The following is a 60948-nucleotide window of genomic DNA, read 5'->3' as shown; positions in this document are numbered from 1 at the left end:
AAGTCCCTAGGGAGTTTACAGTTCTTGAAATGTTAATAAAAATAAATCAGGCACTAATCAGAGACCAACTGATTAAAGGATTTATTTTTCTTTTAATTCTCATTAATTGCAGTATCAGATAACTCAATCATCTAGCCCTTGAAGCTTTTCAATCCACATATACTGTATTTTCTGTTTCCAAGTGGGGAGTATTATTAGTCTTTTTGTTTCACTTTGATCAAGGTGGAAACACCCAGTCATAAAAGGTCTGCTTTACTAGCAGCGGATAAACTTTCCTCTAATATTTATAGTAATTAAAGGAACAAATGGAAAGACGGTCAAGAGCATGAAAGCAGACAATCATGGATTTTAACGGGTTTTGCGTTCTCATTATAGATATGATACAGCCTGTCTCTCAGAAAAGGCATGGAACATCAGTGCACATTTTATAATTACATCTGTGCCTGTTGATTATACCTGCTTTTTTCTTTGTTTTCAATTTTTTATATGTGTGCTCAGTCGCTTCAGTCATGTCCAACTTTTTGCAATTCGTTGGACTGTAGCCCGCCAGGCTCCTCTGCCCATGGAATTTTACAGGCAAGAATACTGGAGTAGGGTGTCATTTCCTTCTCCACGGGACCTTCCTGACCCAGAGATCTTCACGATCCTGGATCTTCTGTGTCTCCTGCATTGCAAGGAGATTCTTTTCTACTGAGCCACTGGGGAATCTTTCAATTTAAAAAATTTGTTTTTTAGCCTGGGCTTCAGGATGCTGTGAATGAAATATATACATGTACAAACTGTGTGAACTATTTCATGTATATACAATATGCACGGCAGTATCAGAAAGTTTAAGGCCATATAGAATCTCACTCCCGCACAATCTCGGTTAACATCACTTCTTTGTTGTGAGTGCTTCGATCACAGCCGACGCCCAGTAAAAAGATACGTTCTCTTTTAGACACATAAACGTTAACTGAAATGATGGATCCATCCCTATTCATCGCTAATTGCACTAATAAAACTCAGTTTTTTCCTCCACGCGGTCCCAGTCTAGGGATGTCTGCCCAGTCAGAAAGGCTGGGGTGGGATGGGGCCCCAAAACACTCTGCTACTCCTGAGTCGTCCCCACCCGCGCCGCCCCCTGGACCCCGCCCCCGAAGGGTGGAAGAACGATTAGGCGGATGCAGCAGGAATCCCACGTCCACCGGAAAGAGGAAGGAACTGGCTGCAGCCGGAGAGTGGGAGAACTCTCTGCACACTGCTTGCACCAAGACCCTGCCTTCGCTTTGCAGGGGCCGCCGCTGCGGGACCACACCCAGCGCCTAGCGACGCTCTCCATAGCAACCAAGACTGGGCACAAGCCCCGCCCCGCCCCTCCGCGTGGAGACTGGCGTATTGCGTTATTGCGGCGCGCCGGAAGTGAGTCCAACAGTCGCCGGGGACTCCGGAAGTTGCTGCTGTAGGTGATTGCTCTGGACTCTGTTGGCTTGCGATGGGTTGCGACGGAGGAACAATCCCTAAGAGGCATGAACTGGTGAAGGGGCCGAAGAAGGTTGAGAAGGTGAGTTATGTGGGCCCAGTGGGACCTGGGGGTGGTGCGGGCTGCGAACGCTCCCAGGAAGCGAAGGGAGGTGGGAGGAGGAGTTAACGGGTTTCCGCATACAACCGGGCTTATTTATCCCTTTCAGAGAACTCAAAATTAACCACAGTGTTAATAAGGGACCTTTATTGACTGCGGGCTGTTGCCATTCATCCGACAGTACGCATAATATAGGGTGTCTCATGTAATTTTCAAAACAGCCTTACGGGTATATACTTTCAGAAGCCTCACTTTTGAGACTTGAAAATTGAGGCTCAGGAGGAGAAAGTTGCACAGCTAGTACGTGGCAGAACCAGGATCTGAAGTTTGTCTGCTGCTAGTAACAGTGATACAGATGGTCGCTGTTTATTGAGTTCTGTACACACTAACATCGTTTTCTCAGTGAAGTCTCAAACCGTTACCTTTGAGGTCAGGGCCTCCACTTAAAAAGTAACCACCGTGTACACTGCGTTCAAGTTGATTATTGTTGGTCTCAGAGGGTGGTTAGGCTTCTCAGTTGGTAAATAATCCGCCTGCAATGCAGGAGACCGCGGAGAAGAAATAGGCTGCTGCTAAGTCGCTTCAGTCGTGTCCGACTCTGTGCGACCCCATAGACGGCAGCCCGCCAGGCTCCCCCGTCCCTGGGATTCTCCAGGCAAGAATACTGGAGTGAGGTGCCATTGCCTTCTCCTACCCACTCCGTATTCTTGGGCTTCCCTTGTGGCTCAGCTGGTAAAGAATCCGCCTGCAATACAGGAGACCTGGGTTCCGATCCCTGGGTTGGGAATATCCCCTGGAGAAGGGAAAGGCTACTGAACATTTCCCAGTGTTCTGATCTGGAGAATTCCATGGACTGTATAGTCCATGGGGTTGCAAAGAGTGGGACAGGACTGAGCGACTTTAACTTTCAGAGGGTGGTAAGCTCCTGGGGGCTGAGGCTGCACCTTTTCCCCCTCTTCAGCACTATAAATAAGGTAGATAAACACGTGATTGAATAATCCATAATTCTCACCAATGATTGAGCAAATTATGTATTATAATTTCCCTGCTTTTGTTGTTGTTCAGTCTCTAAGTCGTAGGCTACTAACAGGGAAATTGAGTCAGTAACATGACCAAGATCACACAACTGTTAGATAATGAAACCAGGATTCCCATCCAGTTATTCAGGATTTCAGAGTTAGCCCCAGTAATTACTTTTTAATATAGAAGGTGTTTACCTACTATTAATATAAGTGACTGCCATACTGGGTGGTCAATATGAGTCTCCAATCAGTAGCCAGATAAGTCTTCTTTTTTTTTTTTTTAAAGTAAATTCCATGTATCACTACTGTATTTAAATCACTGCTGTATTTAAACCCCTCCAGTCATTTCCCATTGTATTCAGAAAAAAAGTCCCACAAGACCCTGTGTGATCAAACAGGATGTGATCTGTTTACCTCCTCTTCTGCCTTTCTCCAGTTCTTTTATTCTGTTCCAGCTCAGAGGCCTTGTTCCTCAACCTGGAGTATAATTTCCTCAACCTGATATGTTCTTCACTGAGACAATCATATCATTTGGTGTTTTTTTTTTTTTTTTAACAGCAGTTAATTCTTTACTGAAATGTCATCCCAGCCCACTGTAGCCAAAATACATCTCTCTTCTGATTGCTCTGTCTTCTTCTGCTGCTTTACTTTATTGTGCTTATCACTATATTTATTTATTCTTTGTCTATTTCTTATGTGGATAGGGGCCATGTATGTGTCACTTTTGAGACCCCTGTGATGTGTCTGCCACACAGTCAACTCCCAACAAATGTATATGGAATTTGAGAGTGAGTGAACACCTAAGGTGATGGCGTTTGCCCTTCTGATCACAGCTACGTGTACAGAGATTAATGCTGGGTAGCTACCACTTGTGTGAGCGAGCTTTTACCCAGATAGTATTTAGCTCGGTTTTGTTGCCTTGAGCCCAGAACTGAAGAGGAGTAGCTTATTGACAGGCTTGGCTAAGAATAGATGTCAGAAGGGGAAAGAAAGAAGAAAGGGTGATCTGAAACAACTTGAGTACCCAGGCAGGGTGGATTTTTATTATCCTTATTCACTCAACAGATACATATTAAGTGCTTATGACATACACCATTCTAGGCCCTGGGGTTATAGCAGTGAACAGAGTCCAGCCCTTGTAGAGCTTGCATTTCAGATTGGTATATAATAACATTTGTCGATCAAGTACAGTATGTTTGATTTGGCCCAAGACAGTCCTCAGGTTTAAGACCTTGGGTGGACCAGATTTTAAACTGGGAAGGAGTAATTCCTTCCCTGTCCCCAACTCACCCAGGTGGTTTTTTTGAAGCAGTGAAGGACTGTGGTGTGAAGCAGGTGGGGGATCTAGAAAATAGATCCTAAACTTGCCTAATGTAGCTTTTTAAATCTACAAAAGGTATAGTATATCAGCTTCACTGGTGACAAGTCTCTCTCAGGGCTCTTCTACAGTGTGGCTGATGATAAGAGCTATTTAAGATGGCGAAATGTGGCTGTTGGATCTTGGGACCGAATAGGACAACATCTGCAGTAGTGTGGTGGGGTTTTCGTTGTTTGTGTGTTTGGTTTTGTTTTAAACTATAGAGGGGAAGGACACATTTATCTAGATTAACAAATACTAACTACTATACATAAAATCAGGATGAGATGGTTGGATGGCATCATTGACTCAATGGACATGAGTTTGAGCCAACTCTGGGAGATAGTGAAGGACAGGGAAGCTTGGCGTGCTGCAGTCCATGGGGGTCACAAAGAGTCGGATGTGACTGAGCGACTGAACAACAAATACATAAATAAGCAACAAGGATTAACTGTATAGCACAAAGAATTAAATCTAATATCTTGTAACAGCCTATAATTGAACGTAATCTGCAAAAACCTCAAATAACTATGCTATACATCCGAAACTAACACAATATTGTAAATAAACTATACTTCAATAAAAATGAATAATATAAAAGTTATACAAAATAATAGAAATGTAATAGAGAGTAGCGATTAAAAGCATGGTCTTTAGAGCCCACCTGCCTGACTTTTTATCTTCGCTCCTCTGCTTGAGTGTGTGACCTTGACATGCAATTTAACTTCTTGGTACCTCAGTTTCCTCAACTACAAAGATAAGAATCCTAACTCATAAGTTTTTATGAGGGCTAAAAGATGTTGAAGCTGAAGCTCCAATACTTCGGCCACCTGATACAAAGAACTGACTCATTGGAAAAGACCCTGATGCTGGGAAGGATTGAGGGCAGGAAGAGAAGGGGACAACAGAGGATGAGATGGTTGGATGGCATCACCGACTTGATGAATGTGAGTTTGAGCAGGCTCCGGGAGCTGATGAACAGGGAAGCCTTGCGTGCTACAACCCATGGGGTTGGTTGCAAAGACTCAGACACGACTGAGCAACTGAACTGAAAAGACTAAGTCACAGAAACTGTCTAGCACAGTACCTGGCACACAGTAAACCCTTAAATAGTTCCTGCAAAAATTAAATTTGAGGGAATTTGGATTCTTTATTTTTTTCTTCCTTTTTTTCCCACCAAGTTTGCCATCTTGTTACATTATTCAGGTTTGACATTTTAGGAACAGTAAAGAGTGAGACATGGGATATTAAATAGGTGGAAATATCATTTGAGGGCTTTGGAGGGTCTCAGATCTGAATCTTTAGAGTGTGGATAATGACTTGATATGCCTTGTAGTGAGTACTCTACAAAAAAACATTTCTGTTAAATGGATGATTTTTGTAAGGAATTATACAGTCTTTGTGCTGAACTTCTTTTTTTTTGTTTTTGTTTTTAATGCCTGTCTTCTCAATTCTTTGCCCTTAAATTCTGCTACAACTTTGGAGCTGTTCCCACTGTTAGAAATCAACCTGTACTGCTTGTTTTTTCTGTATGCGCTTCCTAGTTTACTATTAGGATATAAATATTAATATTTATATGTAATTGACATAAGCCATTTAATGACTTGATGTAAACTGTTTCTTTGTACACATCATATATAGAGAGGCCTTTATTTGACATACTATTAATTACTTGTGACTTTTTAAATCCCAGCTTCATGTGTCAGTATTTTGATTTAAAAAACAAAAATCATCACAGCGTGGTATTACTGAATAAGCCTTTATATGTAGAATTCTGTGGAGCGTGTGTCTTTCAGAGGAGAAAATTAACTGAAAGGATTTTCTTTTTCTCTTCTCAGGTCGACAAGGATGCTGAATTAGTGGCCCAGTGGAACTACTGTACTCTAAGTCAGGAAATACTAAGACGACCAATAGTTGCCTGTGAACTTGGCAGGTATAGTTCCTTCACTTAATGGAGACGAGTTTTTATTACATGGTGTTAAAAAGAATTTTAACATGTAAATACAGTTCTTGATTTATTAGATGTGAGTAATCGCAAGCAAATTTGTGAAGCCTGGGTTGTCATTCCGTCTCAGAGCACTTTTCTGTTCTTTTGCACTTTTCTATTCAGTTTGGTTTGTTTAATACATGGGTTGAAAACTCAGGGCCTGATAGGAGGGAGCTAAGTTACAAACATAAATGCATAAAGGGCCCATGTGGGATCAGTAGGGCATGGTGAGGACTGGGTGAACTGGAGAGTTCATGTTCCCTGGTGTTCCAGTGGTTAAGACTTGTTCTCACTGCTGAGGGCCCAGGTTCAGTTCCTGGTTGGGGAACTAAGATCCCACAGGCTGCATAGCAAAAAAATAATAATAATAAAATAAAAGGCAGCTGCTGTTCAATTCCAGCTTGTTGTTACATTTCAAGAAGGTAGACTGATTCCAAAACATCTGATTTTTTTTTTCTCCAGGAAAAGTTGAAAATGTATGTTAAAAAAAATAATAATTTTATTTATTTATTTATGACTATGCTGGATCTTTGTTGCTGAGCAGGCTTTTCTCTGGTTCAGTGACAAGCTTCTCATCGTGGTGGCTTCTCTTGTTGTGGCACAAGGCTCTAGGGTGCTCAAGCTTCAGTGTTTGCAGCACAGGGCTCAGTAGTTTGGTTCCCAGGACCCAGAGCACAGGCTCAATAGATGTGGCATGCTGGCTTACTTGTCCCTCGGCAGGTGGGATCTTCCTGGATCGGGGATTGAACCTGTGTCTTCCGCACTGACAGTCAGATTCTTTACCACTGAACCACCAGGGAAGCCTGAAAACGTTTTATGTTAAATTTCCCAATTTGAAAAAATCTTGGTTTGGGTCACATTCAGTCCTCTGACTGCCAGTCTACATAGCCCTTGATTTAAACTGGTTTCTTTCTTTGTATGCTTTGGAAGTGGTTGAGACAGGATTAAATTTACTTTTTTAGGAGTGCAGGGACATTTCTGTTATCAGACGTAAATGACTTTAGATTGTACTCAGTTTAGTCTTCTTCCCTTGGATGAAGGTTGATTGTTGCCAGAATGTCTTGACTGATCTTTATTGTTGCAGACTCTACAACAAAGATGCAGTCATTGAGTTTTTATTGGACAAATCTTCCGAAAAGGCTCTTGGGAAGGCAGCCTCTCACATTAAAAGCATTAAGGTAAGACAGGTGATTCTGAAGTGCTCTGGGGGTCTCAGTGGTTAAGGTTTATTGTATAGAATTCATGTATGTTTTAGACTGAACTTGGAAATTGGAATTCCAGTCCCATCCACCCATCTAATAAAGGTGTGACTTAGGACACGTCACTTAAAGTTCAAGCCAGAAGTCCCCACACCTGTACTTACTGGATTATAAATCTTTGGTGACTTAATGTGTGTGAAAGAGCTTCAGAAACTCTCAGTGTGCTGTATAAATGTTAACAGGCATAATTTTTGAAGTTAAAACTCAGCTACTTGAGTTTTTTTATTTAGAAGACACTTTTATACAATTAGAGATTTTTATAGATAGATCACTTTTCAGTCATTGTGGTTGTCTCCTGCTGATTAGATGTTCTGGTTGACAAATTTCTATCACAGAAGTGGAAAACCAAGTTTTTTAGTAAAGGAGCTTTGTTGAGAAGACAGAATCTTTCAAATCTGGTCAGTGGGAGAAAAATCAATAAAGTAGTAAAGAAAGTGAGAACTGCAAAGCTTGTCAGACACTTCATCTCACTGTGTGTGACTTCATCTCACTGTGTGTGACATGGTGAGGCCTCATGGCTTGTCAGAGGGTTGCTTAAATCAGAGCCAGAGCCCCTGAGTCCCAGGCTGAGGCTTTGAGTTTTTTCCTTTTGTTCTTCCTCCTCTTTCTTTTTTAAGTTTTTAGCTTATTACTATAGTAGGCGTTTTGTTTGATTTTTGGGGGGTAATTAAAGGATATAGGGATTTGGAATAGTTCATTTCAGACAAATTAGTAATTCTGAGTTGTGGCTGATGGTCATGCTGTGGGGATATCCATGTCGATCTTTGTCATCATTTCCTTGAGAAGAAAATTCATTTCTCAAAAACCCACAGTAGCAGAATTACCATATCTCAAAAATGTGATGACCACTGAAATTAACTTATACAAGTCTACACTTAAAATATGTAATGTATGTGGTTGAACTTTTAATTTTAATGCAAAATTTTTTTTCTAAGAACTCATAACTATAAAGATAGAAGGATTCAAATAAAACAATGCAAAAGTTATTATTACTGTAATTAATAGTCCACAAATACTCTGAGCAAAGAACCTAATGTGCGCACACCAGCTTTCAAACAAGAAGTTGTTTGTGTGGCGGCTTTGCTTTGGACGTGCTCAGCTGCTCCCTGGAGTGTTGAAATCAAATTGGTGCAGTTAATTACGAAGAAATGCTTCAGATGCTAAAGTGAGGCTGTTAAGTCACTCCTTGTAAAATTGAATGTTGAAAACCCAAATAACTGGATCTTGGAGTATGACAATAATTCCCAGCTGATAGCCTGCCTTGAACTCATTAGACCGTGGCCTCACAGATTTTACTGTCTCTTCAGCTATTAAATTAACATGGCAGGTCAGTAATATGAACAGCTTGACTGAGGCTTCATTAGCCAAGAAGGAAGGTGTTCCTTTCCAGAGGATACTAATACAAAGCTTTCTTCTCTTAGTGGGATAAATTTTTATGTCCAAAGTTCCTTTGCCTTCTTTAGCAAAATGCTTGTAAAATAGAAATTAATAATTTGCTAGACAGTGCATTTAAAAAATCTTGTTTTCTATCACAACTTATGGTTTAACTTCATTTCTGTGTTAATTGATGCAAAAGAAAAGTAGAAAAAGAGATTTGGATGGGAAGGGACTAGAACAATAATTAAGGCTAAGGATGATCCATTTGTCAAAGGAACTGTTGCTGTTTTTTTCACAGAATGTGACAGAACTGAGGCTCTCTGACAACCCTGCCTGGGAAGGTGATAAAGGAAACACGAAAGGCGACAAGCATGATGACCTCCAGCGGGCGCGTTTCATCTGCCCTGTCGTGGGCTTGGAGATGAACGGCCGACACAGGTAGGTGGTTGATGTGGACAGGTGATGTGGACTCTGGGTAAGTGATCCCAGGGCTGTTATGAACTGTGCTGTAGCTTCATAATCACACTGGTTTCTCCAAGGTGTCTTTTGGTTAGGGAAGTGCTCCAGCTAATCTGGAGTGTTCTGGCACATCTGTACATGGCCATCTAAGAGACATATGTACGTTGTATGTGGAAAACCACACCAGAGGAACCAACTACCCACCTCTGAAATGAAATAACCTAAGGCTTAATGGGTTTGTGGAGAAGGAAAACTTAAGTCCCAATGATCTTCTATTTTTAAAGATTATATTCTTCAGACAGTCTGAATGGAAATCGTTTACGCCTCTCTTAAAAGTTTATGTTTAGTGGTGACCCTGTGAGTACATCAAGGCCGTATATTGTCACCCTGCTTATTTAACTTATATGCAGAGTACATCATGAGAAATGCTGGGCTGGAGGAAGCACAAGCTGGAATCAAGATTGCCGGGAGAAATATCAATAACCTCAGATAAGCAGATGACACCACCTTTATGGCAGAAAGTGAAGAAGAACTAAAGAGCTTCTTGATGAAAGTGAAAGAGGAGAGTGAAAAAGTTGGCTTAAAGCTCAACATTCAGAAAACGAAGATCATGGCATCTGGTCCCATCACTTCATGGCAAATAGATGGGGAAACAGTGGCTGACTTTATTTTTCTGGGCTCCAAAATCACTGAAGATGGTGATTGCAGCAATGAAATTAAACGATGCTTACTCCTTGCAAGGAAAGTTATGACCAACCTAGACAGCATATTAAAAAGCGGAGACATTACTTTGCCAACAGAGGTCCATCTAGTCAAGGCTATGGTTTTTCCAGTACTCATGTATGCATGTGAGAGTTGGACTGTGAAGAAAGCTGAACAGTGAAGAACTGATGCTTTTGAACTGTGGTGTTGGAGAAGACTCTTGAGAGTCCCTTGGACTGCAAGGAGATCCAACCAGTCCATCCTAAAGGAGATCAGTCCTGGGTGTTCTTTGGAAGGACTGACGCTAAAGCTGAAACTCCAATACTTTGGCCACCTGATGCAAAGAGCTGATTCATTGGAAAAGACCCTGATGCTGGGAGGGATTGGGGGCAGGAGGAGAAGGGGACGACAGAGGATGAGATGGTTGGATGGCATCACTGACTTGATGAACATGGATTTGGGTGGACTCAGGGAGTTGGTGATGGACAGGGAGGCCTGGCGTGCTGCGATTCATGGGGTTGCAAAGTGTCGGACACGACTGAGCGACTGAACTGAACTGAACTGAGGGGATGGGTATGTTAACAAGCTTGATTGCGAGGATTTTCTTAACAGTTTATACATATAGCAGATCATCAAGTTGTACACAATATATACAATTCCTGTTTGTTAGTTATACCTAAATAAAGCTGAAAAAAAATGAATAAAATGAAAGGCTAAACTTCACGAGAGATATTCTGAGAAATGAGACTTGTCACTAACCTTGTTCTGTGTGTGTTGTGTACATACACAGTATTTTGCGATGAAGTTCATAACGTCAAATTGATCATTTTAAGGTGTATGTTTCAGTGGTATTTAGTATTGATCCAGTCAGAGTGTTGTGCAGATCTCACCTCCATCTAGTTCAAAAACCCCCTACCCATTAAGCAGTCCCTCCCCATTCCTCCCTCCGCCCCCATAGAATTATACACTATGTGACCTTTTGTATCTGACTTCCCACTTCTTTTTAAGGAAACCATGGTTCACCCCAAAAGAGGAACTTAGCAGAAACAGTCTCAGCTCCAAGGTCTTGAGCAGGGGTTACCTGCAGTACATAGCTCCGATTGTGGTTTCCCCTAGATTTTCTTTTCATTTGTTAGTTAATCTCTTCTCCTTTTTCTCTTCTCAGTTCATTGAGCTTTGCCTGTTTTGGCTTTGCCCTGGTGCTATTTGTAGGACCTCCACACTAGAAAATTGATTTTGGGGTTAGTTTGTATATTTAATATACAAAACAAAGCAGGTCAAAGACTAATAAGAGTTTTGCTAAGAGAACGCACTGGTCATAGCAAAGACCCTCTTCCAACAACACAAGAGAAGACTACACATGGGCATCACCAAATGGTCAGTACCGAAATCAGATTGATTATATCCTTTGCAGCCAAAGATAGAGAAGCTCTAAACTGTCAGCAAAAACAAGACCAGGAGCTGACTGTGGCTCAGATCATGAACTCTTTACTGCCAAATTCAGACGTAAATTGAAGAAAGTAGGGAAAACCACTAGACCAAGCAGGTATGACCTAAATCAAATCCCTTACCATTTTACAGTGGAAGTGAGAAATAGATTCAAGGGATTAGATCTGATAGACAAAGTGCCTGAAGACCTGTGGACGGATGTTCGTGTCGTTGTACAGGAGGCATTGATCGAGATCACCCCCAAGAAAAAGAAATGCAAAAAGGCAAAATGGTTGTCTAAGGAGGCCTTAAAATAGCTGTGAAAAGAAGAGAAGTGAAAGGCAAAGGAGAAAAGGAAAGATATACCCATTTGAATGCAGAGTTCCAAAGACAAGCAAGGAGAGACAAGAAAGCCTTCCTCAGCAATCCGTGCAAAGAAATAGAGGAAAACAATAGAATGGGAAAGACTAGAGATCTCTTCAAGAACATTAGAGATAGCAAGGGAACATTTCATGCAAAGATGGGCACAATAAAGGACAGAAATGGTATGGACTTAACAGAAGCAGCAGATATTAAGAAGAGGTGGCAAGAATATACAGAAGAGCTATATTAAAAAGATCTTCATGACCCAGATAACCACGATGGTGTGATCACTCACCTAGAGCCAGACATCCTGGAACGTGAAGTCAAGCGGGCCTTAGGAAGCATCACTACAAACAAAGCTAGTGGAGGTGATGGAATTCCAGTTGAGCTGTTTCAAATCCTGAAAGATGATGCTGTGAAAGTGCTGCACTCAATATGCCAACAAATTTGGAAAACTCCACAGTGGCCACAGGACTGGAAAAGCTCAGTTTTCATTCCAATCCCAAAGAAAGGCAATGCCAAAGAATGCTCAAACTACCACACAATTGCACTCATCTCACACACTAGCAAATAATGCTCAAAATTCTCCAAGCTACGCTTCAACGGTATGTGAACCATGAATTTCCAGATGTTCAAGCTGGATTTAGAAAAGGCAGAGGAACCAGAGATCAAATTGCCAACATCCGCTGGATCATGGAAAAAGCAAGAGAGTTCCAGAAAAACATCTACTTCCGTTTATTGACTATGCCAAAGCCTTTGACTGTGTGGATCACAACAAACTGTGGAAAATTCTAAAAGAGATGGGAATACTAGACCACCTGACCTGCCTCTTGAGAAATCTGTATGCAGGTCAGGAAGCAACAGTTAGAACTGGACATGGAGCAACAGACTGGTTCCAAATAGGAAAAGGAGTACGTCAAGGCTGTATATTGTCACTCTACTTGTTTAACTTCTATGCAGAGTACATCATGAGAAACGTTGGACTGGATGAACCACAAACTGGAATCAGGATTGCTGGGAGAAATATCAATAATCTCAGATATGCAGATGACACCACCCTTATGGCAGAAAGTGAAGAACTAAAGAGCCTCTTGAAAGCTTTCTCCTCTTTCAAGGAAAGTGAAAAAGTTGGCTTAAAGCTCAACATTCAGAAAACGAAGATCATGGCATCTGGTCCCATCACTTCATGCAAATAGATGGAGAAACAGTGGAAACGGTGACAGACTTTATTTTTGGGGGCTCCAAAATCACTGTAGATGGCGGTTGCAGCCTTGAAATTAAAAGATGCTTACTCCTTGGAAGGAAAGTTATGACCAAACTAGATAGCATATTGAAAAGCAGAGACATTACTTTGCCAACAAAAGTCCATCTAATCAAAGCTATGGTTTTTCCAGTAGTCATGTATGGATGTGAGAGTTGGACTGTAAAGAAATCCTAGTGCTGAAGAATTGATGCTTTTGAACTGTGGTGTTGGAGAAGACTCTTGAGAGTCCCTTGGACTGCAAGAAGATCCAACGAGTCCATCCTCAAGGAATCAGTCCTGAATATTCATTGGAAGGACTGCTGCTGAAGCTGAAACTCCAATACTGATGCGAAAAACTGACTCATTTGGAAAGACCCTGATGCTGGGAAAGATGGAAGGTGGGAGGAGAAGGGGATGATAGAGGATGAGATGGGTAGATGGCATCACTGACTCAATGGACATGAGTTTGAGCAAGCTCTGGGAGTTGGTGATGGACGGGGAAGCCTGATGTGCTGCAGTCTATGGGGTCACAGAGAGTCAGACACAACTGAGTGACTGAACTGAACACTTGTTTCCATAGGGAATATTTCTGTAGGAAAAATTCAAAAGAGTGATGCTTTACCCAGTGCTGCCAGTTGTCGTCCTGAAATGCTGTAGTGTGTCACACCCACCTACTCACAAATGTACCTGTTTCCCCAGAGAGTTTCCAGCTGGTCACCTTCACACTCTTTCATTACTGCCTGATCAGTAAAACAGTATGTGTCTTTGTTTGAAATGCATTTGTGTAATTAATAGATGAGGGTTCAGTTCAGTTCAGTCACTCAGTCGTGTCCGACACTTTGCGACCCCATGAATCACAGCACGCTAGGCCTCCCTGTCCATCACCAACTCCCAGAGTTCACTCAAACTCATGTGCATCGAGTTGGTGATGCCATCCAGCCATCTCATCCTCTGTCGTCCCTTTTCCTCCTGCCCCCAATCCCTTCCAGCATGAGTCTTTTCCAATGAGTCAACTCTTCACATCAGGTGGCATAAGTATTGGAGTTTCAGCTTTAGCATCAGTCCTTCCAAAGAACACCCAGGACTGATATCCTTTAGGATGAACTGGTTGGATTTCCTTGCAGTTCAAGGGACTCTCAAGAGTCTTCAACACCACAGTTCAAAAGCATCAGTTCTTCAGCACTCAGCTTTCTTCATAGTCCAACTCTCACATGCATACATGACTACTGGAAAAACCATAGCCTTGACTAGATGGACCTTTGTTGGCAAAGTAATGTCTCTGCTTTTTAATATGCTGTCTAGGTTGGTCATAACTTTCCTTCCAAGGAGTAAACATGGTTTAATTTCATTGCTGCAATCACCATCTTCAGTGATTTTGGAGCCCAGAAAAATAAAGTCAGCCACTGTTTCCCCATCTATTTGCCATGAAGTGATGGGACCAGATGCCATGATCTTCGTTTTCTGAATGTTGAGCTTTAAGCCAACTTTTTCACTCTCCTCTTTCACTTTCATCAAGAGGCTTTTTAGTTCCTCTTCACTTTCTGCCATAATGGTGGTGTCATCTGCATATCTCAGGTTATTGATATTTCTCCCGGCAATCTTGATTCCAGCTTGTGCTTCCTCCAGCCCAACATTTCTCATGATGTACTCTGCATATAAGTTAAATAAGCAGGGTGATAATATACAGCCTTGATGTACTCCTTTTCCTATTTGGAACCAGTCTGTTGTTCCATGTCCAGTTCTAAGTGTTTCTTCCTGACCTGCATATAGGTTTTCAAGACGCAGGTCAGGTGGTCTGGTATTCCCATCTCTCTCGGAATTTTCCACAGTTTATTGTGATCTACACAGTCAAAGGCTTTGGCATCGTCAGTAAATCAGAAATAGATGTTTTTCTGGAGCTCTTGCTTATCGATGATCCAGCGGATGTTGGCAATTTGATCTCTGGTTCCTCTGCCTATTCTAAAACCAGTTTGAACAGCTGGAAGTTCATGGTTCACGTAGTGCTAAAATCTGGCTTGGAGAATTTTGAGCATTATTTGCTAGTGTGTAAGATGAGTGCAATTGTGTGGTAGTTTGAGCATTCCTTGGCATTGCCTTTCTTTGGGATTGGAATGAAAACTGAGCTTTTCCAGTCCTGTGGCCACTGTGGAGTTTTCCAAATTTGTTGGCATATTGAGTGCAGCACTTTCACAGCATCATCTTTCAGGATTTGAAACAGCTCAACTGGAATTCCATCACCTCCACTAGCTTTGTTTGTAGTGATGCTTCCGAAGGCCCACTTGACTTCACATTCCAGGATGTCTGGCTCTAGGTTAGTAATCACAGCATCGTGATTATCTTGGTCGTGAAGATCTTTTTTGTACAGTTCTGTATATTCTTACCACCTCTTGTTAATATCTTCTGCTTCTTTTAGGTCCATACCATTTCTGTCCTTTATTGAGCCCATCTTTGCATGAGATGTTCCCTTGGTATCTCTAATTTTCTTGAAGAGATCTCTAGTCTTTCCCATTCTGTTCTTTTTCTCTATTTCTTTGCATTGATTGCTGAGGAAGACTTTCTTATCTCTTCTTGCTATTCTTTGGAACTCTGCATTCAGATGCTTATATCTTTCTTTTTCTCCTTTGCTTTTCGCTTCTCTTCTTTTCACAGATGGGGGTTAAGCATTGTTTATGTGTTCTGACCATTTATGTTTCTCTTCTCAACCACGTGTCAAGGCCCTTTGCCCATTTTTCTGTATTGTTTATTTTTGCTTTTAAAGACCATTTTGAATATTCATAAACTCTGAATCTTGGGACTTCCCTGATGGTCCAGTGGTTATGACTGTGTGCTTCCAATACAGGGAACGTGGGTTCAATTTCTGGTTGGGGAACTGAGATCCCACATGCTGCATGTAGTGGCCCAAAAAACCCTGAGTCTCATATATATTTAAAATATTTTCTCCCTGAGTTCCTATTCTGTCTTTTGACTTTTGTGGAGTTTTTTAAAAATGCGTTTATTTATTTTTATCGTTAGTTTTTTTTCCAAAGGATTATTGCACGAAGGTGGGAGTGGAACTGTGGCCTTTGTTTGTGGTTTTAATTTCAATATATGGGTTTCTCCTCTATCTGAAAAATAGAGCTTTCCCTAAATTTGTACAATATTTTATAAGAATTTTTCTTATAAAATGAGGAAGCAGTTACCTTAGGACACACCTTACTTACACATGCACAAAATAAATAGGAATAAAGGCCTGATGCTCACAGACATAATTCAGAGCTATTGGCAGCTTGATGCTGAGATGGTGAATATAGTTAGCTGGAAGGAGTTTGGAGTGCAAGCTACCTGTGTAATAGCTCTCTGCAAAACACTGAATGCTAATTTCTACTTTTTTGCCTTGTTTCATAAAAGCAAAAATCCACTTTTAATTTCTTTCCATTAGTAAAAATAGGTGCTCATGTAGGTTTTCAAAAAATGCAAGTGTAGGTCTTTCATAAAGAATGAAGTAGCCTAAAGCAAACTTTCAAAAAGTGGGGGATACCTCATGTGTGGGTCTGACTTACTTATTTAGGACACACTGGTTTTTTTTTTTTTTTTCTTAAGGGAATCAGATATAACCATTTTTCTCTTTGTGGTTCTTGGCCTTTGTGTAGACAGAATAACTATTAATCGATAACGTGAGTACTAATCTTTAAGTTGTTATTTAAGTCATTGTCCACGTTGGATTGTCTCTCCAGGTTTTGCTTCCTCCGGTGCTGTGGTTGCGTGTTTTCTGAGCGAGCCCTGAAAGAGATCAAAGCAGAAGTTTGTCACACGGTGAGTCGTTGACATCATTTGTTCCTTCTCAGTGTCTGAAGTCATCAGATGGTTTGGGCTCGCTCCCTCTGTGTGTTATTTCAGCATCTCTCAATTCTTTCTGAGACATGGATCTCATGAGTTGCTTCTCTGCATAAAACCCTTGTATCCCCATCCTTGCTTTGAATCCATCTTCTGTCCCATCCTTGGAGGTAGAGACTCAGACCACCTCTTGTGCCGTGTCCCTGCCCACCTGTCCTCTCTGGTGCCTTTATTCCCTCTAGCGGGCAGAGACCTGCTCCCAGAACCTTAGTTCAGAGCCGTTGCTTCCTGTGTGAGCCCAGCCTCCTTCCCCATTCCCTGGGAGCCTGGTTATCCCACGGATCTCATTAGAATGTACTTGCTGGTTGTGTGGTACTTTTCCCACTGAACTATGGGAGTTTCTTCATTCTCATTTTCTTTTTTCTTTTTATAAATAGGACTTTACTTTTAGAGCAATTTGACGTGCATAGCAGAATTAAGAGGAAAGTAAAGGGTTTCTCACAGGCCCTCTGCCCCCATGTGTGCACGGCCTCCCCCTGTATCCACATCCACGCCAGTGGTATATTCGTTCCAGTTAATGAACCTATCCTGATTCCTCACCGTCAACTGAGGCCCCTTCATGTTAGGGTCCATGCTCGGCTGTGAGCATTCCTGAGCTGGGACAAGGATGTAACAGTGCGCGTCTGTCACTGCAGGCTCACAGTTTGTCTCCACTGCCCTTGCCATCCCCTGTGCTCCGCTGGGACGTGTTTGAAAGTGGGAGCAGGGCTTGTCTGTCTCTTCACCCTTGCCTTGTTCTGTCCAGGCGTGTTGCATGTCCTCAGTAGACGCTCACACCCATAAGCACGCACGTGAGGTAAGAGTGCCCGCTCAGCTCACATGAGAGGGTACAGAGGACTTTGCTCTCCGGGGTTGCTGCACAGCCTGGGACCTCTGTGTCTTGGTGTTCCACCTGTCCGTGGAGAACCTGGCATTTATTTTAATGTCATGGATGCCAAAATGTCACTGACTGCATTTTCACCCACATTAGCTCTGCTTGGGTTTCCTTAGGCTTCCCAGGATGGTGTTTCTCCCTGTTGTGAGTTATTCTTTGATTCAGCAGCTTTCATAAAACAGCTGTCGTGGGCCAGCCCCATCCTGGCAACTGTGGAATGGGGTACATGGTAGGTAAGATTGATCCAGTCCCTGCCTTCATGGAGCCCACTTTCCAGTTGGAGAGACACTCAGGTAACTGAGCAAGGTAATGCTGATTGTGCCAGCAGCCAGGAAGGAAGCGCAGAGGCTGAGGTCCCAGAGGGAACAAGGCCTCCCGGTGGCCAGTGGAGGCACCTCTGCAGATTTAAGACCTGAGGGCAGGAAGGAGCCTGCTGAGGAAGGTTTGAGCCTAAGCTGAGAAGTGGCAGAGGATTTTGCTAGTTGAAGGAACAGAAAGTGTGGTGGGGGGTGGGGACAGGAGAGGAGAAGTGGGTGAGGTGGAGGGCTAGGCAGGGGTCACCTTCCGTAGGCCCGGGTGGCCACACGGGGGTTGTGGATTTTATCCTCAGAACAGTGGGAAGCTGGGGGCAGCTTCCAGCTAGGCTGGATGACTTTAGTTTCAGAATGACTTCTCTGCAAAGAAGCCAGACGCAGAGGAGGACTCACTGAAATGTGATTTCATTAATTTGAGGCTCAAAGGCAGACAGAAGGTGATGGGTGGTGAAGAAGTCGGGGAGCATCTAGTTGTTTCTACTTTGGGGTGATTATGGATCGAGCCCATCACGAAATTTGGAATCTGTCTCATTAAGCTTTTACCAAAAAAAGAAAAATTTAAAGAATGCATTTACAAATCAACCCGTGTCATTTATCGTCCAGTATTGATTATGTCTCTGGTATTAAAGACGATGTTACAGGGGTTCCCAGGGAAAGTGGGATGTGGATGACTCGGTCCCTGTGCTTAAGGAGACTGCAGGCCTGCAGGAATCAAGTTATATGAAAAATCGTATTCTACTTTATTTCTTGAGTTGTTGTTTAGTCAGTAAGTTGTGTCCAACTCTTTGCAGCCCTGTGGACTCCCTGCCAAGCTCCTCTGTCCATGGGGATTCTCCAGGCAAGAACACTGGAGTGGGTTGCCATTCCCTTCTTTGTTTCTTGAGGCCAGTCACCAAGTGGTTGTAAGGATGTTATTGGAGTTGAGGGGCCAGAGAACTTTCTGGCCGTGCTGGTGAGAAATGGCTTTATGAAGGAGGCATTTGTTCTAGGCCTTGGAGGCAGAGCATGTTCTCATCAGTCAGGCTTTCCCAGAGATTGGGACATCACTGTCAGTGTAGGAGTGCTGGTACAGGGACCACAGGAAGGACCCCCAAACATCCTCACGAGACATTGCCTGGCAGGACGGCAGCTCCCGTTTCCCGTGCCTTCTGTCACGTGCCTGCCCTGCAGGGAAAGTCTCCATTTGGTCCTGGAATGGTTTAAATGCATCTCCAACACTCACTGAGCTCCCAGGAGAATGGGCCTTACGCTCAGAGCTTGGGCAGGCAGGCCTCCAGAGATTTGTTCTCTGCATTTCTATGCTTCCTAAATCCCATGGTCAGAGGAACCCGGCAGGCTGCAGTCCATGGGGTTGCAAAGAGACAGACATGACTTAGCATGTACACACACACACTATTTTTATACTTAGCAAGATCAAGCGAATGTTTCAAGTAAATTTAAGTAAAAACAATGGGTAGATTTACAGAAAAATATTAAGATGCTGACAGTACATTAGGCAGGGGAAGGCCTGCAGTTTGAGAGATGGTGTTAGTGATGGTGGGTACGCTGTGGGGGTGGCAATAGGTGGGAGAGGACAAGCTGCGGCCGTATTCAGGAGAGGAAGTGCCCAGGCAGCCTGAGAAGGTGGGGGCTCGAGGTGCCATCACTGCCTGGGCCGCTCAGGAGCAGGGAGAAGCCAGGGGTGTGAGTCAGACTGCCTGGTGGAAACTAGGAGCACCAGGCTGAGGAGCAGCTCCCCGGGATGGGGGCGGGAGGGCAGTGCTATCACCGGAGGCTGTTGATGCCTTTGCAGCAGCAGAGAGCCCTGGGGGCGACAATGTGTAGGTCTGTGCAAGATGGACAGAGAGAAAAGATTAAACAAGAGCAAGTAAGGAAAAGGAGCCTATGAGAGAAGCGTCGTGAAAGAGAGGGAACTCAGCTGGCCTGGGGTTCCCATGAGCAGAAAAGGAACCTCTCTGTGTTCAGGTGTGTGTGTGTTTTAACAAGTAGTGTGTGAGGCATTGTCTGTGTCAAATACATCCACAGGTGCCCTCTGGAAGCTTGCTTGAAAGAATGTAAATATGAGAAGGTGGGAAATTAAGCTGAAATCTTAAAGCAGTCAGACGATGCCCTAAACCAGTGGTTCCCAGCCCAGGCCGCGCTATAGAGTCACCGCAGTGGTTTTTTAAGTCCCCACTCCCCACCTCAGGCCCTACGTCAGGATTTCAGGATTAGTGTGGAGCCCCCACGTATTTCTTTTCTTTCTTTCTTTGTTTTTGATTTCTGCTGGGAGGCTCAGTGATCTAAAGGAATCAGACTTTTCTCCCTGACCCACAGCAGGTGACCATCTCTTAGATCGGTGTGCAGTTGTCTTCTTCTCTGGCTGACCTTGGATGTCCTTGGTGGTAGCCATTGTGACAGACCTGCAGCAGAACAGGAGTGTGCTCTGCAGAACAGCTCTACACAAACATTGATGTTATTTCATGGAAAGGCAGTGCCACTCGGGAGTTGTAAAGTCATTCTGTTGTCTCGGAACAAAGTGCTAGTCAACTTCTGAAAGTCATCGTCCAGCGCTTCAAGGGAAGGGAAGGAAGCAGGGGGAAGGGGGAAGTGACCTCATCAGGACTGCACAAGCAGCAGCCAAGACCAGGTGAGAACTGGAGTGCCGGCTCCTCCCACCACCTAACGGGCCGCAGGGCACCCGAGACTGCCCACAGTCAAGACGGCACCCTGGCTGTATAACCCAGGAACCAACCTTAGGGACCAGCTTCCCTTAAAAATCAGTCTGTCGTCAGAAGAGCAATATTTTACTTTTTTCACTTAGGTCATCTCCTTAAAAATCGCCTTTGCACACAGAGGTAGGTTGAGTATCTGCCTCAACCTATTAGTATTAGTTTGCTAGGGCTCCCGTAACCAGGCGCTGCAGACTGGGTGACCTAACAGACATTTAGTTTCTTACCCTTCTGGAGGCTTGAAGTCTGCAGTCACAGTGTTGGCTGGGCTGGTTCTTCCCGAGGGCAGTGAGGGGAGGATCTGTTCCAGACCTCTCTCCCTGGCTTGTCCATGGCTGCCTCTCCCTGTATCTGTCCGCACAGTCTTCCCTCTGTGGAGCGTGTCTTTGTGTCTCAATTCCCCCCTTTTTGTAATAATACCAGCCCACGCAGTGACTGCATCTTAACTGACTGCATCTATAGGAGGTGACATTCTAACATCCCAGGGGTTAGGACCTCAACATTTGTTAGGAGGGAGGGGGGAGCATAATTCAACTGATAACACTGTGGTTTAGAAAATTAGAGCCTGGGACAGTCAGTGGTGCCCTTGGTGGGAGTCATTCATTCAGTCACTCATGCAGCCAACATTGAGAGCCTTGTATTTTATGGGCCAGACCTGGGTGTAGTACTTACTGCTTCTGCTCACATGCCATTGGCCAGAACTTAGTCATGTGACCACACCTACCTCCAGGAGCCTAGGGATTGCAGTCTAGCTGGACACCCCAGAAGCAGAGGTGAACACCAACCACTTCTGCCCAAGTACCCAAAGGAGGAATGATGGTGCAGTTTCAGGAGCTGTGGTGCGTCGTGAAAATGTGAATGAAGGGAGATAAGGCCACAGTGTAGAAATCTAAAGCAAGTATTTTTCATGTTTTAGATAATGTCTGAAATTTAGAGGAACCAATGTCGTAAGAACGATGTCAGGGACTTCTCTGGCAGTCCAGGGGTTAGAACTGTGTTTCCTCTGTACAAGAACACTTTCTTGGAAACAGGAAGGAATAAACACGTAAACAAACATGATAGAATGTTACGTTTAAAAAGAAGAACAGTATCAGGAGTGATGCTGAGGGTGTGCACTTTCTCCACTTTTCCCTCTGTAATTCCGTGGGCACTGGGCTTTTTGGTTCACCAGAAGAGACTCCAGGGTTTGAAGTTGCCCTGGCTTTGTGTTCTAAAATACACGCCATGCGCTTGACTTTAGGAAATGGAGACCAAAGAGATGTAGTTGCTAGGCTTTTCTGTTTTCATGGTAAACAAAACACTAGCCACAAAACTAATAGAATTCCCCACTGTGTTCGTCCCTGCTTGTAATAAGAAGAAACACATTGGAGTAACCACGGGTTGCAAAATAAATGGTGTGCTTGTTACTCAAAACATGAGCCATGGTCCTGCGAATACTGGCGTCACCTGGGAGGGTTTTGCTTTTGTTTTTTTAAGAAATACAGACTCCCAGGCCCCTCCTCAGACCTGTGGAATCAAAAACTTCATTTTAACAAGAGCCTCCCGGGGGATTGGTATGCACAGGTAAGCTTGAGAAGCTGACCTGGATGTTAAAGGTGGTAGTGATGGTGTTCCTTCGCTCAGTCGTGTCTGCCTCTTTGCCACCTAATGGAGTGCAGTACACCAGGCTTCCCTGTCCTTCACTATCTCCTAGAGTTTGCTCAAACTCATATCCATTGAGTCGATGATGCCATCCAACCATCTCATCCTCTGTCACCCTCTTCTCCTGTCCTCAGTCTTTCCCAACATCAAGGTATTGTCCAGTGAGTCAGCTCTTTGCATCAGGTGGCCAAAGTATTGGATCTTCAGCTTCAGTCCTTCCCATGAGTACTCCTGGTTGATTTCCTTTACGATTGACTGGTTTGATCTCCTTGCCGTCCAAAGGACCCTAAAGAGTCTTCTTCAGCATCACAGTTGGAAAGCATCAATCAGTCGAGGTGTGGGCGGTAGCATCTGCATCTGGCTTGCTGACCTGGCTTTATTTAGTGGGCTTTGTGACAACTGAGCGCAGGGTGTGGATGTTTTAAAGTCAGAAATGAAACAAAAATTTACACTCATACACTGGTTTTTTGTTTTGTTTTAGTTTTTATCATGGAGTGAGCAGAGTGGAAAGGGGAGAAAATAAAGAAGGAGGCACTTCAAAAGCAGGTGGTGAATTCTGCTTTTCGGGCCCAGCCTCCTTCAGTTGTTTCCTTTCTGCCATCTTCATGGTCTCGATGAAGAGTAAGCCTTAGGAAATCACGTAGCATACAGCACAGGCAGCTTTAAATTTTTACATGTAAGGAAAACACAATAGGAAAATGGAACAGTAGACTCTACATGTTCACAAGCAGGTTCTGTTCCCAGAATCTTAAGAGAAATTATCTCAAGATCCCTATTTGTCTCAGGATCACCTTTAAGATATAATCTTTAGAAATATTGCTCAGATTGTTTTACATGTGATTTAATTTTGTTCTTTAGTATGACGAATAAACACAGTCAGTCAGAGGCTGGCTCAGGCTAGAGAGCGCAGCAGCTTCCCGCTGGTTCTGATGTCCATGGAGGCTGTGGCTTTGTCTTGGCCTCCTGGGAGGTGCCCTGATGCCCCACTAACACCCAGCTTGTGCTTCCCCAAATCTCACGCTGCTTCATTCCACTGTGGTGGTGGTTTAGTCGCTTAGTCCTGTCCGACCCTTGCAACCTCATGGACTGTAGCCTGCCAGGATCTTCTGTCCATGGGATTTCCCAGGCAAGAATACTGGAGTGGGTTGCTGTTTCCTTCCCTAGGGTATCTTCCCGACTCAGGAATGGAACTCAGGTCTCCTGCACTGCAGGGGGATTCTTTACCAACTGAGCCACCAGGGAAGCCCCCTTCATTCCTCTGTACTTTAAGCTGTGTTTTATTTATTTATGTGGCTGCACCAGGTCTTGGTGCAGCATGCAGGATCCAGCTCCCTCACCGGGGATAGAACCCAGGCCCCCTGCATTGGAAGGGCGGAGTCTTAGCCGCTGGACCACCAGGGAAGTCTTTGTTTTTAAGTTATCTTATTATTATTTTTTTTATTCTTATTTTTTATCTCACTGTTACAGAAATGATTTATTGCAGCATTTGAGCCTTTTGAGGGCAGTTGTGTGAATTCGTGTTCTATGAATTGACATTGAAATGAAGGAAAGCTTATCTTTTATGTAACTTGAAACAATGTAAGCTTCTTTTATTTTTTATTTAATTTAATTTAAAAGTGTACTGGGGTTTGCACTTACTTGCAAAGAGTTGTTATAAAATGTAGGGGGCATGATTGTGGTGAACCTGAGCTTTCTGAACCACCACTCAGAGCATGACCATCAACTCCGTGTCTGCCTGTAAGCAGGCTGTCTGGGGCGCTCACATTCTCTGATGGTCTTAACCTTCTGTTGTGCGCTTTCCCTGGAATCACGTATCTTTGGGGAAGAAATATTTGTTTCAACGGAAATTTTAATGTGCTGTGGTTAGCTCAGGTTTGATTTGCAGACTCTACTTTCAGAACCTCTTCTCCTTCTGTGTAGTTCCATGCTTTTCAAGGGCTGTTTTCGTTGACTTAAGTGCAATCTCATTTAGTTTCTGCGTTTGAGAAGTGTCAATTCACTGAAGGGTATGCTTTGTCCTTGAATTATACATTTATTTCTTTAGTGTCCTGTCCTGTGGTTCCTACTTTTTCCTTATTTTAGTTGTTTTAAGTTGTGCTGTTTAATAGTTGTATGTTTCTAGCCCTGTATGATTCTGTGGGCTCTTTTAGAAAGAGTGTATAAAAAGTCCTTGACAAAACAACAAAGATTAGTGGATTTGGGGAAGACCTGAATCTTTGAGTAGAGAGAAGTAAGACTGTCCACGCCTTTGACCTGTGCTGTTCTGTATGGTAACCACCAGCTACATGTGACTATTTACATTTAATTAAAGTTTTTTAAGTTAAGGTTCACTTATCAGTCACTCCAGCCATATTTCAGATGCCCAGCGCTCCCTGTGGTTGTGACTGGTATAGGCAGCTTAGATACAGACCATCCCAGCCCACAGAAACCTGGGGGCAGCCTTTGTAAGAAGTTGTGTTTCAACTCCATAATTGCCTTTTACCCAAAGGAAGTAGACTCTTCCTTGTTTTTCTAGGATTTCTAGAACAGAGTTACATTGTTCCTAGCCAAGAGGACTGCTAGAAGCATATTTTCATTTTCAGTGGGAGTTTGTTCTTTATTAGAATCTCATACACATTAGTATCTTTAAGATAAGATATATTCTTACTCTAACTTGAGCCTGGATCTAACTGTTTGGAGAATATTGATTTCCAGTAACAGTTTAGTGAGGCAGTCAGGCCTCCATGTCACTTACCTAGTCACCAGTGGAAATTTGAATTATTTTTTCTCTTGTGATTTCTTTCTCTAAACTGTGAAAGTGGCTTATCATCAATAGCAGAGTCTTTTTGTCAGTAGCAAGTTTCTAAATTCATTTTAGGACTAACTTCTGTCAAGGAATTATTTTTCCATTCTTTTTTGGTTGAATGTTCTCTGATTTCAAGTCAAGATAACAGAATGATACCAATAAGAAGGCAAACAGTCTCTATAACTTTGGACTCAGTGGTTCAATTCCGTATTAAAATGGCTCTCCCGTTGGAAATGCCAGTGTGCCTCCACAGGGCCCTCTGCCTGCCCTAGAACTCTGAGTCTGTGCCACCGCTCCAGGCAGGAGACCACAAGAGGCTCAGTCGAGTCAAATTGGTTGGCAAACAGAGAAGGTGATTGAATGATCCACGGCAAGTCTCCTGGTCCGTACACGCAGGTGTCCTGGACATAGTGGCCTGCAGAGAGAACACAGAAACTTAGCTGCCTTCGTTTTGCTGTCAGTTCACGTCTACGTGGACAAGTGGCACACTTCTTAGGTCTCTCTCAGGCCTCTCTGCGTCTTGCAAGTTCAGATTAAACATGATTTCCACAATTGCTTTGAAAGGGGCTTTTATTTTCAGCTATGAACTTGTGATGGAAGGGAAGCTTCTGTTCGTTTGGTTAGTGATTTCTGAAATCTTTAATGGCTGCTGTAGGTGAATTCTGTAGAATTTTAGCCTGTCATGAGCTGCAACACTCTGGCCCCGTGATGTGAAGAGCTGACTCACGCAGGGACTTGCTGCAGTCTCCGCGAATTCTCTGTCCACCACGAGCTACGGGCCCACAGAGGTCATGCATGCTCTGTTTTCCCTTCCCTGTGTGCACCAGAGAACTTGCCATCTTTCTACTGGACTTGTCTGTGTCACGTTGTGAATTGTCATCCATCATTTCCTCCCTGAGACTGTCTGCCCCTCTCTGCCATCTTCACATCGCAGGTCTGGGTGGGCGGGGAGAGCCAACCCAGAAGAGTACGCTCGAATTGCTCCCCAGGAGCCAGGTTCTGGCTCTTCAACCTGGAGGTGATCTCCCCAAACTGATGAGCCTGAGAACCCCACTGCATCCTGCTAATTCTCTTCTAGACTGTTCACAAAACAGAGACACCGCTCTCTCCTCCACCCCCTATCTGGCTTCTGTGTTTTGTCCCAGTAACTAAAACCTCTGGGACACCAGTCAAAGGAGCAAAAGAATTCACAGTTCCTGGGGGGAGAGCCTCCTGAGGGCAAAGCAAAGAGACTTTTCTCAGCAGGAACTGTGTTGGAAGTGTGGGGTCTCGCTGGCTGATCCCACCAAGGAGCACAGACTTGGGTTTTTCAGTCGTTTTATTCTAATAGACCCAGGGAGGCAGGGAGCTCATTTTAAAGAAATGTTTGGGTTTGAATTCTAGGAGCAAGTGGGGAAAGCCAGATAGCTGATGTATTTTTATCTGAAAACTTTGGAAGTTGCAGTCCTGTTGTGTGTTTACTTTGTGAAAATTTATTGACTCAGATTCTTAGAATTTGTGTACTTTTCTGTCTGGAGAGTAGTTAGAAGTTTTTTAAAAAATTGACACCATGCTAATTGGATCATCTCATACATGACCATTAGCCTCTTCCTACTGTTACTGAGGCAGAAGTTGTATAATTTTTGTAAAATTTGAAGGCATCCTGTGGTGTGTGTTTTGTTTTGTTTCTGTTTTTTGTTTTCCTGAGCTGCTTGGCTTGTGGAATCTGTTTCCAGACCAGGGATGGAACCCAGGCCCCAGCAGTTAAAAGCCTGGAGTCCTAACCCATTAGGCCACCAGGGAGCTCCCTTGGGTTTTGTTTTTACCTTTACAGCCTTCGTGAACTGTTCCCTCCTTATTTCTCCATTTAACAGCTCGAATATTTCCTTCCCAGCCAGCGTTCGGGGTGGAGCCCGGAGCATCTAAGGGAGAAGACAGGCAGGCTCACAGTGAGCAGGTGGAAAGAAAGCCCCACCTCGTTCAGAATGCGTGCCCTTGTCTGCACAAAGACAGCTCTCTCGGGTAATCTGAAAGGATTTTCAGTGGTTAAAAAGGTCCTAACCCCGTTTCTTCTGGACTCATTGTATGTACTGTCTTCCTGGACCTATTCACTTAGCTATTCAAGCTCGAAGGCACGTCCCCAATTGGAGCCAGTCAACTTTATGTAAAGACCAAACAAGCCTGTTTAAAGGAAAGCATCATATTTCCCTCTGCCTCTCAGAAAACCTACCTACCCACCCACAATGGCTAGTTTTAATATTTTCCATTCTTAAAGAGCCCCTAGCATGATATATAGTACTAGTAGGTATTCAGCGGTATGTAATAAGTAAATGAAGAAAGGAAGAACTTTCCAGTGATCTGTGCTCAGAAGTTTCAAAGGGCTCTATTTGGGGAGACGCAGAATGCTGGCATTTCCTTCTGGAGAGGGAACAAAGCAGTGAGCCTGGCAAACCCCAGACCCCTAAAAGCAGAGACACCCTGCACCCCCCCCCACCCCCACCAACAGCCACCTAAGTGGGAGGTCCTACAGAATATGTAGAGCTGGTTGCCTAGTCAAAGAGCTGAAGTAGAATCTTTAAGGGTACACTTCTGCTGTTGCCGCTGGCCTGCACAGACACCCCTCTGCTGGATTGTTCTTACCTTTCAGTCTGTTCAGAGTCACCCAGTAGTGTCGCTCTGGGCCGTGGATGTCTTGGGACCACTGGAGCATGTCTTTTGCGCGGATGTCAGTCAGCACAAACTCCACAAACTTCCTCGTTAGTACATAGTAAGCGCTTCCAAAATAAATGGTTAAGTTATGGGGTGGCTCAACCTTGAATCCTGCATTTGGAGACACGTAGATGTCTCCTTCAGGGCTGAATTCAAGATGGCTCTGACTTGTCTTAGATTTAATGCTTGGTGGCTGGATTACTCCGGGAGTGATATTTTTATCTTTCCATTTGCTTCTGATTTAGTGTATGATTTCTTTGTTGGTTTTGATTGGAAAGTCCTGTCCGCAGAGATTAATGACATAGTTCCATTGAAATTTGGAATGCACTAGATCTCTCATACAGTTAATATCTGCCTGCAGTCTTCTAAAGCCAGTGTAAGCCATTTTCTCTCTCTTTGATGAAATAAAAATGTTCTCAAAACAATTAACCAGGGATTGCACCACAGTCTTATACTTCTTTGGGGCCTTTTCATCCACATGAATACAGTAAACATTCTGAGGCACATAAACAGCCCTGAGTAGCTGCACAAACATAGCCAGCTCCTTATGAATAGTTACAATATATGCCAAAGAGAAGCTGCCCTCCTCTGCAGACAGGGGTCTGGTTATGAAATGCAACTCCTGAGAAATCCTGGAGCAATTTCCTGGTCTGTGTAAATGAGCAAGTATTTCAGATCCATGAGGGTTTCTACAGAACTTTGCAATCTGGGGAGCCGCCTCTTTCCCTTCAAACAAAGCCGAGCACAGTTCATCAGGATAGAAGCCGCATTCCACCACTGCTGGGTGGGTGGGTTCCTCCTCTGCTTCCTCGGGAGTCAGATTCCTTAAATAAATAAAAATGAAGATGCAAACGGCTGTGCACACGAGAAGACCAGGCTTTGTGGCTTGCAGCTGGCTCATGCTTTGAGCTCCAGTTGCCTTCTTATTACCATGGTTTGAAATGTTCTCCTCTCAGCTTCCTTTTAAAGGAACAATAGACAGAATTTAGGGTGTTGTGAAAGTGCTTGTGAAACCCACACCACAGTCACGTTAAGCATTTCTTTTACCCCGTAAGAGTTTTCTTGGGCCCCTTTTACTCTATCCTCCTTGCATCCTTGTCTCTGGATAATCTCTTAATGTGCTCTTGTCACCATAGATGCGTTGGCATATTCTGCAGTTTTATATAAATGGAGTTATACTTGTGTATTTTCTTGCCTGGATTTTTTTTTCGCTTAGGATAATGCTTTTAAGATTTGATCCACATCATTGCATTTATCACCATTTTCCCTTTTTACTGCTGAGCAGTATTCCATCAAATGGATGTGGCACAATGTGGTTTATCTGCTGAAGGACACTGACTTGTTTCCAGTTTTAGGATGCTATAAGGTGCTGTAAGCATTTGTGCATAAGTCTTTGTGTAGACCTATGTTTTCATATCCCTGAGGTAAGTACCTAAGAGTGAACTAGCTAGCTCGCATATGGGTGTTTATGTTTAACTTCTTAAGAAATTGCCAGGTTGTTTTCCAAAGTGAGTGTGCCATTTTATATCCCCACCAGCAAAGTATGAGCATTTCTGTTTACTCCACATCCTCACCAACACAGGGTGTAGTCAATTTAAAAATTTTTTTTAAATTGGTAATGGTAATTCATTGTGGTTTTACTATGCATTTCCCCAGTGATTGATGATGTTGAGTTTATTTTCATGTGTTATTGCCTTTATCTTGGCAGGAAAAAAAAAATCTCAAATATTTATTTTGAATATAGATCCTGTCCTGGTTTGCATTATCCTGATTTCTTAGGCTGTTATTCTGTATCATATTATAAGGATATATCTTTTCAATAAAAGGAACAACAAATCAAAAGGAATTTTGTGATCACATAATTCAACTTATTGAAATGAATTTATGTATTTTAATTTTTTTAGAGAAGGCTTAGTGATTAAAAACAAGATATCTTTAATAAGATTATTTGATAATAATTTAGTTGCCTCTCTTGAACTCTATAGAGATGCATGAATAGGTGTTTTAATTAATTATTCTTAGCATGCAGATACCATCCTTGGGAATTTAGGGAAGAAAAATGATCAGGTAAAATGTCTTTATTGTTAGTAAGTTTTTTCCTTATTTATGAGTCTTATTTCTAAGTTTCTGTTAAAAAAAAAAAAAGTCATCATTTCCTATTCCTCCTTCCTGTTTTAAAAAACCCATTTACTTTTGACCAGTGTTAATCTCAGATTTCACATTAGATCCCTTACCTTTCCACATCATTATTGCAAATACCATTTGAAAGTATGGATGAGGCAACATTTTTGAGTTATCTCTGTGCTTTTAAAACTGTGAGCCAGGAAAAACGATAAATGCTGATTGAGGGCTGTGGATTTTTAAAATGTATGCATTTTCATTGTATAGTTTTCTTTTTATGCATCATGCTTCAAAAATAAAAAGCAGCTGCTGCCCAGATATGCCAGGTTACATTTTACTCTAGTTCAGTGAATGTTTGTTGATGGTCCCAAACAGAAAACATTATGGCATAATTTTAGAGACATTTTTTATAAAGTACAGAGTCATCATTATAATTAACACATTTCATATCTAGTCTCTAAAATAGATACAACCTTTATCATGAAAACAGAAATCCAGTTGGAAAGAAATACCTTCCTGAAATGAAAAGAAATGCTTCTCTGTTAAGAATTTTGGTTAAATGTAAACCATGTACCATAGTTTATTACATTTTCTCCTGCGTTTAGCTTTAGCATGGGAAGGAGGTTTGGAGTATTTTTCAGTTTGTTGTCTTGGTTGATGTTTTTAAGCTTATGGTCAAAGTAAAACCAGCTGGCCTCATCACAGAAATGTTAGCCCCACTTCACTGACAGACTCCACCTCATACAGCGCCCAGAGGAATGGGTATTTTCAGTGGTTTGTGATAATTAAATAAAGACAAGTCCCATGTGTAACCTGTTGTCCTTCAGGGCAATACAAGGGCTAAGTCCCTTCCGTCCCTTATAAAGAGATGGGCAGTGGAGCGTAGTTAGGGTTAATCAGCTGCCTTTCCACCTCTAGTTCTGTGGTGAATTGTTCACAGTTGCCCAGTCTTCCTTTTAGCTCAGGTTCGCTTTGGAATTTAGAAACTGGGGAGTGCTAGAATGTCACATTGTGGGAAGGGTCCCCAACTTTATTTTCATTGCTTCAACACGAGCTTTTCAAGGACAGCCTTGAAATGAAGCCTTTGGAGACTCCAATGCTATTGAATGTGAATAGTTCTTGCTGTTGGTTTAACCTCCACGAGGTGGATAACGTGAAAATTCCTACAGGGATCAACCGTTTAGGGCCTGGCAATTTTTTCTCTTGAAGTCGTAAATGAACACCATTTTCAGCTTTGCAGGCATTTCCAACCTCTGTTCTTGGTGATTTGTTGTTGTTTTGTTTCTGTAATGTGAAATCAACTATTGTAGTCATCATGAAACTGTAATTGTTAAACATGTGACTTTTTATCACTAATTTCCAAGAAATATAAGCAATATTTTTCAAGTGAGGGAAGTACAGTCTTTTATTTTTGAGCCATTTTTTTTCTTCCGCAAAAAGTTTTATTTAAACTGTGTGTTTTAAAGGCTTTAGAAAGAGCGGGAGTTATCATTGTGTTTCATGAAGCAGGAGCAGATATAGAAGTTCTTTGTTCAGACCTTTTTTTTTTTTTTAAATGAGTAGCCTCATTAAAATAAGGCTTCACAGGTGGTATAGTGGTAAAGAATCGCCTGCCAATGCAGGAGCCACAGGAATGTTCGATCCCTGGGTTGGGAAGATCCCCTGGAGTGGGAAATGGTAACCTGCTCCAGTATTTTTCCCTGGAAAACCCCATAGACAGAGGAGCCTGGCAGGCTACAGTCCATGTGATCGCAAAGAATCAGACATGACTTAGCAACTGAGCACAGCAAAAACATCATTAATATGTATATAATGGGACTTTCCTGGTGGTCCAGTGGCTTAGACTCTGCTTCCACTGAGGGGCAGGGGGTGGGTGGGGCATGAGTTCTGTCCCGGGTAGGAGAATGGCCCAAAAATAATAGTAATAAAATATGTATAGTGTACAGTAGAATTAAATAGCTTCCAGACAATGAATAATGTTAGAAGATTTTACAGTCAGTTGACTGAAGACATATGACATCTAAGAGATTTTGTAGAATATCCTTCCATAGAAATAATTACCAAGGCTATGGTTAAGGATGGTGTTAAGATTTTTTCCTTTTTGTGGTATTAGCAATCACACATGATTTCTAATTCTAGTTCTCAGAATGGAATAATTTAACCTTTTATGTTTTTTGTCCAAGCATAAAATATTTCCAAGAAGTTATTTCACAATTCCTTACTATCCTAACTGTGAGAGCCAGTGAGTATATTTTCCTTCTTTTTTTCTTTCTTCTCTGTCCTTCTGTAGTCCTCCTCTCCAACCCCACTAACAAGCCTTAAACAGCCCAAAACAAAGCCAGTAATGTGGGTTTGGTACCAGGTATTGCCACTTGAACACTTCAGGGCAGTCGTTTTGAATTTTATTATGATGGGATTTAAGTTGTTGTATAGACTTTTCAGGACAGGTTGGCAACATCCTGTATAAATTAATTACTTTGCTGAAACACTTACTTAAAGGTTATTCCTGTTAGTAAATAGATCATGGGCATCTTTAAAGATGAACCTGTGGTATTTTGCCATATACTCTAGTATACTTCTGTTTTAGAGCATTAATATTACCTGGTTAATGTCAACTTAACAGGGATTAAACAATGTAGTCTTTATCTTCTGGACTGCAGGAGGGGGTATATGATAGAACCTGTCTCGTAAGGTCCGGGGACCCAGGGGTATGGGAGTGGATGGGTGAGTGTTTCCTCCTGAGCCTAGCCTGGGAGGGTGCTCGATGCTTAAGTCAGATGGGGGTGCTTAGTACCCACCAGTCCCCTGGAGTAGTGAGACCTTCGGACAATGAATGTCGACTCTCTCTCCATTTACTGTGTGTTTGTCTTAAAGTCACTGTAGCTGCATCGATGAAAATTTTGTGTGTCTTTTCGATCATCTCTAGGCTCAGAATGATGTCCAGAGCATCCTACAAGTTAATGGTGTTTTTCTTCAACTATTTGAGCTTTAGCATATTAGACTAATTTTGAACTCAGACCATCTAGCTATCTAGTAAAATAGATGTCTTAATCACAACATGCTAATTCCTAAAAGGAGTATTTATTTCTTCAGCCACTTTGATTTGAAGAGGGAAACTGCATTTCGGGATATCCACTCAGAACAATCACAGCAAACACGACATTCTTATTATTGGTGCAGATTGAGAACTGAGAGTTTGGACATGGCCTTGAGGCTGACTTACTTACTTCCCACATGAGGAATCAATAAATGGCAGCATTTAAAATTTAAAAATAAAATTGGTCCCATTCTTAAAAACATTCCATTTTAAATTTTCTTGGCTTAAATGAAAAAATGAGGGCTGTTTTTTGAGAGGAAAAGGTGCGCAATACTTCTGAATTTTAAAATATTACTGATATTCCAATAGTTCTATTTTAAAGGCATGGAGGAGATACAGAAAAACTTAAATTTCACTTTATTAGTAGTAACAAATACCTGCTCAGCCTGTGGCATTCACGAAGCACTTACCGAGAGATGCTCCTTGCGTGGGTCGGAAGTCCTGGCGTGTCTGCACCCTGCCTGGCTTTTCTTCTCCTTCAGTTGCTTCTCTTGCTGCGGCTCCTGCTGAAGTCACGTGAACCAGAGTTGCTTGGCAGGTTTTGTTACCCTTTCATCCCTGGAGGATTTTATTCTTGTCGATTCTGACCCATGGGTTGAAAAACAGAATCTGAGTGTTTCTTCAGGGCTGGCTCCCTTTACAAAACAAACACATGGCCCAGGTGAAGGGCAGCGCAGGGTGCTTCTCGAATTCTAAAAGCTGGGTGAAATCCTGGCAGTCCTGGATCAGAGTTTTTAAATGTTTTGAAAAGTAGGAGGCCAGAATTGATTATTGAGCCTTTTCATTCAGGGAGTAAATAAAAGTCACTTAAAAATCTCACTTGCTTCCTACGTAGCATTGGAGCAGCTCAGTGCCTTAGCATGGCTCTCCAGAGGCCTGACTTCAGGGACACAGGCAGAGTCCTGGCCCTGCCCCGTCTTCCCGCAGCCACCGGCTAGCCTGTGCACGAGGCGGAGGTGGAGTCTCTGTCCACGAATAGTGGCTCCCCCTTCGTTACTCTCCTCTGATGGATACTTCTCCTCTTAACAGTCATCCCTTTTCTGGCTTAAAAGGTCCTCCACTTGCTGGTCCGCTCTTTAGGTTTACCCCATGTGTGTCTGCTGGGGATAGTGAAGCCAAGAGACGTGACTCAGAGCCCGCAGAGACTCTCACCCTCGTGGGTGTCCAGACACCTGAGCTCTTTATTAAGTCAGATGAGTCCAGCTTTCTTCACCTGCGGCCACTCAAGATACCTGATGCTCTTTTGCAGAACAGAAGTTGCTTAAGGTTTCTTAATGGGGCATAGAGAAGCTGGTTTGTCTGATCTTAAGGGGCTGCAGCATTGCTGTGCATGTGACATGCATACTTTTTATATAAAAACAGATCTGTGCAGCTTTTCAGTGGGGAGACCCTGTGTACGTTTGTATGGAGGTGCTCAGATTCCCTGAGTCAAGAGACTAATTTTTCCAAGAAAGGAAAGGCCACCCTGCCAGCTCGTCAAGTGTTGCTGCAGTGCTGCCCCCCGGGACCCTGAGGGCTTGTCTTAAATGTCCCCTGGGTGCTGCTGAACTGGCCTGGCAGGTCCATCCCTGGGGCAAGAGGTTTGGTGCTGGATTTCACCTGGATCTCACATCCTTAACCTGGGGGTAAAAAACAGTGGAAGGAAACAGCTGAGAAAATGATGAGAGAGTTGCCTGCATGCACTTTACACTCCCACAGATCTGAGGAAAATACAGAATAAAAATCAAACATATTGGAGGAGCTGTTGTAATAAGTGGATGAAAGATAGGCTTAATGTATCAGCTTCTTACACAGATTTGATTCAGCTAAAATTTTTTTAATGAAAGTCCTAATAAAACAGCATAAACATATAAATAACGGAATTTATATGTGCTATGAATACAGTGGGATACTTTTATATTTCTTAAAGCCCAAGAGGAGCGATCTTCTTCTCCTTTTTAGGTTACCATAAGTTTTTTTTTCCCTGCCTTTACGTGATGTGATGGGCATTCTCACATGTTTTAGGGAGTGTAAGGTTTATGCAGCCTTTTAGGGGAGCTATTTGGCTTTAAAATTTCGCTCCCTTTCATCCTGGTTTGAAATATTTCTTAAGGTTATGTTCTCATCCATTTAGTCAGCAGTTATTTACTGAGCATCCACTGTGTGCAGGACCCTGGGCTTAAGACTTGGCTGCTGCTGCTGCTGCTGCTGCTGCTAAGTTGCTTCAGTTGTGTCCGACTCTGTGCGACCCCATAGATGGCAGCCCACCAGGCTCCCCCGTCCCTGGGATTCTCCAGGCAAGAACACTGGAGTGGGTTGCCATTTCCTTCTCCAGTGCATGAAAGTGAAGTCGCTCAGTCATGTCTGACACTCATCAACCCCACGGACTGCAGCCTACCAGGCTCTTCTGCCCATGGGATTTTCCAGGCAAGAACACTGGAGTGGGGTGCCATTGCCTTCTCAAGACTTGGCTACAACCAAGAAAGATAAAACCTTCTCATTTGGAGCTTATGGTGTGACAGAGGGAAGCCCTGTTTTAAAAGTCCATACACATATACAGGCATGCATTCATTTATTAATATTATAAGCCATGAATGCAGGAAATTGACAGGGTTCTATGACAGAATAACCAAGTCTCCGAATTGAAATTTCTGGGTCAGAGATGCATGTAATCAGTTCTTCATCACAGTTATTGTTTGTAAGAACAAAATTGAGAAACCACTACACCATTCGTCTCATATGTAAAAATACAGATATAGAAGCATATTACTCTTAATTCAGCACTTTCCTACTAGCCTTTTTTTCCCAATATTTAAAAAGGAATTAACATCCAGAGATCATATGAATATATAACTTCCAGCCTACTTTTCCTTTTAACATATCATAAGCATTTTCTGTTTTGTCAAAAACTCTAAAATAGCTATATATATGCTTCCTTTATAGGAATTTATTATGATTTATTTAGCTATTCCCCCCCACATCTTTTTGGACATCTAAGGTCCAAGTGATGAAGCAAAACTGAAAATGAATATATGATTTCAAGTGCATGGTAATGGCACACATAGAAAAATGCATTCACAGGAAAATATGGTGTTTTCTGCTTTGTGTGCATGTTAATTTTATAGGCAGAGAGAGGATCAGTCCCTTTAGGGTCTTTACAGCAGCGCCCTCCCCCCTTTCTAAAGTGATTCCTACCCTTTAGTCCACAGAGAAGAGCCCCAGTCTGGAGGCTGGCATCATGGCAGAAGCCTGATTCCTGCCCTGGTTTCACTCACCTCCAGGGCTGGTTTGCTCCACCCAGGGCCCTGGAGTCCTGCAGAAGCCTAGTGAGATCGGATGAACAGGCCTGTGGCTGGTGAGAGAGCCAGGTGCCTTCTCCAGTGGATGCCAGGTCAAGACAAGCAGTTGAGGCCTTGAGGGAGGAGTGGGTTTGATATTCAGTTCAGTTCAGTTCAGTTCAGTCCAGCCGCTCGGTCGTGTCCGACTCTTTGCGACCCCATGAATCACAGCACGCCAGGCCTCCCTGTCCATCACCAACTCCCGGAGTTCACTCAGACTCACGTCCATCGAGTCCGTGATGCCATCCAGCCATCTCATCCTCTGTCGTCCCCTTCTCCTCCTGTCCCCAATCCCTCCCAGCATCAGAGTCTTTTCCAATGAGTCAACTCTTTGCATGAGGTAGCCAAAGTACTGGAGTTTCAGCTTTAGCATCCTTCCTTCCAAAGAAATCCCAGAGCTGCTCTCCTTCAGAATGGACTGGTTGGATCTCCTTGCAGTCCAAGGGACTCTCAACAGTCTTCTCCAACACCGCAGTTCAAAAGCATCAATTCTTCAGCGCTCAGCCTTCTTCACAGTCCAACACTCACATGACTACTGGAAAAACCATAGCCTTGACTAGACGGACCTTAGTCGGCAAAGTAATGTCTCTGCTTTTGAATATACTATCTAGGTTGGTCATAACTTTTCTTCCAAGGAGTAAGTGTCCTTTAATTTCATGGCTGCAATCACCATCTGCAGTGATTTTGGAGCCCAAAAAAATAAAGTCTGACACTGTTTCCACTGTTTCCCCATCATTTTCCCATGAAGTGATGGGACCAGATGCCATGATCTTCATTTTCTGAATGTTGAGCTTTAAGCCAACTTTTTCACTCTCCTCTTTCACTTTCATCAAGAGGCTTTTTAGTTTCTGCCGTAAGGGTGGTGTCATCTGCTTATCTGAGGTTATTGATATTTCTCCCGGCAATCTTGATTCCAGCTTGTATTTCTTCCAGCCCAGCGTTTCTCATGATGTACTCTGCATAGAAGTTAAATAAGCAGGGTGACAATATACAGCCTTGATGTACTCCTTTTCCTATTTGGAACCAGTCTGTTGTTCCATGTCCAGTTCTAACTGTTGCTTCCTGACCTGCATACAGATTTCTCAAGAGGTAGGTTAGGTGGTCTGGTATTCCCATCTCTTTCAGAATTTTCCAGTTTATTGTGATCCACACAGTTAAAGGCTTTGGCATAGTCAATAAATCAGAAATAGATGTTTTTCTGGAACTCTCTTGTTTTTTCCATGATCCAGCGGATGTTGGCAATTTGATCTCTGGTTCCTCTGCCTTTTCTAAATCCAGCTTGAACATCAGGGAGTTCACGGTTCACGTATTGCTGAAGCCTGGCTTGGAGAATTTTGAGCATGACTTTACTAGCATGTGAGATGAGTGCAATTGTGTGGTAGTTTGAGCATTCTTTGTCATTGCCTTTCTTTGGAATTGGAATGAAAACTGACCTTTTCCAGTCCTGTGGCCACTGCTGAGTTTTCCAAACTTGCTGGCATACTGAGTGCAGCACTTTCACAGCATCATCTTTCAGGATTTGAAACAGCTCCACTGGAATTCCATCACCTCCACTAGCTTTGTTTGTAGTGATGCTTTCTAAGGCCCACTTGACTTCATATTCCAAGGTGTCTGGCTCTAGATGAGTGATCACACCATCATGCTTATCTGGGTCATGAAGATCTTTTTTGTACAGTTCTTCTGTGTATTCTTGCCACCTCTTCTTAATATCTTCTGCTTCTGTTAGGTCCATACCATTTCTGTCCTTTATCGAGCCCATCTTTGCATGAAATGTTCCCTTGGTATCTCTAATTTTCTTGAAGAGATCTCTAGTCTTTCCCATTCTGTTCTTTTCCTCCATTTCTTTGCATTGATTGCTGAAGAAGGCTTTCTTATCTCTTCTTGCTATTCTTTGGAACTCTGCATTCAGATGGTTATATCTTTCCTTTTCTCCTTTGCTTTTCACTTCTCTTCTTTTCACAGCTATTTGTAAGGCCTCCTCAGACAGCCATTTTGCTTTTTTGCATTTCTTTTCCGTGGGGATGGTCTTGATCCCTGTCTCCTGTACAATGTCACAAACCTCATTCCATAGTTCATCAGGCACTCTGTCTATCAGATCTAGTCCCTTAAATCTATTTCTCACTTCCACTGCATAATCATAAGGGATTTGATTGAGGTCATACCTGAATGGTCTAGTGGTTTTCCCTACTTTCTTCAATTTAAGTCTGAATTTGGCAGTAAAGAGTTCATGATCTGAGCCACAGTCAGCTCCTGGTCTTGTTTTTGTTGACTGTATAGAGCTTCTCCATCTTTGGCTGCATAGAATATATCTGTCTGATTTTGGTGTTGACCATCTGGTGATGTCCATGTGTAGAGTCTTCTCTTGTGTTTTTAGAAGAGAGTGTTTGCTATGACCAGTGCATTTTCTTTGCAAAACTCTATTAGTCTTTGCCCTGCTTCATTCCACATTCCAAGGCCGAATTTGCCTGTTACTCCAGGTGTTTCTTCCTACTTTTGCATTCCAGTCCCCTATAATGAAAAGGACATCTTTTTTGGGTGTTAGTTCTAAAAGGTCTTGTAGGTCTTCATAAAACCGTTCAGCTTCAGCTTCTTCAGCGTTACTGTTTGGGGCGTAGACCTGGATAACTGTGATATTGAATGGTTTGCCTTGGAGATGAACAGAGATCATTCTGTCGTTCTTGAGATTGCATCCAAGTACTGCATTTCGGACTCCTTTGTTGACCATGATGGCTACTCCATTTCTTCTGAGGGATTCCTGCCCGCAGTAGATATAATCGTAATTTGAGTTAAATTCACCCATTCTAGTCCATTTTAGTTCACCGATTCCTAGAATATCGACGTTCACCCTTGCCATCTCTTGTTTGACCACTTCCAATTTGCCTTGATTCATGGACCTGACATTCCAGGTTCCTATGCAATATTGCTCTTTACGGCATCGGATCTTGCTTCTATCACCAGTCACATCCACAACTGGGTATTGTTTTTGCTTTGGCTCCATCCCTTCATTCTTTCTGGAGTTATTTCTCCACTGATCTCCAGTAGCATATTGGGCACCTACTGACCTGGGGAGTTCCTCTTTTGGTATCCTATAATTTTGCCTTTTCATACTGTTCATGGGGTTCTCAAGGCAAGCATACTGAAGTGGCTTGCCATTCCCTTCTCCAGTGGACCACGTTCTGTCAGACCTCTCCACCATGACCCGCCCATCTTGGGTTGCCCCGCAGGCATGGCTTGGTTTCACTGAGTTAGTTAGGCAAGGCTGTGGTCCTAGTGTGATTAGATTGACTAGTTTTCTGTGAGTATGGTTTCAGTGTGTCTGTCCTCTGATGCCCTCTTGCAACACCTACCATCTTACTTGGGTTTCTCTTACCTTGGGCATGGGTTATCTCTTCACAGCTGCTCCAACAAAGCACTCTCATTAGTGGTTCTTTTAAATTTTGGAGACAAAGAGCAAGATACCACGAATTTTAATGTGAGCAGTTCCTGACTTGGTGGTGTTAGCAGCTAAGTCAGCTCTAAGAGTACAACTCTGGGGGCAGCACACCACAGCAGTAGGCAGGGCAGAGCCCACTGTTACACACGGGCAACTAAGCAGTCTCGTGCAGGGGGAGGAGGCTGCAGGCTGCTGACATGATCAGACCAGGGCAGTGGGGCATGGTGGAAGGTGGAAGGAGGCACAGAAAGCCCCCAGAGGAGGACAACGTGGACTATGATGGAGCAGGGAGAGCAGACGCCACACCTCTGCCTCACGGTTGTGTGCTCAGGAGGGTTACTGACACCAGAACCCGGCCCCAAGCCCCACTGGGCCTTATCTGCCACCCAATTGTGTTCTGCAGATTTTCTCCCATTGTCTCTCCAAGGAAGACACCTCCAGGGGGAGGCTCTACCCAAATCTCCCACAACCCGGGGCTTCTGGGTTAGGAGGACTCTGCCCCTGCAGAGGGGCTCTTCCCTTCCCCTGGCCTGCCAGCCTCACTGTTCTCCAGGGGCATCCCTGGCTGGACGCCAGACTGGACACCCCTCTCTCATTGTGCACAGAACTATCTATATGGCACCAACCCTGGGCTTGGTGGGTCAAAGGAATGTCTTTTCAGTTGAGAAAATTTACCCGAACATGAGCTTACTTTGACCTGAAGCTATGCTTTTTGGACCCAGAACCACAGTAAATAACCCAGGCTGTAGCTGAGGAGAGTTGGGAGGTGCTGGGAAAGCTTTGGCAGCTTCTAAGAACAGCACTTGCAACAGTCTTGTGCTGAGAATGTTCTCTATCAAAGAGATTCTGGGCGCAGTGGGTCTCTTACCATTCCAGGCAGAGTGGACTAGTAGGACCCACTGGACGTGCCCCTACAGCTGTCCTCATGGCCCAGCTTTGTCCACTGATCCAGCAGGGGTGTGTAGCCCTCATGGTGAGGGATGGAGACTCAGGCAGTCTAGAGGAATCCTGTGAGGCTTCCTTCTGCGTTCTTCCCCACATGCAGGCGCGCACCTCCCAGCAGGGAGAACTCAGCCATGTGACTGTCAGCCCTTCTTATTGGGCTGGGGGCTAGGGGGTTGGTCCAGGACAGCACCTACCCGCCCCCCGGCCGATACCAGAATCCAAAGAGGCTGAAGTCCCTTATGTAGCATGGTGTAGTATTTGCATATGATCAACATCCATCTTCCCATATACTCCAAGTCATCTTCAGGTTACTTAATATAAAATACCTAATAGAATGTACTTAAGAATAATAATAATACCTAATGATCTTCCTGGGTTGGGAATATCCCCTGGAGAAGGAAATGGCAACCCACTCCAGTATCCTTGCCTGGAAAATCCCATGGACGGAGGAGGCTGGTGGGCTGCAGTCCATGGAGTCGCAAAGAGTCGGCACGACTGAGCAACTAACACTACTACTAACAGAAAGTAAATGCTTTGTAAATACGGTTTAAATGTTATGTTAATAGTTGCGGGCCTGTGTAAATAGTTACTGCCCTGCACAGATGTGTGGTAACTGTTTAAATAGTATTCAAGTGTTGCTTTCTGGAACTTTACGAAAAAAAATTTTTTCCCCAGTATTTTCAGTCAGAAGTTGGTTGAATCCATGGATGAGGAACTCGGGGTAGGCAGTGCTTCTGCCTAAGGAAGCTGGTTAGAGCATGGTGCAGAGGGCTGTGTCTTGGAGCTCCACCTGTGCTGATACTGGAAGCTCTGCTCCAGGAAAATGCAGAGCTGCAACAGTAGCTGAGAATGGTTGAGGGCTCCGTGCCCAACTCGGCATTCTAGTCCCTTCAGTGTTACTCTTGCTGGGAGTTCAGTTTATTCCCATTTAACAGAGGTGGTAACTGAGGCCAGGGTCTAGGCAGAGAGACTCTGGAGGGCCCACAGGAAGAGGTCCTCCATGCCCCCTGGCCCACACCCTGTCCTCAGCAGCACGGGCTCCCCAGGGAGCGGCTGAAAATGCAGGTCCCTGTGGGGATGCCAGTGGCCACTGCAGCCCAGGACAGAGCTGAGATGCAGCTGTGTCTCTGGAATGGTCCCTCCCCCGTCCTGCTGTAATTCAGCCCATTTGCCCCAATTGCCAACCCCCTAAACTCTAGAACCGTGGTTTTCAAAGCCTGGTTCCCCCACAGGCAGCACCTACAGGACCTGAGATCACATTAGAAATGCAAATTCCCAGGTCCCACCCCAGAACTCCTGAATGGAAACTGGAGGCGGGTCCCAGGTCACAGAGGTCTGTGACCTCTGTCTGGAATGTGAGGTCCCCTGGTCTCTTCCCTTTTAGCCTTGGCCCCGCTGTATGTGAGCCTCACGGGCTCGTATTAAGTCTATCATCATGAGATGAGGCAGCAGTAGGTGCTCACTAAGTCCTGCTGGTGAGTCCTTAACAGGCATCTCCTAAGTGCCCACCCTATGCTCGGGTCTGTGCACCCAGAGGTCAGGTCCAGTGGCGGAGGTGGAGACTGTAAGCAAAAGCCCAGCACAGTTTGGAAATGGGAAGAACCCTCCAGAAATGCATGTTCCCAGACACCAGCCAAGGCCAGTCTTGTAGGCAGGCCGGCTAGACTAACCATGCCTGGAAACTTCCCCAAGCAGGGCGGGACCTCTGCAGCTGATCAAGCCAAGGTGCAGGCGGGAAAACAACAGGAGGCCCAGTGGCTGGGCTGAGAGCCAGGACCTGGGATCGCTGCTGTCCGCGTGCTCACGGGACCTCTCTCCTCTCTCCTCTCCAGTGTGGGGCTGCCTTCCAGGAGGATGACGTCATCGTGCTCAATGGCACCAAGGAAGACGTGGAAGTGCTGAAGAGTAGGATGGAGGAGAGGCGGCTGCGAGCCAAGCTGGGGAAGGTACCGCATCCTGGGCTTTTCCCTTAGCCTCTGGGTCTGGGCAAAAGTAGGTCCTGCCCAGCTATGGCCCCTGCTCTGGAGCCTGTTGCAACCCCACAACCACACTGCTGGCGGCGCCCTCAGGGTTTGCTGTGATGGAGGTGGCTTTTATGACCTAGCAGAGCCTGGGCTCTAGGAAGATTCCTCGCAGCTTGGGCTCCATGGTCTGCTCTGCACTCAGCTTCCTCCTCAGTGTGGAGGGAGGGGTGGTCAGCCCACCCGCAGGGGATGGGCATGGGCAGGAGAGTAGAGAACAGCCTTCCCACCACGGGAGCCGCTGCTTGGTCTCTCCTCCCGCCCACCTGTTTTGAGTGGCGCCTTGGTGAGCATCAACTGCAGGCAGTGCTCCGGGTGGGGGTATGGGGGTGCAGGCTTTGTTTTGTGCCCCAGGCTCAAAACAATTGATCGGCTAAGAAATGTGTTCAATATACCATCGATTCTGTATCCAGCAGTAAATTTTGTTATTTCTTGAGTACTTAAGGTGATAGCTATGGTCTTTTTTCATTCTTAAAAAGAAAAGTTAGGTTTAGGTTAAATGTGAGAGTAACTTCCATGTCCTCAGAACTAAGGCAAAAGAATGCCTAAAATGCTAGAAAATTGAGCACATAAAATTGTGGGGAAGGAAAAATAGCCTGCCTGTTTTTATGCAGTTGGAGTACATCTACCAGTGATGTAATAGTTTCAGATTTTTCAGGTTATTCTTTTTAAAAAATCATAATAGAGGAAGGTGCATAATAGAGAAAGAACTGTATCACTCTCAAATAATATGTAATTCATGCTCATGGAACTTTAAAAGCCTGATGCTTGAGAATGTAGTGTTGGTATTATGTGTCCAGCATTCTCAGAAAGAGCTAAACCATTTGGGTTTCCTCCTCTTATTGTCTCACTTAGGTAGAAAATAAATAATGTGTGTGAATTATTCTGTAGTACAGGAAGTTGTGTCCAACTTCTGTGATCAAATGCCAATAGAAGTGTTCCCCGAAGTGGTCTTATACAGGATTATTACAACATTCACGAGGATAAAGAGCCACTCTGTGTTTTAAAGGGGTGAGTTTAGGTTTAGGAGCAATTAAATCTATAAATGAGTTCATTTTAAGTTGGTTTTTTAAATAGCTGTGATCTCATTATCAAATGAGCAAAAAAAGAAAAAGTTTGAGATGTTTTTGACAGAGGACATTTACCAAAAAGGATCTGCTTGTCCTTGATTGCTACTATCAATCAAGTTCAGTTTTTAGAAAGCACAGAAGGGGAAGATTGTGTTTTGAAGGAAGTGTTAGTAGCGATGGTGGTGTGGTCATAGCCCTCTTACCTTAGTTGTCTCCGGTGTCCCAGGCTTCTGCCAAGTTGTTGAAAGCCCAGCGGAGCTAACCTGCCCATCTCCGCAGGGTCCTCCCTGGAGCTTCTGGGAATGCCTCTTAGAGACGGCTGCCAGGAAACCAAAATATTTCCCAAATATACCCGCAGCTAAGAATAGGACATAGCATTTCCTTTCTAATGCCCCATTGCCCGTGCTTTTCAAACATCATAACCTTAGCTGTGAGTGGAGGGCTTAGAAGTCAGTTTTCTGTATTATTTTTGAACCATAATATGTTACCCTCAGAGTTGAATGCATGTCTTGCCTGTTTGAAATGAACAGGACATTGTGTTTTGGACAGGTGTTATGAATCACATGGCATATCTATACATTATGAGACCAAGAGGCCACTGCCTGAGCAGGGTCTCTGATGTTTTCTAGAGATGGGATGTTTTCTAAATATGGGAGCCTCCTGAAAGGGTTAGGCTGTGTATCTTTAGCGCCACCTTTTGCATACTGAAGGAAATGGCATGATTAAAGTAAATTCCCTCAGTGAAGAGAGTCCTGTTTGTCCTATGATTGAATCAGCTGTGTGGTTTTTAATATTCCTTTTCTCTTAATGTTTATTTATGGCTGCACTGGGTCTTCATTGCTGCGTGGGCCTTCTCTAGTTGTGATGCATGGGCTTCCCATTGCGGTGGCTTCTCGTTGCAGAGCATGGCCTCTAGGGTGTGCAAGCTTCAGTAGTTGTGACACACGGGCTTAGTTGCTCCTCGGCCTGTGGGATCTTCTCAGCTCAGGGATCGAACTTGTGTCTCTTACATTGTTAGGTGGGTTCTTTACTACTGCGCCAGCAGGGAAGCCCAGCTGTGTGGTTTTTAGAAGTTTCATTTCTTAAATTTTTTGCTGACCAGCTTAACTATTATGAGCAACAGAATTCTAACAGAAGTAATCCACAGTTGAGAACTGGCTAAAATGTTCTTTAGTACAGGCCTCAAGTCCTTAGTTAAATACACAAATGTCAGAGCATTTTGACCACTTTGAAGAGGTCTTCCTGAAAAGGTTAGGATTCAGTCCATAGTCATCCTGTCTGGATTTTATGTTATTATCCAGCTAACTGCTCTTATGTGTGTAGTGGTCACTATTAAAATGGACTGTTCTCACTGAAACTTGTCCTCCTCATTGAAATTGTCTGAGGATGTGGTTTTGGAATACAACTGTACAGCTGAGCAGATCTCTCCAGATGTGTATTGTGTGAGGCATAAGTGTGCAGCCAGAAACACCTAGGCAGGACCAAGGTGCAGGGCTGAGGGCCAGAGTCATCTTCAGAGGGAGCCCTGCCCTAGGTGACCTGTGTCAGCCTGAAGTTGGACTCCCAGGCCAGTGGCAGCCACACGGACGTTAAAATCAGTGAATTGGAGTACATGTCCTCTCTCCTTTTCTTTCCACAGAAAACAAAGAAACCTAAGGCAGCAGAGTCTGTCTCAAAATCAGATGTCAGTGAAGGTAAGATGCTAAAAAGAAGTCCTTATTTAGCAAAAAGAAGACAGGCCTGTTTTGCTAAAAAGTTCCTGCTTTGGTTTTGTTTTGCTTTGTTTTTTTCACAGAAACCCCAGGACCATCAAAAATGAAAACAGGGAAGCCAGAAGAAACCAGCCTTGATACTCGAGAGAAGAAGACCAACTCGGCTCCCAAAAGTGCAGGTGGGTCCAGTTGAGACGACTGTGGGCCACTCAGACGGCTGGAGACCCGCGTGGTTGTGTCACTGTTTGTTGGGGTGACTCTGAAGACTGGAGCTTATCCTGATCGTGTCTCCAGCTCTCTTGGGGGCTCCCTGAGCTCTCTTGAGGGGCGACTAGGAAGCAGTTGATTCATCTTGGAGCAGAAGACGTGTCGGGATTGGAGCGGGTGTTCACATGTGCCATTGTCCGGTTTTCCTGAGGAGCCTGCTCATAGGGCCAGGCGAACGGGGTGCAGAGACCAAAGACCTGACTCGGTCGTTCCCCATTTTAAGGCTGGGTTCTCTGTGCACCAGATGTGCGCTGAAGCCAGCCTCCCTCCTCTGGCCTCCCAACCAGGAGCTGTTTGGTGGCTAGTCCAGAATTTAGAGACCCTAGTATTTATTTCACAAAGAAGACAAGCACAGGTGGATGAGGTGAGGAGTGAGTCATCTTGTGTTCATGGGTTCCAGCTACCCCTCCACATACCAGCCGCCTGGCCTCAGGGTCTCAACGTAAGTCAGTCTCTGAAGCAGGGGCCAGTGCAAGTAGTGATTAAGCTGATTTTAAATGACAGATTTACATACAGCAGTTTCGTTTGTTTTTTGGGCTTGGTGATTGAGATACTGTATTTCAACATTCCTCCCCAGAAAGGAGGGAAATTCCTGGGCTTGGTGGCCTCTCGAGAATGTGATGGTTGGGATGGTCTGCAGCCCTAGCCTCAAAGTTCAAAGCTTTTCGTTTTTCTCGCAGCACACGGGATCGCTTCTGGAAAAGCCGCAAAGAGGTCCATCGCCGACAGCGAAGAGTCAGAAGCTTACAAGTCTCTCTTCACCACTCACAGCTCCGCCAAGCGCTCCAAGGAGGAGTCGGCCCACTGGGTCACCCACACATCCTACTGCTTCTGAGGCCAGCGGTGCGGCCTCAGCTGGGCCCGGTGCACTTGCTCGTCCCCTTAAAGCTGGAGCCAGGCACGGTGCCTTCAGGCACAGTGGGGACTCTGTGACCCCGCTGGCCTCGCCCGTCACCCTGTCCCACTCACTTCCACCCTCTGTGCACTTGGACCTTCCTGTGGCCCTAAGAGCATGTTGGCTGCATATTTATGCTCAAAATAAGTAAAGACTCCAGGTTCCTCCTGGGTGTGTGGTCAGCTCATTTTGATTGAAATTTTCATGGTTTTGCTGCCAATGGTTAATTAATTAAATAAGCCGAGTGAGACTGAACTTGAGAAAGGACGAGTTGAGTTTCAAGTACATTCTGCCTGCGGGGCTGTGGGAGGGAGTGTTTTGCACCAGAGCAGGGGACTTAGGGGGTTTCCTTGCTCCATCGCTGTGATGAGAAAGGAGATTTAGTTGCGCACCTGATGATTTGGTACAAAAATTAAGTCTAAAGTCTGCTTTTTCTCTCATCTCTGTGTTTTCCTTCTTCCACTAATATTTGAGTAAGAAACTTGCAGCCGTTGCATCGTTAGTGACAGTAATTCTGTGACGTCATGTCAATTCCACATTCTCTCTCAGCAGATTATGAAAAGGGAAACTGGACATAAAATTGGTGTGTCTCATGCATAAAGTGTGTTAAAGTCAGTAATTAATGAAACTCTGCTCTATAGGTAGGAGCATCAAGATTTCGAGCCCTGCCTTCTGGAAACAGGGGCATGTTACTGACATGGTTCTTTATAGGAGATCCGGGGCATGGGGTTCCATTAAAAAGCAGGCAGAGGAAACACAACACTGTAAATCAACTATACTTCAGGAAAATAAAATTTTTTTAAAAGCAGCCAAAGGAGCTGGGAGAGGAGGTTGGAAGCGGGAGGGAACAGCCTGGGGTTGGGGAGGGGAAGGGGCTGGAGAGCTGAAGCCAGGCTGCTCTGTCACCCTGTCCTCTGCCTTAGCGTTCTGGGGAGTTAGACCCCAGGATATGTGAATATAGATGCATTTTCATCTGATTATATTAACATCAGTGAATTTTTGTTGCGGATTTTTTCCAAAAGAGATGTGAAAATTACCATTTATATACATTTACATACAGATACATCTAGTTAGGATCACCGTGCCTATTTCTGATCAACCCTGGGGTCTCACACTCCTGTGCTCTCTACCCGGGAGCCCCCTGCCCCTGAAGCTAGGGGGAGTGTGAGCCCCGAGTCAGCCTGTGTGGTACGTCCGACTCTCCTCTGTCTCCCCTTCTGATTTCACATCCTCTCACAAAACTTCCCTGGGCTCGACACAGTCAGAGGCTGAGCGCAGACACCCTGTGGACCCTGGGTTGTAGCAGCAGAAGTCTTCTTTCCGAGGAATAAGTGTGAATCAGATGACCCAGCGGAACAGGTGCAAGCCCTGTGTTCCGCTAGGTGGGATTGTTTTTTGTTTTGTGTCACTTTCAGAAGCTGGTGGTCTCGAACGCAGTGGCCTGGGGGCCTGGTGGTGTTCCTGGTGGTGGCCTCTATCCGCAGCTCCCCTGTCGCCTCACCGTCCCCACACCTGCCTGGATGTCAGCCTTTCCCCCACTTCATCCAGCCAACTGATCATCCCTCACACTCTGCCCGGATGTCTTCTTCAGGAAAACCTGCCTGCCTGAACTAACCTCCAGCTACCCCCTTGCACTGTTAAAGCTCTCATTTCTTACCACAATTTTTTTGTTTTTTTGGCCATGCCGTTCAGCCTGCGACATCTTCATTCCCCAATCAGGGATCGAACCTTTGTCCCCTGCATTGGAGTCTTAACCACTGGATCACCAGGGAAGTTCCCTCATCAGTTTGTTTTTTCACTGTAATAACAGTTCAGTCCCTGCATTTGGAAGATCCCCTGGAGAAAGGAATGGCTACCCACTCTAGGATTCTTGCCTGGAGAATCCCATAGACAGAGGAGTCTGGTGGGCTACAGTTCATGGGCTCACAAAGAGTCAGACATGACTGAACAACTAACACTTTCACTTTTTTCAATAGCAGTTATATTAAATATTAAAATAAAAGTTAGTTTTCATTTACATTTGAAATTGAGATGTCCAGTGTCCATTGTTTTTCCAGAGAACTAACAGGAAAAAAAGATCACCTAAAAGGATGGACCTTTTTTTAAGGCTAGCTATTCACAAACTTCACATTGGCATTTTTCTTCAGTTTTCATCTCAGCTATTAGTACTTATTAGTCTAAAACTCAAACATAGTTTGCTAATGGACAACTGCACACTTCATATTGTGACCATTTGATAACTGGTCATGTAAAACATGCTCAAATGTTGATTTGTCTTCAATTTATAAATAGTAAAAATAAAGCAAAAAAGGTCTTTCCTAATTCCCTTATCACGATTTTAATGAAATAAATGATACTCTTAATTAAGCCAGGCGTACACTCAGGTGATGTCAGCGAGTGTGGATGTGAGGTGATAGGAGGTGGTGGGGGAGAAGAACGTGGCCTCCGAAGGGGCGGTTCCTACTTGGCTCCAGCAGAGAGGGGCCGTGTGTTATCAGATCTTCCATACTTTTCAAGGAAATCAGAAATCTGACCTTTGTAAATGGAGCTCCCCCACCCCCATTTAAATACCCCAGCCAAAGCAAGAGATGCAGGAGACTTGGTTTGATCCCTGGGTTGGGAAGATCCCCTGGAGGAGGAAATGGCAACCCACTCCAGTATTCTTTGCTGGAGAATCCCATGGACAGAAGAGCCTGGCAGGCTACAGTCCCCGGGGTCACAAAGAGTCACAGAGGACTTAGCGACTGAGCACAATCCTTTTTCAGAACAGTATAGGCCACGCAAAACACATGAGTAGCTCCTAGTTTGCAGCCTCTGGTTTAATATCTTTCTTTCCCATTCGGCTTTCTGCTCCACGGGGGCACATGCCTCGAGTCTGCTCTGCTCACCACAGTGTCTGGATTCAACAAATGGAAAAGTAAAAATAGGAGATGGATCTGCCCTCCCAGTAGAGCACCAGGCTCAAAGCATACACTGGCAAGGAGATGGCATTTTGTCACTCCCGGCCTCTTTTTCGACTGCTCGCTGGAAATGACGCCATTTCCCTTTAAATCCTACTCCCAGGCAACTCCCTCAAGCCTCTTTATCTTCCACCCTGAAGTCATCACAATGGCCAGAGCAGGTTCTGGCTGCGGGGCGGGGTGGGGGGTGGGGGGCGGCCTCTGTGACATCACCAACGATCCAGCCCTGCCTGGTCCCCTGTCTCCAGGTACAAGGGCATACCAGCCCACTGTGAGCCACATCCTGCACCACCTCTGCTCACCATGCAGTCTCTGAAATGGTGCTTGTTCTTGCCTCTGTGTCTGTCCTGCAGCTATGCCTTTATGTTTTCTTCTCTGAGAGATAAACCCAAAGAAACCCAGGGGAAGGTGCCCTGCGGAGGGCACTTTCGAATTCGGCAGAATCTACCAGAGCATACCCAAAGCTGGCTTGGGAGCAAGTGGCTCTGGCTCGTTTTTATTGTTGTGCTGTACATGATACTGAAGTTTCGAGGAGATGGTGAGAAGAAGAAGGTAAGGGTGGCTCCGTTTGTTACTCCACAGTGATTCCATCTCAGAAAACTCAGACTCAAGAGAAAGAGATGCTCTCGTTATTACAGGCAAGACTGTTAGGTATAACAAGTTTGAATGTGGAGTATCTACTCCCAGTCCTGAGTGTGCTAGTTAACTCATTTCCCCACATATCCTTAGAGAAAACTAGACCTGAGCTCACAGAGGTTGGGACTCATATAGTTGAAGGCCACCTTTTGTTTATTAGGCAACTAAAACTTTGGCTCAATGTTTATCCTGTTAAATCAGGTTTTTTTCAAATGAGGATAGATTCAAGAACTTGGTATGTTTCAGGTCAAAATTATTTACAGAGCCAGATTCACTGCCCCCGACTTTTCATTTCCCTGGCATCTGAATTATTACCAGTTGCTGAACTGAATGGAAGTGGTATCATTATTCCAAGTAAAGGAAAAGATCTGTCATAAAGGGTCAGAGGTGTAAAGAAGCAACAGCCTGTCCATGAAGTGGCTGAAGAGCTCTGAGAAGGGGATGGGAAAAGAAATATGGTGGCTTGTTCCCTCTTCAACAAACCCAAAGCTCCAGGATACCGTGTCCAAACTGATGGGAGCAGGGGACTGGCAAACCTTTTCTGCAAAAGGCCGCATGGTCGGTATTTTCAGCTTTGTAACCCATTCAGTCTCTGTTGCAAGGACTCTTGCCCTTTGAGCATGAAAGCAGTCATAGACTATAGGCAAATGAATGAGCCTGGCTGTTCCAATAAAGCTTTATCAACAAAAACAGCTGGCAGGCCAGATTTGGCCATCATTTGCCAGTCCTTTGACTAGATCAATGCTAGAGCCAACTTCTCTCAGATGAGCCCAACTCTCTTAGAACTCCGTCAACACAAACCAGCAATGTCAATGGTATCATTCACCCTGAATATCTTTCTTGACAGGTGCAGACTCCTACCACCCTTCGGGGCTGTACATTTCGCCCTCCAGGAAGGAAAATCGCTTCACCCAACAAAAACCATGCATTCAATAGCTTAACCCGGCTCGAAATGGACCTTGTGAAATTTGTGTCCAGGGTGCGGAATCTGAAAGTCAGCATGGCAACCAGCAGTCACTTCAGGCTTCAGAACTTAGGGAATGTAGATCCACACCATAACATTACAATATATGAGATTTGGGGCAAAGACGACTTTGCCGATTGAGTGGGTTTGTGTGTCCAAGAAGGAGAGGAAAAGTTTGGTACTGACAAACTGTATCCAAACTATAAAACTGTTGTGAAGAAAAGCAATTCTCCAATTTGTGACCTTTTTCCTTTCTCATTTTTTTTTAAACCAGAAAAAAAAAAAACGTGAGGCCAGAAGCCATTGCCGTTACAGTTTTTGTTTCTTAGCTCCTCTAGAGCTGAGGGTGGAGAGAAGCGTGAGGACAGTGACATTTGCATTGGGTGACAAGCTTGGCCACTGCGCCATGACCTTCGTAGAATAAGGCTTGGGAGATTTTGGGATAAGATGCTAATATTATTTCTGTAATAGCTTATCTTTATAGTAGCTATTTTTGGAAAGGGCAGAAAACTATTTTTTCTCTAATTTACTACATTACAAAGGACAACTTTAATTATAGGTTTAAAATTATAAAATGATTGAATTAGGAGGTGTGTGTGTCCGGAAGATGGTGGATTCACTTCACTTTCTTTTTTTTTTTTAATGTTTTTTTAATTTAGCTGCTCCTGGTCATAGTTGCGACCTGTGGGATCCAGTTCCCTGACCTGAGCTCCCTGCATTGGGAATGTGGCATCTTAGCCACTGGACCACTAGGGAAGTCCCTCACTTCATTTTCTTACCTTCAGACTGATTCATTCTATCTTGTGGGTCTAAAGTATTGACTTTTTCTATTACAAAACTGACGATTACATGTATCTAAGTGGGTTAAGAAAAATAGAGACTTAAACCACGTTTCTAACGTCATTTGGATATAGACAAGCTAATCAGGAGCTTCCAAAGCAGTCAGTGTTAACATTCTTTGTGAATGCTAAGTCGCTTCAGTTGTTTCCGACCCTTAGTGACCCCATGGACCACTCTGTTCGGGATTTCCCAGACGAGAGTACTGGAGTGGGTTGCCATGCCTCCTCCAGAGGATTTTCTCGACTCAGAGATCAAACCTACATCTCTTATGTCTCCTGAATGTTCTTTATAATACTTGTTTAAAGTATGGATATTTGGGGAACTTCTCTGGCAGCCAGCCCAGTGTTTAAGACTCCATTGCAGGGGACAAGGGTTTGATCCCTGGTTGGGGAACTAAGATCCCACATGCCTTGCAGTGTGCAAAAAAAAACACAAATAATTAAAATATGGGTATTTCAGCATGTTCGTATGGCTAATGGAAACTACACTTTCCCTGGGCTATTCTATTAGCTCATGACGCCTCATATAGGCCACCCTGATAGTTTTAGGACGAGCAGATGTAGGCCTAGGCAGAGACGTCCGCTCTGGAGGTTCCCTTATTTCCACTTCACACCTAATTAAAGTGTGCTTGAACCTCCATTGCCTTCCATCTGGCTAAAAAGAGTTAATCCTCATGGTTCGAGCACCATCTTCAAGACCAGTCCCACACAGTGTCTGAGAGACCTCAGGTTAGACCTGCCCACCTCTTCCCCTCTCATCATTGTCACCCTATCTTTGAAAAGTGGTCCCTGAACCCTTTGCTTTTTGTCTTAATTTCAACTTTCAGAATATTAAAAAAAAGAAAGAAAAAAAAACTGGAAGGAGTTGAGACGTTTCCTCAGTGCCTCCTGTACTCTTGCTGGGTGTTTTCAAGCAAAAGTTATTTTCCCAGCACATTCTGAAAAAATGCAGATAAGGAAAAAAGACTTCGGTTTTAACCTGTGATGTCAACATGGGGCATATTTTAGATTAGAATGGAGATAATTGAAAGGTTGCCAAATCACGGCTCACAGGTCAGATCAGCTTCTGCCTGTTTTCAAACAGCCCTTGAACTAACAGTGGTTTTTTAATTTTAATATTTTTGGCCATGCCATGTGGCAGGCAAGGTCTTAGTTCCCTGATTGGGGATAGAACCCATTCCACCCACAGTGGAAGCGTGGAGTATTAATCACTTGGACCATCAGGGAAGTCCAATAATGGACTTTATATTTTTAAATGGTTGAAGAAAATCAACTGATGAATCATATTTCATGATATGAAAATTACATGAAACTCAAATTTCAGTGACCATGGATAAATTTTTATTGAAACAGAGCCACACTACCATTTACATGTTGCCTATGGTGACTTTTGTGCTCTGTGGCAGAGTTGAATTACTGCACAGAAACCATTATGACCCACAGAACTGAAAATATTTACTAACTAGCTCTTCACAGAAAAAGTTTGCTGATCCTAGTTTATGCTAGTCTCGCTCAGTCGTGTCCAACTCTTTGCGACCCCATGGACTGTAGCCCGCCAGGCTCCTCTGTCCATGGAATTCTCCAGGCAAGAATACTGGATTGGATTGCCATTCCCTTCACCAGGCAATCTTCCTGACCCAGGGATCAAACCTGGGTCTTCTGCTTTGCAGGCAGATTCTTTACCATCCGAACCACCAGGGAAGTCCTAATTTATATGTTAACAAACAGAAAATATGTTCACTAGGATCTGATATATTCAATAACCTTCACAAACATCCCCTCTTTGTCTGATAAGCAAAAATGTAATTCCGTATCATTTTTGTGTCATTTTGTTCCAGCTAACGATAGGAATCCTATGAAAGAGCAAAACATCAAAATTTCTTATAGGAAGTTGATTTAGGATATAATTAGAACAAAATCTGCTGTACAAGTGGATTTAACAATTCCCATAAAGGAGTGTCCCGAGTCTTTGCCTTGACTAACACAAAGCTTTGCAGACCCCGGTGTTGCCTAGAAAATAGTGTTTTCCTCGCCCCAGTCTATTTCATGCATTATTTTCATACAAAAATGTAATAGATATAGATCAAGGAGCGAGAGCCCTACAAAGCCGCTCACCTCTGCTGTTTGAGTGTCAGCTGAAACCCCAGGGTTTCTGCACTCTACAGTGACTCAGCAGCTCGAAGCCACCAGATGGCTGTAGTCGTCTACACCTGCTGTCTCTGTCAGAAGAGATTCACTCGGAGGGTTGGCAGGATCTGCAGCCAAGACCCTCTCCTGGCAGCCTGAAGAGGCCACTGCCAGAGGTGGTGGGTCATGAGGCAGAGATGTGAGAGCATCCTCCAGGATCCGAGAACAGTCCCCAGTCAACAGCTAGAAAAGAAGCCCAGAGTCTCAGTCACACAGCTGCAAGGACATGGTCTGGAAGAGCCCCCAGACCATGTGTCAGAGGGGACCTCGGTTGTGTGAGACCCTCACAGAGGAGCCCACCCACTGGAACACAGACTCTCGGTCCACAGAAACTGTAGAATAAATGTGTGTTGCTTGAAGCCACCAAGTTTGTGATACTTTATGACACAGCAGTAGAAAATCAGTAACACACACACACACACACACACTCACACACACACACACACACACCCCATCTTTCTGTTCCCAATTGCTGAACACCATTGTTGTTCCCAATGCCTTGGAGGACAAGTCCACACTCCCTCTGACCTAGTCCCTGGACTCTGAACCAGGAGAATGGGACCAAAAGAACAATGGCAGCGGATCAAGAATAGGATTGTCCTGCTCCTTGAAGCTAGAAGTTACAAACTATTGGCCCAGGGACCAAACCTCCCCTGCTCTAACATGTTTGTTTGACCATAATCACATTTTTTACCATTTTATTCGAAATAATTGTAGAGTTGCAGAAAGTTGCAAAGGTAACAGAGTATCTTCTTAGACCCTTCACCTGGATTCCCCAGTGGTTGCATCTTATGCAACTTGAGAACAATCACAGAACCAGAAGACAGATGTTGCAACAGTGTGTGCAGAGGGTTCTGTGTTGTTCTGTCCCTGGTGTGGAAGCGAGGACCCACCCTCCCCCAACTACACTATCCTGGCAGAGACACTCAACAGCCTTCCCCACCTCCCCTGACCCCTGGCAACCACCAGTTCGTTTCCGTCTCTATGACAATGTTATGCGAATGAAATCACACAGTATGTGACCCTTGAGGTTGGCCTCTTTCACTCCATACAGCCCTTCAGATACATCCAGGTGGTGTCATATGCCAACAATTCATGCTTGTCTGCTGCTGAGTCTGTTGAACCATCCACTTGTGGGGGAACATTTTAGTCTTTTGTGGTTTTCGCTTATGATAACAGGACTGCTATGAAGAATTGTGTGCAGGTTTCTATGTGAACACACACTTTCATTTCTCTGGTTTAGATGTCCAGGATTATGGCCGCTGGTTTACATGAGAAGTGTAGGTTTTGGCCTTCACTGAGAGTCAAAGATTTAGAAAAAAAGATGCACCTAGAGAACTGCCTCTCTTTTTCATCCCTGCTACCCAAATCCCATGCCCTCTTCCCCTTCACAAAGCCCTGTAGGGCTGTGATCATCCTCGTTGCTTTCTGTCTTATCTTTCCTGCATTTCTTTTGCGCAAATGAACAGATACACATGTATTTTCTTACGTTCCTTCTTTCTAATGTGGAGGAGAGCAAGCGTTCTATATTCTTTGGGGCTTTGCTTTCTCCATTTAACAGAATGTCCTTGAAAATCCCTTCTTATTGGCTTTGAGAGGGTCTTTCTCATGCTTTTTTCCCCGCTGCGGAGTGCCCCATCGTGTTTGTTCAGCCTCTGTCTTACATGCAAATATTCAGGTAGTTTCCACAAGTTTGAAATGACAAATGATAATGCAGTGAATCACTTTGTGCATACCTGTTTTTGTGTTGTTGGTGATATAACTTTAGGGTAGATTTCCAGGAATGAGCTTAGTGGGGGAGAAAGGTATAAGCCCAGGCGTAGTTTTGTTAGGTATTGCCAAATTTCCCTCCAGGAGGATTGTGCCAGCTCAAATTCTCACCAGAAATGCCAATACAGATTTTTATTTTTTTTAACGGATGTGTGGACAGCTGACTGGACACTTCTGCCTGAAGTACCTGTCTTAGATGGCCTTGTGAGGCTTGCAGTTACCTAAGATTGCTGCTAGGTGGCAGACGAAGCCCATCACGGGAAATAGCGCTCTGGTTTCCCAGACTGTTTTCAAAGACTCTTGATGAAAATAATGTGTGAGATGAAGTGATGGTAACACTTCATCTGATGAAGTGGTCGTAACACTTTTATCATAGTTAGCAACTGGCATTCTTTGTACCGGTGGTAATAACAGGGACTTCCCTAGTGGTCCAGTGGCCCTGTGCTCCCAATGAAGGGGGCCTGGGTTCGATCCCTGGTAAGAGAACTAGAGTCCACATACCTCAACTAATAGCTGATGCAGCCAAATAAATAAATAAATATTTATATTAATTATATACTTAACATTATATATTTTATATATTAATATATATTTAAAAGCAGTAATAACAACATTACTTTTTATTATCAATGAACTTTTGTCATTGATTATATTTATTCATTTATTCTAGTGTTTGTTCTGTGCACTTCTCCAGGTTCTGGGCATGAGAAGATAAAAACAAACAAACAAATTCCCGGGACAGAGTTTTCTGTCCACTGAGGGAGAAATGAGAAGCACGCCCATGAGTCCAATAGGTAGTCTCTCCAAGGCAGGAGGTGAGGGTGTGGGGGTCAGTGAGTGAGATGGTTCTTTAGATCTTAAATGGTGTGGCCACAGCAGGGCTACTGAGAAGCCGTTACTGGAGGGGGTCGGCCCTGAAGACCAGCTAGAGATGAGTGTGGACACTGGGAGGGGAGGCGCAAAAGCCCTGAGGCTGGAGGGAGCCCAGCCTGATGGGGAGCCCTGGGGTGTCCTGTGCTTGGGGTGGAGCTGGAGAGGGGATGAGGTGGGGCCCAGGGAGCAGGTGCCTGCTGGCCACCGACAGGACTTGAGTTTCCCTCCTGGTGAGACGCAGGCCATGGGGAGAGGAGACTGGAAGAGGCCAGGATGCACCCATTTCTGCAGTTATCTCCAGATGGCCCAGCCTGGGCCACAACCAATAGATGCCGAGGGAGCGCTGGTCTCTGCTCTCAGGAGCCCTTGGTGGGGGTGGGGGGCCCTCAGGGGACAATAGACAAGGCAACATGAGGCTTCCGTGGGAAACAAGGAGTCTTCTTGGAGGCCCTGAGGGTGAGCTCTGCCTTCTGGCGCCTTGGAGCCACTTACCACTTACTCTAGGAAACAGATAATATGCCGAGCGTTCGGTTTTATGAAGATGCAGGTGGGTTGCACGTGGGGGACCCAGTCAAGCAGCTCTGCCTCTGTCTGTCTGTCTGTCATCCTCCTGTAGACTGCTGGTCCTTTGAAGCCTCGTCTGAATCTCATCTATAACGTGCAGCTGGCCCCTCCATAACTAATGAATGACATCTCTCGTTTTTTGATAATTTTTTTTGTTTCTTTTGTTTCTTTCTTTATTATTTATTTGTTTGGCTGTGTTGGGTCTTAGTTGCATCTTGGTGTGTTTTTGTTCAGTTGCTGCTAAGTCGCGCCTGACTCTTTGCGACCCCATGGACTGCAGCACACCAGGCTTCCCTGTCCTTCACCATCTCTTGGAACCTGCTACAACTTATGTCCATCGAGTCAGTGATGCCATCCAACCATCTCATCCTCCGTTGCCCTCTTGTCCCCTGCCCTCAATCTTTCCCAGCATCAGGGTCTTTTCCAATGAGTTGGCTCTTCACATAAGGTGGTTCAAGTATTGGAGCTTCATCTTCAGCATCAGTCCTTCCAGGAAATATTCAGGGTTGATTTCCTTTAGAATTGACTGGTGTGATCTCCTTGCCCTCAGCATGTGAGATCTTTGTTCCCTGACCAGGAATAGAACTCGCATTCCCTGCATTGCAGGGCGGATCTTTAACCACTGGACCACCAGTGAAGTCCCCTGAGTAACATCTTTGACATGTGACCATCATATTGTAAAAGAGTCTAATTCCCTTACACGGAGCCCTGAGCCCTTCTCAGTGACAGTGCTGATATGAAGACAGCTCTGAAGTGCATTACTCCCAGAGATGAAGAAATTAGATTCCCTTCCATCTTGAAAACCCATAGAAAAGGAAACCTGATGGAGAGGAGGGGACAGTGGCCGTGGGAGGACCCGCTGCCGCCCAGGCTCTTCTGTCTCTCTTTCCTAGGGGAACCTGTGGAGGCCCAGCAGGGACCTGCCCCAGAGTGGTGACCTGGGAGAGGCAGAGACTGGGATGGAGCTGCCTGGGGCCACAGGGAGGCCCTGAGTTCCTGGGGGCAGAGCCCCTCCTTGTCTGGCCTCTGGTGCCCACCTGGACCCTCGCTTCCCCTGCTGGGGCTGCGGTTCTGAGCCATGAGCTTGAAGAGGCTGCTCAGCGCCTTCCCCTCCCAGTGTGTGTGGCCTCAGCCCTCAGGCAGATGCGCTGGAGCTTTGCCATCATAGCCACCTTCCTTGACGTCGATATTCCGGAAACACTGTCTCCCCTTCCCTCACTCACCCTTCCCTCTGTCATGCATCTGCTCATCATTCAGCCAGGGCTCAGGAGCATCTCTGTGTGAGCACGGCAGATCCAGTGATGTGTGAACGCAGCGCACAGGGCCTCCTCGCACCCCTTAGAGGCGGCTCCCAGGAAAGAGACTGGAACACGGTGCAGCCATGGCGAAGAACAGGACGGAGCTTCCCCCCAAACTCAAAAAGCAGGATTTCCATATGATCTGGCAACTCCATTTCTGGGTAAACACCCCAAAGGATTAAAAGCAGGATTGGGGAGAGCTGTTTGCTCATCCTAGTTCATAGCAATGATTTTCACAGCCACCAAGAAGCAGACCCAGTCTCAGTGTCCATGGGTGGATGGATGAATCAATAAACAAAATGTGACTTATCCATACATGGAATATTATTCAACTCCAAAAAGGCCAAATTCCTTCTGGGCACCGAGAATGCAAAGATAATAAAATCCTACAGTATTTTGGGGGATTTTGTCAGACAATGATGAAACACTGACATTGGCCACAAACACATAAATATACAACATTGTTCAGGAACAGCTGACTGCTGTGAAGAAAAATACTCTGGAGAGGGGCCCCTGAGGCCAGATGGTCAGGGAAGACCTTTCGGAGGACACTTTGAACAACATGCTTTGTGAGGTGAGGCCCTGGGGGTGGGAAGCCAGTGCAAAGGCCCCAAGGTTCTCCGAGAAACCCACCTTCCTTCTGAGGGCTGGCCTCCATCCTTCATTATACCTTCATTTGTGCTGTAATTGGGTCCTTGATGGACGTGCTGACCGGAAGTACACCCCTTTGGCACAAGGGTTGTTTTGAGCTGGAGGCGGCTGAGGCAGAAAGTGCTCTCTGCCCTCCCCTTTTCTGCCCCAAAGCAGGACAGACGTTTCATAGAGGGAGGTGCCCCTCCCCTGCCCCCGGGGAGAAGAGTGATTCTTATTCTAGAGTTCGGATGTACCATACTTAACCAGTTCCCTCCTTGTGGATGCTCGGTGCTCCGCAGTGTCATGTTCTCATGAACACATATGGTTCCTATTTCCCCAGACTGGGCAGGAGTTGATGCTTCCCACTTCAGGCAGTACAACTGCCATCTGCCAGTGTTTGGGTTTATTCCACAGTCAGCAAACACTGAAAGCACAGCCAGGCAAGGCACTGAAAACAAAAACCCTTGCAACAGCTTACACGTGACTTATTTTAGAATTTCTAAGTACAGTTAAGTGATGATTCATCCCACTTAAATCTGAGCTGTTTAATGGACCATCTGGTTCATCAGAATATGAAAGACTTTGCCCAGCAACCTGGAAAAGTACCCAAGAGGGAAACAGAAGTGGTTTTTAACCACGGAGAGGGAGTCCCAAGAAACATCAACTGAGTGTCAGCTCCTTGAAGACAGGAATGTTGGTGAATAAATAAACTGCATGATGTCTGGGCCTATTTTTCTAAAAAATATTTTTTATTAGTTTATTGGTTATGCTAAGTCTTCGTTGCTTCATGCGTGCATTCTCTAGTTGCAGCAATCGGGGGATCCTCTTTAGCTGCAGTACACAGGCTTCTCATTCCGGTGACTTCCCCTGTTGTGGAGCATGGGCTCCAGGGCATACAGGCTTCCATAGCTGCACACGTGGGCTCAGTAGTTGCAGTTTCCTCACTCTAGAGCACAGGGTCAGTAGATGTGGTGCACAGGCTTAGTTGCTCCACAGCATGTGGACCAGGGATAGAACCCATGTCTCCTGCCTTGGCAAACAGATTCTTTACCACTGAGCCACAGGGAAATGCCTAAAAAATATTTCCTTTTTTTCTGATTACAAAAGCAATGCAACTCAAAGCACAAGAAACCAAAGAATAACGAGTAAGTGAGACTTTGTAGAAATTAAAAGCTTTTGCACTCCAAAAGGAAACGATAAGAAAGTGAAAAGACACCTCAGAGAATGGGAGCAAATATTTGAATATCACATCTCTGACAAGGATCTAGTATTAAGAATATAAGAAAAACTCACAATTCAATAAAAACCAACTGAAAATGTGCAAAGGACTTAAACAGATATTTCTTCAAAGAAGATGCGCAAGTGGCCAATAAGCACATAAGAAGATGCTCATCATTACTCATCAGGGAAACGCAAATCAAAACAACCATGAGACACCATTTTATATCCAACAGGATGGCTGTCATCAAAAAGACCGACAATAGCAAGGGTTGGTGAGGAGGCAGAGAAATCGGAACCCTCGCACACTGCTAGCAGAAATGTAAAGTCAGGCAGTTACTTTTGAAAAAGTCTAGCATTTCCTCAAAGCGTTAAACATACAGAGTCACAGTGCGACCCAGCCATTCTATTCCTAGGTGTCAACACCCGCCCCAAATGAAAACATACGTCCCGTATAGAGCTTGTACATAAGGCTTCCCTGGTG

At 44.4% G+C, this 60948-nt stretch overlaps 3 protein-coding genes across 3 annotated transcripts; 2 read left to right on the top strand and 1 right to left on the bottom strand.

Annotated features, from left to right (window-relative positions):
* The first annotated feature begins 1409 nt into the window (after window positions 1-1409).
* RTF2 (replication termination factor 2) lies at window positions 1410-46709 on the top strand. Its single transcript, XM_012188941.3, has 9 exons — window positions 1410-1543; window positions 5779-5873; window positions 7012-7105; window positions 8862-9001; window positions 16472-16550; window positions 42390-42503; window positions 45288-45342; window positions 45444-45539; window positions 46308-46709. Exons 1-9 carry the CDS (start codon window positions 1475-1477, stop codon window positions 46460-46462), a joined length of 897 nt encoding a protein of 298 aa, XP_012044331.1. The 5' UTR covers window positions 1410-1474; the 3' UTR covers window positions 46463-46709.
* On the bottom strand, window positions 24741-33754 carry LOC101119068 (beta-1,3-galactosyl-O-glycosyl-glycoprotein beta-1,6-N-acetylglucosaminyltransferase 7). The gene is given in 4 exon segments (XM_027977021.2): window positions 24741-25371; window positions 26762-26857; window positions 27576-28604; window positions 33273-33754. Coding segments are annotated over 3 exon segments (1290 nt in total). The 5' UTR covers window positions 28546-28604; window positions 33273-33754; the 3' UTR covers window positions 24741-25147.
* A 2992-nt stretch (window positions 46710-49701) lies between the features above and the next one.
* Window positions 49702-51455, top strand: FAM209A (family with sequence similarity 209 member A). Its single transcript, XM_004014447.6, has 2 exons — window positions 49702-50034; window positions 50966-51455. Exons 1-2 carry the CDS (start codon window positions 49786-49788, stop codon window positions 51221-51223), a joined length of 507 nt encoding a protein of 168 aa, XP_004014496.1. The 5' UTR covers window positions 49702-49785; the 3' UTR covers window positions 51224-51455.
* Window positions 51456-60948: the final 9493 nt, after the last annotated feature.

This window comes from Ovis aries, chromosome 13, assembly GCF_016772045.2.
Source record: "Ovis aries strain OAR_USU_Benz2616 breed Rambouillet chromosome 13, ARS-UI_Ramb_v3.0, whole genome shotgun sequence".
In the NCBI taxonomy this organism is placed as follows: Eukaryota; Metazoa; Chordata; class Mammalia; order Artiodactyla; family Bovidae; genus Ovis; species Ovis aries.
This window is presented reverse-complemented; position numbering and strand designations above follow the sequence as displayed.

Bases quoted from the DNA above. Each gene is read 5' to 3' on its own strand.
- RTF2 (XM_012188941.3), top strand. From the start codon at position 1,475: ATGGGTTGCGACGGAGGAACAATCCCTAAGAGGCATGAACTGGTGAAG. The intron at 7,106-8,861 runs GTAAGACAGGTG...TTTTTTTCACAG, and splicing joins CTCACATTAAAAGCATTAAG to AATGTGACAGAACTGAGGCT. The intron at 42,504-45,287 runs GTACCGCATCCT...TTCTTTCCACAG, and splicing joins TGCGAGCCAAGCTGGGGAAG to AAAACAAAGAAACCTAAGGC.
- FAM209A (XM_004014447.6), top strand. From the start codon at position 49,786: ATGCAGTCTCTGAAATGGTGCTTGTTCTTGCCTCTGTGTCTGTCCTGC. The intron at 50,035-50,965 runs GTAAGGGTGGCT...CTTTCTTGACAG, and splicing joins GAGATGGTGAGAAGAAGAAG to GTGCAGACTCCTACCACCCT.